We start from the raw sequence: 72,089 nt of genomic DNA, 5'->3' as shown, positions 1-72,089 counted from the left end.
ATGGTAGTGTATAAAAGTGCAATTGACTTTTGTGTATTGATTTTAATCAGACGAATTGCTAAATTCTCTTAAGTGTGATAATTTGACTCTAGACTATTTTGCTTTTCTAGGTAGAAAGTCATATTAAATCATAACAGTTTTGTTTCTTCCTTTTTGATCCTTAATTTTATTTCTCTTTTGTCTTATTGTGTTTTCTGGAACTCCTAGTGCAATGTTTAATAGAAATGGCAGTAAATACTCTTCTTTATCTTATTCCTATTTTTAAAAGAAGCACTTTTATTGCTTCAGAATTTAGTAAAATGCTTCCCATAGATTTTTTTTTTTGGTAGATATCAGGTTTAGAAAATTTGTTTATATTAATAATTGTGAAGAGTTTTATTTAACTGCAAATGGATGTTGACTTTTATTTTTTCTATTATTTATTAAAAATAATTTTAATTTCCCCCTTTAATCTGTTGTTAAAAGCAATTCATTTATAGATTTTTCTAATGCTGAACACTGTAGTCAGAGAACATGGTTTATATGATTCTTTGGAGTTGGTTGATACTTGTTTTATAGCCTAGTGTATTATCAGTAGGCAAGGGTGGTCTATATTCTTTAAAACTGGGTTTATTGTACAGTTATTGGATACAGGATTCTAAATGCAAGCATTAGATCGCTGAAGTCTTACTGATGATTTTTTTAATGTGATCTAACAAGTTCTGATAGATCTCCCCCTGTATATGTCTTTTTTAAAGCTGTGTTTTCATGTGTGTATGAATTAAACAGTTTTATATCTTTCTGGTTAATTGAAATATTAATTATTTCATGATGGCCCACTTTATCTCTCATCGTGTTTCTGTCTTCAAATCTGTTTAGTCTAACATTCATTTGGCTACAACAGATTCTTTTCTTTTTGGTTAATATTTGTTTCATCCTTCGAATTTTCTGTGTTCTTACAGCTATTTTTTTTTAAACTTTCTTTAACCATCTTCACTTTGCTATTGTGATTCAAGTTATTTCTACTGTATAGCACATAGTAGGTACTCAGGAAACCCGCCATTGTCAGCCTCGGGTGTCTTCGAGGCCTTCTAGGGGTAGGGGACTGGGAAGGGAAGTGAGGTCTCCTCTCACTATTACCCCTCAGTCTGGGGGGGCCTACAGGACATGGTTTTTCCTGAGAAAAGCATGGCGTTTCCAGAAAGACCTGGCTGAGAAAACCCCACTAGTCTGAGGCCACATAACTGTTTCCTAGAAACTAGATGTGAGTGAAACTCTGCTGGTGCCCGAGTCACAGCATACGTTTCCTGTTTTTCATCCACGAGCTAATAAAGTTATTTCCTTCACATGCTGCACTGCTGAGCAGGAAGGCCCTGCCTCAAGGCTGGAGGCCGGCCCTTATCCACCGTGCTCCAGGCGAGGGAGGAAGTGGCCTGGGCTCTCCTGCGGGAGGGCTTCCGCCTGGGCAGGACGGCTGTCGACTCTCCTCCCCACACACTCAACCCCTCAGCTGCAAGGGGGCATCAGAGCCAGCTCCACCCCGACAGTCCCCAGGGCTCTGTCCCGGGGCCTGGAGCCCTCCGTGGGTGTCCCGACCATCTATCTGGTTCTCTTGGAAGACCCCTCAATGTCTGAGCAGCACCTCAAATTTCACGTGTCCCACACAGATCCCTTGCCTCACGCATGTCCTTCCTCACAGTCCCCATATCTGCAGTTCTTTCACCATCCACCAGCTGCTTAATCCAAATGAAGGGCATCACTGGACGCCCTGCCCAATCCGTGTAGCCTGTTAGCCAGATGACTTGATCTGAGCTCCCTGGCCCCAGCCTAGACTCCATGCCCAGCAGTGTGGAGAGGGCTTCTGGGGGGTCCCAAGGACAGGGATGGGATGGTGTCATTGCTTTGCCCCAGCACAGTGTGGCATTAGGGAGACTATTCCAGAAACTGTGTTGAACGGTGGAGTGAATGAATGAGTGACTGAATGGGCAGGGCCCTCTGGAGTCTTCTTCAGGATAACAGCCGGCTGGGCCACCTCTTCTAACCATCTTCCCTAGTTGTGGCTTCACCATTGCCCCCCGTTCCTTCTTCCAAACCTGCTCCACTTCTCTCCCACATGAGCAACCCTGCTGCAGACATAACTCTGGTTGCTCCTCTTCTCTCCCACATGAGCAACCCTGCTGCAGACATAATTCTGGTCGCTCCTCCGGGGCAGGGTTCTAGGGGTGGTGTGGTCTTGCACAGTGTCGACTCTAGGTGCCAAGGATACTGCACTGGGTCCTTTGTTTCTGATTCATTCAGACATTTCTGGAGCCCAGAGTATGTGCCATCCACTTGGGATATGACATCACACGGGTGAAAATTTCCTTCACCTGAGACTCACTCACCAGAGCGGGGAGTTGAGGACCCATAGCACCCAGTCACCAGTACGTTCAGGTGAGCTGGGGCATCCGAAGTTGGGCTTGGTGGGTTCAGCCATGTGGTAACAGGGCAGGAAGCCTGTGAGGAGGTTGCTCAGGTAAAAACCTGGACAGCAGGCCAAGCTGCAGGGCTGAGCCCAGCTCCCAGGATATAGTGTCACAGAAGGATGGAGGGTGATGGCCCTGGGGGGCTGGGATCCACCACTGGTGACCCAAACAGACAGTGAGAAGGTCATGATTTAGGAGTCAGGCAGCCCCAACACACTGAGGAAGCCGCTCTCTGAGCCCCAGTTTCCTTTTCTGTAGCATAGATGTTAACAGCCCTTGTTTCACTAGAGGATGAAATGAAAGCACATCAGGCAGGCCCCTGGCACCTGTGAGGGGCAAAGCTGGGGACGTGGGAGGTGGGGAACTGTATCAGTCCTGAACAGGGGACAGGGGCCAGAGCTGCTCAAAGCCCCTTGCTGTCTTCTGCTCAGGAGCTCTCAAAGCTAAGACAGAGGATGAGGCTTAGGGTGAGGGGCAGTGGAGGGCAGAAAGATTTAGTCTTGAGTTAGGCAATGTATGCACATGAGTACAACGCTCACGAGCTTCAGGAGGAGCGGGTATCACCCTGAGGAAATGGAGGTTCGGAGTGGAAATGGCCTGCCACAGGTGATGGGCACAGCTGGGCTCCAACCCCGGTGTGCAGGTTCCTGCTCAGTCAGGCCCCCTGTCTTGCTTGCGCTGAGTGTGGGGACCTTACCCCAGCCGTCACCTCCTTTCTCAGAGTCACGACTCTGGAGCCAGCTGATTGGTAGACCTGCCGCTGCATTGTTGACCCTGATCAGCTCATCTTTTGCTTCCAGCCCAGCCTGGAAGCCTGCAGATGCCCAGTGGTCTCCACTCTGCCCCTGACCGGGCCCCTCCGTGTCTTGGACTGGCCTCCCTGCTGAGTTCTGGGGGTTGGGCCTCATCCATGTGTCACTAGCACCTAGCCAGGACCCTGGCATGGCGCAGAAACCTGGAAAAGTTGTGCTGCAGAGGAAAGAAGCAGAGGGTAGCCTGGGTTACCAGAATGCTCTGAGTGGGTGAAATTTCCCCACCCCGAAGAAGGGAAAGACTCCCAATTGTGGTTCCCCATGGTCCTAGGTACACAAATGTACTTAGGTGCATTTGGCCATTTGTTTCCAAATTGCAGTCAAATATACGTAGTATACAGTTTACCATTTAACCCTTTTTAGCCACAACTCAGAGGTATTAAGCCGTTGTGCAACCATCGCCACCATCCAGCTCCTGGACTTTTGCATCCCGGACTCTTGGCTGTCTTTTTCTTGTTTTTGGCTATGTGCTCCTGGGAGAGCAAGCGCCCTGCCTTGGAGCCTCAGCTGCTCATTTATACACCAGGAAGCACGGCTGCCTCACAGCTTGTTGTGAGACTAAAGGAGGTGGGTGTGGGCCATGCTTCCCGGGTCAAATGGGGTGCACCCAGGAGTGGCTGTTATCCTTCCCACGTTGGCACAGGCCAGCTCCTCAAGGGCACTTCCTTAAGGCCAAGGTTGCATGTAACGAGTACGATAATTGTGGCACTATCATGACAATGAGGCATGAAAGAGAGGACACCGGCCAAAGGGGAGCCGGGAGACCTAAAAATTCTCCGCTGTGGACTGTTTGTGGCCTCAGCTGTATCCCTGCACCTCCTGGGCTTCTCTTTCTCCTTGTACACAGGGGCGCACAGAGGGCGCTTTCTTATGGTACCGAAAGCTGCTTCTTCTCTGTCATCAACCTCAGGCCTCCCCTCACCTGGGCCAGGAGGCTGGGTGAGCAGTTCCCTGTGCACGCAGAGGGGAAGTCAGTGCTTCCCAAGGGCTCTCTGCTCCCTGCACATCTTGTGTGCTTGTCCACCAGACCACAGGCCCCTCGAGGACAGAGGCGCTGGCTTTCTCTCAGCCATCCGTTCATTCACTTGTTTATTCACTTGTGTATTGTGTGAACTCTTGTCTGTGCCAGGCCCTGTGCTGGCTGCCTGTGTGGGCTCCTGGTCTGGTGAGAGGTCAGAGCCAGGCCCGGACAGGGTGGTACAGTGCTGGGCCTGCAGGGACAGAATGCTATTCCCGGCGCCCTGTGCCCGGCAGAGGGTGGGGTGGGAGCGGCCTGTGGTGCAGACGTGCTGGGGCAAGTGCCCGTCTCCTACAAGCTCTATCTCCTTATCTGTAAAGCAGCCGCCTCAGAAGGGGGTTGTGAGGAGCCAAGGATGCGGGTGCACGTGGCAAAGAAAGAGCACAGCTGCTCGGTGAACATGGTCTCGCGTGAGCAGAGTCCACGGTAGGGTGGCCCCACTCAGGAAATGCTGCTCCTATGTCTGTCCATCTGTCCCTTAGCCAAACCCTCCCAGCACCTGTTAGAACAGTGTATGGCAGACATCACACAATCTGGGCTGTCACTTCTGCAAGGTACTTCTTGAGAACCCTTAGAGATGCTTATCTTCACTGAGCTGGGGTTCTCAGAAGGGACCTGCTGCTGGTTGAGCATGAGACTTGGGTCCGCGACACAGCAGCGCAAGCCCCAGGCCCCGCCCTCCAGGTCCTCGGTCTTGTGGGGAGAAGTCAGGTGTCACACTACGAGTGGGCTAGACCGTGGGACCCCAGGCCTGTGTTCCAGTGGGGGTGGGGCAGTGCCGAGCAGAGGGATAGACTCAATTCATGGACGGAGGATAGGATTGAAGCTGAGGTAAAGAACTGTTCGGGCCAGTTCTAGTGTTTAGTCTCAATAGCACCACCCACCCCCCAACACACAATTTAGTTATTATACCCACAATCCCCATTTTACAGATGTGAAAGCTGAGGCTTAGTAAAGTTACTCCCTCTCCAAGGATCACGCTGTTGGCAGGTGGTGAGGCCTGGACTTGAATGCCATGCCACGCCCTGTTGCCTCACACAGTCTTTCTCTCTCTCCTTCTGGGGACCTGCCCTCCCCTCTGCCTCTTTCACGAGCCCATACTCTGACCTCCTCTAGGTTTCACCTTAAAAACCACGGTGCCCAGAAGGCTCCATCTCATTTCCTGCTACAGGCTTCCGAGTACCTGGGTGCAATCCGCGAGAAAGCCGTAACTTTGTAATCCCTACTTCTCCCACAGCCCAGGCCTGGGACTGTCTTCCTAGCTCTGGGAAGGCCCAGGTACACAGGCTCCACCCTAGGGTGTGGGCATGGACAAAGCCTCTTTGTTCCATTGCCTGCCCCAAGGCTCTGCCTGAGCAGGAAGCTATGCCAACCCAGCGTGGGTTTGCTGATGAGGCAGCGAGGGCCACAGATCCACAGATTCAGTACCTGGGCTCTCATCCCCACCTGCATGTCAGTGTCAACTGCTGCTGCTGCTAAGTCGCTTCAGTCGCGTCCGACTCTGTGCGACCCCATAGAGGGCAGCCCACCAAGCTCCACCCTCCCTGGGATTCTCCAGGCAAGAACAGTACAGTGGGTTGCCATTTCCTTCTCCAATGCATGAAAGTGAAAGGAGCTTATAAAAAAATCACAAGGCAGGGCCCCACCCCAGACCCATTACACCAGAATCTCTGGGTGGGGCCTCAGTTCAGCTCAGTTCAGTCACTCAGTCGTGTCCGACTCTTTGCGACCCCATGAATTGCAGCACGCCAGGCCTCCCTTGTCCATCACCAACTACCGGAGTTCACTCAAACTCATGTCCATCGAGTCGGTGATGCCATCCAGCCATCTCATCCTCTGTCGTCCCCTTCTCCTCCTGCCCTCAATCCCTCCAGCATCAGAGTCTTTTCCAATGAGTCAACTCTTCGCATCAGGTGGCCAAAGTAGTGGAGTTTCAGCTTTAGCATCAGTCCTTCCGAAGAACACCCAGGACTGATCTCCCTTAGGATGGACTGGTTGGATCTCCTTGCAGTCCAAGGGACTCTCAAGAGTCTTCTCCAACACCACAGTTCAAAAGCATCAATTCTTCGGCACTCAGCTTTCTTCACAGTCCAACTCTCACATCCATACATGACCACCGGAAAAACCATAGCTTTGACTAGACGGACCTTTGTTGGTAAAGTAATGTTTCTGCTTTTCAATATGCTATCTAGGATGGTCAGAGCTTTTCTTCCAAGGAGTAAGCGTCTTTTAATTTCATGGCTGCAGTCACCATCTGCAGTGTTTTGGGGGCCCTGAAATAAAGTCTGCTATTCTTTCCACTGTTTCTCCATCTCTTTGCCATGAAGTGATGGGACCGGATGCCATGATCTTCGTTTTCTGAATGTTGAGCTTTAAGCCAACTTTTCACTCTCCTCTTTCACTTTCATCGAGAGGCTCTTTAGTTCTTCACTTTCTGTCATAAGGGTGGTGTCATCTGCATATCTGAGGTTCTTGACATTTCTCTTGGCAATTTTGATTCCAGCCTGTGCATCATCCAGCACAGCATTTCCCATGATGCACTCCGCATGTAAGTTAAATAAGCAGGGTGACAATATATAGTCTTGACGTACTCCTTTCCCAATTTGGAGCCAGTCTGTTGTTCCATGTCCAGTTCTAACTTTTGCTTCTTGACCTGCATACAGATTTCTCAGGAGGCAAGTCAGGTGGTCTGCTATTTCCATCCCTTTAAGAATTTTCCGGTTTGTTGTGATCCACACAATCAAAGTCTTTGGCATAGTCAATAAAGCAGAAATAGATGTTTTTCTGGAACTCTCTTGCTTTTCCTATGATCCAACGGATGTTGGCAAAATTTGATCTCTGGTTCCTCTGTATTTTCTAAATCCAGCTTGAACATCTGGAAGTTCACGGTTCACATACTGTTGAAGTCCAGCTTAGAGAATTTTGAGCATTACTTTGCTAGTATGTGAGATGAGTGTAATTGTGTGGTAGTTTGAACACTTTTGCCATTGCCTTTCTTTGGGATTGGAATGAAAACTGATCTTTTCCAGTCCTGTGGCCACTGCTGAGTTTTCCAAATTTACTGGCATATTGAGTGCAGCACTTTCACAGCATCATCTTTTAGGATTTGAAATAGCTCAACTGGAATTCCATCACCTCCACTAGCCTTGTTCATAGTGATGTTTCATAAGGCCCACTTGACTTCGAATTCCATGATGTCTGGCTCTAGGTGAGTGATCACACCATCGTGGTTATCTGGGTCATGAAGATCTTTTTTTATAGTTCTTCTGTGTATTCTTGCCACCTCTTCTTAACAGCTTCTGCTTCTGTTAGGTCCATACCATTTCCATCCTTCATTGTGCCCATCTTTGCATGAAATGTTCCCTTGGTATCTAATTTTCTTGAAGAGACCTCTAGTCTTTCCCATTCTATTATTTTCTTCTATTTCTTTGCATTGATCACTGAGAAAGGCTTTCTTATCTCTCCATGCTAGTCTTTGGAACTCTGCATTCAAATGGATATATCTTTCTTCTTTGCCTTTAGCTTCTCTTCTTTTCTCAGCCATTTGTAAGGCTTCCTCAGACAACCATTTTGCCTTTTTGCCTTTCTTTTTCTTGGGAATGGTCTTGATCACCGCCTCTTGTACAATGTCACAAACCTCTGTCCATAGTTCTTCAGGCACTCTGTCTATCAGATCTAATCCCTTGAATCTATTTGTCACTTCCACTGTATAATCATAAGGGATTTGATTTAGGTCATACCTGAATGGTCTAGTAGTTTTCCCTACTTTCTTCAATTTAAGTCTGAATTTGGCAATAAGGAGTTCATGATCTGAGCCATAGTCAGCTCCAGTCTTGTTTTTGCTGACTGTATAGAGCTTCTCCATCTTTGGCTGCAAAGAATATAATCAATCTGATTGTGGTATTCAACATCTGTGTAGAGTCTTCTCTTGTGTTGTTGGAAGAGGGTGTTTGCTATGATCGGTGCTTTCTCTTGGGAAAACTCTTTTAACCTTTGACCTGCTTCATTTTGTACTCCAAGGCCAAATTTGCTTGTTGTTCCAGGTATCTCTTGACTTCTTACTTTTGCATTCCAGTCCCCTATAATGACAGAGAAGGCGATGGCACCCCACTCCAGTACTCTTGCCTGGAAAATCCCATGGACGGAGGAGCCTGGTAGGCTGCAGCCCATGGGGTCGCGAAGAGTTGGACACGACTGAGCGACTTCACTTTCACTTTTCACTTTCATGCGTTGGAGAAGGAAATGGCAACCCACTCCAGTGTTCTTGCCTGGAGAATCCCAGGGATGGGGGAGCCTGGTGGACTGCCATCTCTGAGGTCGCAGTGAGTCGGACACGACAAGCAACTTAGCAGCAGCAGCAGCAGCCCCTATAATGAAAAGGACATCTTTTTTGGTGTTAGTTCTAGAAGGTCTTGTAGGTCTTCATAGAACTGTTCAACTTCAGCTTCTTCAGCATTACCAGTCAGGGCATAGACTTGGATTACTGTGATATTGAATGGTTTGCCTTGGAAATGAATAAAGATCATTCTGTTGTTTTTGAGATTGCATCCAAGTACAGCATTTCGGACTCTTTTGTTGACTATAATGGCTACCCCATTTCTTTCAAGGGATTCCTGCCCACAGCAGTAGATATAATGGTCATCTGAGTTAAATTCACCCATTCCAGTCCATTTTAGTTCACTGATTCCTAAAATGTCAATGTTCACTCTTGCCATCTCCTGTTTGACCACTTCCAATTTGCTTTCTTCTGCATTCAAATGGGAATATCTTTCCTTTTCTCCTTTCTCTTGAGAAACTTATATGCAAGTCAGGAAGCAACAGCTAGAGCTGGACATGGAACAACAGACTGATTCCAAATAGGAAAAGGAGTACATCAAGGCTGTATATTGTCAACCTGCTTATTTAACTTATATGCAGTGTACATCATGAGAAATGATAGGCTGGAAGAAGCACAAGCTGGAATCAAGATTGCTGGGAGAAATATCAATAACCTCAGATATGCATATGACACCACCCTTATGGCAGAAAGTGAAGAGGAACTAAAGAGCCTCTTGATGAAAGTGAAAGAGGAGAGTAAAAAGTTGGCTTAAAACTCAACATTCAGAAAACTAAGATCATGGCATCTGGTCCCATCACTTGATGGGAAATAGATGGGGAAACAGGGGAAACAGTGTCAGACTTTATTTTGGGGGGCTCCAAAATCACTGCAGATGGTGGCAGCAGCCATGAAATTAAAAGACGCTTACTCCTTGGAAGGAAAGTTATGACCAACCTAGATAGCATATTAAAAAGCAGAGATGTTACTTTGCCAACAAAGGTCCATCTAGTCAAGGCTATGGTTTTTCCAGTAGTCATGTATGGATGTGACAGTTGGACTATAAAGAAAGCTGAGCCCAAAGAAATGATGCTTTTGAACTGTGGTGTTGGAGAAGACTGTTGAGAGTTCCTTGGACTGCAAGGAGATCCAACCAGTCCATCCTAAAGGAAATCAGTCCTGAATATTCATTGGAAGGACTGATGCTGAAGCTGAAACTCCAATACTTTGGCCACCTGATGTGAAGAACTGACTCATTGGAAAAGACCCTGATGTTGGGAAAGATTGAAGGTGGGAGGAGAGGGGACGACAGAGCATGAGATGCTTGGATGGCATCACCAATTTCGGACATGAGTTTGAGTAAGCTCTGGGAGTTGGTGATGGACAGGGAGGCCTGGTGTGCTGCAGTCCATGGAGTTGCAAAGAGTTCGACACAAATGAACAATTGAACTGAACTGAGACCTGCCCAGAGAAAATACCATGTGACGACAATGGCAGAGATTAGGGTGATGCTTCTATAAGCCACAGAATGGCACCGATTGCCAACAAAGTAGCAGAAGCTAGGGGAGAGGCGAGAACCAGATCCTCCCTCTTACCCCCCAGAAGCACCCAACCCTGCCAACACCTTGACCTTGGACTTGTAGCCTCCAGAACTGGGAGACAATACATTTCTGTTGTGTAAGCCCCTCAGTTTTTGGCACTTTGTTACAGCAGCCCCTGCAAACTAGCCCATCTCCTTTTCACAGATGAGCAAAACCAAGATTGTGAAGTGACTTTGTGGAGGTTACCTGGGTGCTGTGGACCTTGTCGATTGGTTGTTATTTCTCTGCCACCTCTTACATGCTGACCCCCAAAACACCCCAGTCTCAAGCCCTCAGCTCTTGAGGATTTCATCCATCCACACATCTCACACACATTGCACATAGATGTGCAATGTTCTAAGCACAGGGGCCTAGCAGAGAAACAAGCAGATATACAAACAAACACAAACAAACAAACACAAGCTCCCTGTCTATCCCCACCCACCATGGGGAGCAGACAGTGAATAAGGTAAGTGAGATGTAAGTTAACAGTAGGTTGCATGGTCTAAGGGCCATGGGGAAAAATGAGGCAGGGGAGGGGTGTAAGAAGTATGGAGGGCTGGAGTTTTGAACAGGTATTTGCTGAAGGCTCACCAGGAAGGTGACACTCCTGGCACCGTTGCGCCCACCCAGGCTGCAGCCTCTCCAGAGACACCTCTCAGTTCCCACTCAGTTTGTCCTCCCTAGGGGCCCTCTCCCTTGTGACTTGCACCGCCTGACCCAAACTGTGCTTCCCATCCACGTGCACAGCCAACCAGAAACCTGGAAACCAACTACGTCTCCTGCCACCCTTGCCTCCTCACCCCATCTAACCCTGGGAGCTGGAGGTGTCCCCTCCAGAGGTGCTGGAGTCGCTGGCTCAGCTCCCCCTCAGCATGTGGGGACTCTTTCAGTGAGAGCCAGTGGGAGGCTGTGGGCAGACTACCAAGAACAACATCCTGCCACGATCAGGGAACCAAGTCTCTTCCCTTTCTGGGCCTCAGTCTTCCCATCTACATAACAGGCACAAATCCCTGCAGAGTTAATCTCTTGTGTTATCTTGGCTGAACCAATGAATGTGAATGACATTGCTCTGAACAGTGTGTACCCATGAACAGACTAGGGTGAGGAAAAGATGAAGGGGGATGCTGCATGTGCTGATGTGGACAAACCAGAAGGCAGCACCTGTGGCCATGGAAGAAGCAGAGTGATCTGCATCCAATCCTTGCATAATGCTCTCCCACCCACCCCCTCAGTTTCCTCTTCAGGTTTCTCTCCTCCTACTGTCTTCTGTAGGAAGTTTGTGGCAAAGACAACCCCTGCCTCTGGGAGGATGCATTGTGCAGTGGGCAGGTCTCTTCCCCCATGTAAATAATAAGATAGGATGAAATCAATTGATCTCTGGGATCCTAGAGTTTTCACAGACTTACCAGGGATGCTGGGGACATAGAAGGAACATGTTCCTGAAACTGGAACATTGGATGAAACCTCCCTTTCTGAGATCCAGGTCAGAGCAGCAGAAGAGCTGGGGGGTGGGAGAGAAGGTCAGACTTACCAGATTCCACACTCTGGTCCCAAACAGAACTTAAAGCAGGCTGGATGCTCAGGAGACAGAAGCTGTGTATCTGAGGTCAGAGGACAGTGAATGGACTTGGGATCTTATATGATTTTCTCACTGTGTGCCTCAGTTTCTCCATCTGTGGAATGGAGCTGCCCACCTAGTCCTCTACTCACTTTGAATGGAAACCCCTTCTCTACTATGTTCATGTATAAGCATGCACACATGTATACAGAAGAGTGAGAAAAGAAGGGGAAAAGTCACATCTTCCTGATCAGTTCAGTTCAGTAATTCAGTCATGTCTGACTCTTTGCAACCTCATGGACTGCAGCATGCCAGGCTTCCCTTTCCATCACCAACTCCCGGAGCTTGCTCAAACTCATGTCCATCAAGCTGGTAATGCCACCAAACCATCTCATCCTCTGTTGTCTCCTTCTGATCCTGCTTTCAATCTTTCCCAGAATCAGGGTCTTTTCCAGTGAGTCAGTTCTTCACATCAGGTGGCCAAAGTATTGGAGTTTCAGCTTCAGCATCAGTTCTTCCAATGAATATTCAGCACAGATTTCCTTTAGTATAGGCTTGTTGGATCTTCTTGCAGTCCAAGGGATTCTCAAGAGTCTTCTCCAACACCACAGTTCAAAAGCATCATTTCTTTGGTTCTCAGCTTTCTTTATAGTCCAACTGTCACATCCATACATGACTACTGGAAAAACCATAGCTTTGACTAGATGGACCTTTGTTGACAAAGTAATATCTCTGCTTTTTAATGTGCTAAGTGGTCATAACTTTTCTCCCAAGGAGCAAGTATCTTTTTTTTTTTTTTGCATGTAGATGTGAATTTTATTCCCTTAATTATGCTACGTTTAATTGGACCATTCTGGAGTAGATCATAGAATCAGACAAAACCTAGAGTTTAAAAGTCACCTCAGAGATTATTTCAGCCCACAAAGCTTATTTATTTTCTCTCTCCAATATGTTTTGATTCTATTGACTTAAATTTAATGTTATTCAATGTCAATTTAGCCTTTGTATTTTTTTATTTTTAATATAAATTTATTTATTTTAATTGGAGGCCAATTACTTTACAATATTGTATTGGTTTTGCCATACATCAACATGAATCCACCACGGGTGCACATGTGTTCCCCATCCTGAACCCCCCTCCCACCTCCCTCCCCATCCCATCCCTCTGGGTCATCCCAGTGCACCAGCCCCGAGCATTCTGTATCATGCATCAAACCTGGACTGGTGATTTGTTTCACATATGATATTATACATGTTTCAATGCCATTCTCCCAAATCATCCCACCCTCGCCCTCTCCCACAGAGTCCAAAAGACTGTTCTATACATCTGTGTCTCTTTTGCTATCTCACATAAAGGGTTATCATTACCATCTTTCTAAATTCCATATATATGCGTTCAGTTCAGTCGCTCAGTCGTATCCGACTCTTTGCCACCCCATGAATCGCAGCACACCAGGCCTCCCTGTCCATCACCAATTCCCAGAGTTCACTCAGACACACATCCATCGAGTCAGTGATGCCATCCAGCCATCTCATCCTCTGTCGTCCCCTTCTCCTCCTGCCCCCAATCCCTCCCAGCATCAGAGTCTTTTCCAATGAGTCAACTCTTCGCAAGAGGTGGCCAAAGTACTGAAGTTTCAGCTTTAGCATCATTCCTTCCAAAGAAATCCCAGGGCTGATCTCCTTCAGAATGGACTGGTTGGATCTCCTTGCAGTCCAAGGGACTCTCAAGAGTCTTCTCCAACACCACAATTCAAAAGCATCAATTCTTCAGTGCTCAGCCTTCTTCACAGTCCAACTCTCACATCCATACATGACCACAGGAAAAACCATAGCCTTGACTAGACAGACCTATATTGGCAAAGTAATGTCTCTGCTTTTGAATATGCTATCTAGGTTGTTCATAACTTTCCTTCCAAGGAGTAAGTGTCTTTTAATTTCATGGCTGCAGTCACCATCTGCAGTGATTTTGGAGCCCCCAGAAATAAAGTCTGACACTGTTTCCACTGTTTCCCCATCTATTTCCCATGAAGTCATGGGACCAGATGCCATGATCTTTGTTTTCTGAATGTTGAGCTTTAAGCCAACTTTTTCACTCTCCACTTTCACTTTCATCAAGAGGCTTTTGAGTTCCTCTTCAGTTTCTGCCATAAGGGTGGTGTCATCTGCATATCTGAGGTTATTGATATTTCTCCTGGCAATCTTGATTCCAGCTTGTGTTTCTTCCAGTCCAGTGTTTCTCAGTATACTGTATTGGTGTTTTTCTTTCTGGCTTACTTCACTCTGTATAATAGGCTCCAGTTTCATCCACCTCATTGGAACTGATTCAAATGTATTCTTTTTAATGGCTGAGTAATACTCCATTGTGTATATGTACCACTGCTTTCTTATCCATTCATCTGCTGATGGACATCTAGGTTGCTTCCATGTCCTGGCTATTATAAACAGTGCTGCAACGAACATTGGGATACACGTGTCTCTTTCAATTCTGGTTTCCTCGCTGTGTATGCCCAGCAGTGGGATTGCTGGATCATAAGGCAGTTCTATTTCCAGTTTCTTAAGGAATCTCCACACTGTTCTCCATAGTGGCTGTACTAGTTTGCATTCCCATCAACAGTGTAAGAGGGTTCCCTTTTCTCCATACCCTCTCCAGCATTTATTGCTTGTAGGCTTTTGGATCGCAGCCATTCTGACTGGTGTGAAATGGTACCTCATTGTGGTTTTGATTTGCATTTCTCTGATAATGAGTGATGTTGAGCATCTTTTCATGTGTTTGTTAGCCATCTGTATGTCTTCTTTGGAGAAATGTCTGTTTAATTCTTTGGCCCACTTTTTGATTGGGTCATTTATTTTTCTGGAATTGAGCTGCAGGAGTTGCTTGTATATTTTTGAGATTAATTCTTTGTCAGTTGCTTCATTTGCTATTATTTTCTCCCATTCTGAAGGCTATCTTTTCACCTTGCTTATAGTTTCCTTTGTTGTGCAGAAGCTTTTAATTTTAATTAGGTCCCATTTGTTTATTTTTGCTTTTGTTTCCAATATTCTGGGAGGTGGGTCATAGAGGATCCTGCTGTGATATATGTCAGAGAGTGTTTTGCCTATGTTCTTCTCTAGGAGTTTTATAGTTTCTGGTCTTACGTTTAAATCTTTAATCCATTTTGAGTTTATTTTGTGTATGGTGTTATAAAGTGTTCTAGTTTCATTCTTTTACAAGTAGTTGACCAGTTTTCCCAGCACCACTTGTTAAAGAGATTGTTTTTTCTCCATTGTATATTCTTGCCTCCTTTGTCAAAGATAAGGTGTCCATAGGTTCATGGATTTATCTCTGGACTTTCTATTTTGTTCCATTGATCTATATTTCTGTCTTTGTGCCAATATCATACTGTCTTGATGACTGTGGCTTTGTAGTAGAGCCTGAAGTCAGGCAGGTTGATTCCTCCATTTCCATTCTTCTTTCTCAAGATTGCTTTGGCTATTCGAGGTTTTTTGTATTTCCATGCAAATTGTGAAATTATTTGTTCTGGCTCTCTGAAAAATACCGTTGGTAGCTTGATAGGGATTGCATTGAATCTATAGATTGCTTTGGGTAGTATACTCATTTTCACTATATTGATTCTTCAGATCCATGAACTCGGTATATTTCTCCATCTATTAGTGTCTTTGATTTCTTTCACCAGTGTTTTATAGTTTTATATACATAGGTCTTTTGTTTCTTTAGGTAGATACATTCCTAAGTATTTTATTCTTTTCATTGCAATGGTGAATGGAATTGTTTCCTTAATTTCTCTATTATCTCATTATTACTGTATAGGAATGCAAGGGATTTCTGTGTGTTGATTTTATATCCTGCAACTTTACTATGTTCATTGATTAGCTCTAGTAATTTTCTGGTGGAGTCTTTAGGGTTTTCTATGTAGAGGATCATGTCATCTGCAAACAGTGAGAGTTTTACTTCTTCTTTTCCAATTTGGATTCTTTTTATTTCTTTTTCTGCTCTGATTGCTGTGGCCAAAACTTCCAAAACTATGTTGAATAATAGTGGTGAGAGTGGGCACCCTTGTCTTGTTCCTGGCTTTAGGGGAAATGCTTTCAATTTTTCACCATTGAAGATAATGTTTGCTGTGTGTTTATCATGTATAGCTTTTATTATGTTGAGGTATGTTCCTTCTATTCCTGCTTTCTGGAGAGTTTTTATCATAAATGGATGTTGAGTTTTGTCAAAAGCTTTCTCTGCATCTGTTGAGATAATCATATGGCTTTTATTTTTCAATTTGTTAATGTGGTGTATTACATCGATTGATTTATGGATATTGAAGAATCCTTGCATCCCTGGGATAAAGCCCACTTGGTCATGATGTATGATCTTTTTAATGTGTTGTTGGATTCTGATTGCTATAATTTTGTTAAGGACTTTTGCATCTATGTTCATCAGTGATATTGGCCTGTAGTTTTCTTTTTTTGTGACATCTTTGTCTGGTTTTGGTATTAGGGTGATGGTAGCCTCATAGAATGAGTTTGGAAGTTTACCTTCCTCTGTAATTGTCTAGAAGAGTTTGAGTAGGATAGGTGTTAGCTTTTCTCTAAATTTTTGGTAGAATTCAGCTGTGAAGCAGTCTGGACCTGGGCTGGAGCAAGCATCTTTTAATTTCATGGGTGCAGTCACCATCTGCAGTGATTTTGGAGCCCAAAAAACTAAAGTCTGTCACTGTTTCCACTGTTTCCCCATCTATTTGCCATAAAGTGATGGAACTGGATGCCATGATCTTCATTTTTTGAATGTTGAATTTTAAAGCAGCTTTTTCACTCTCCTCTTTCACTTTCATCAAGAAGCTCTTTAGTTCTTTAGTTCTTCTTTGCTTTCTGCCATAAGAGTGGTGTCATGTGCATATCTGAGGTGATTTCTCCCCATGATCTTGATTCCAGCTTGTGCTTCATCCAGCCTGACATTTTGCATGATGCACTTTGCATATAAGTTAAATAAGTAGGGTGACAATATACAGCCTCGACATAGTCCTTTTCCAATTTGGAGCCAGTCTGTTGTTCCATGTCCAGTTCTAACTGTTGCTTCTTGACCTGCATACAGACTTCTCAGGAGGCAGGTCAGGTGGTCTGGTATTCTCATCTCTTTCAGAATTTTCCACAGTTTGTTGTGACCCACACAACCAAAGCCTTTGGCATAGTCAATAACACAGAGGTAGATGTCTTTCTGGAACTCTCTTGCTTTTTCAATGATCCAACAGATGTTGGCAATTTGATCTCTGGTTCTTCTTCATTTTCTAAATCCAGCTTGAACATCTGGAAGTTCTCAGTTCACATGCTGTTGAAGCCTTGCTTGGAGAATTTTGAGTGTTAGTTTGCTAGCATGTGAGATGAGTGCAATTGTGCAGTAATTTGTCCTTCTGATACCACCCATCACAAGCTTGACAGGGAAAGATGGAGAAAAATCTGTTGCTGCCCACTCACCTCCTGGTTCCCCCAAGTCCATATGAAGGAAGGGTGACTGAAGGGGTCTCTCTGTGTGCCTGTCCCTTACTTGGCGAGCCAGGGAAGAGATCAGTGAGCTTATCGATTCTGGGGTGGGGAGTCTTCTTTCACTCTTCTGTGCCCCTGGGGTGGGGTGAGCTCCAACAGCCCCTCAGTTCTGCAGGGCGACTAAGTCCACATGCTGCTGCTGTGTGAACTTGTGCAAGTCACTTGACTTCTATGAGCTGGCTTCCTCATTATCTCCCAGGGAGAATAGTACTAACTCCCAGGGTTGCTGAGAGGATTAAATGATATACCACCAGTTGTTGTTGTTCAGTCACTAAGTTGTATCTGACTCTTTGTGACCCCATGAAGTGCAGCACTCCAAGCTTCCCTGTCCTTAACTATCTCCCTGAGTTTGCTCCAATTCATGTCCACTGAGTCAGTGATACCATCCAACCATCTCTTCCTCTGTCGCCCCATTCTCCTCTTGCCCTCAATCTTTCCTAGCATCAGGGTCTTTTCCAATGAGTCAGTTCTTCCCATCAGGTGGCCAAAATATTGGAGCTTCAGTTTCAGCACCAGCCCTTCCAACGAATATTCAGGACTGATTTCCATCAGGATTGACTGGTTTGATCTCCTTGATGTCCAAGGGACTCAAGAGTACCCAGTTCTTATCGTTAGCTCTGGGTCTCCAACCTGGCTAGCACCTGGCACCGTGGTTGGTCCTCTTCAGTCCTACTTGGAAAAGTAGCATCCTCAGATGCTCTGTAACTGTGGGCTCCATCCCCTGGGCTCTATAACTGCTCTCCACCTCATAGCCACTAGCCACATGCAGCTATTCAGTGTCTGAGGCTATGGTTTGTCTGAGTCAAGATGTGTTGTGTTTTATTATTATCATTATTATTTTACACAGAATTTCAAAGACAATGTGCAAAGAGTATGTAAATATATCATGAATGATTTTTACTTTAATTATATTAATTACATGCCGAAATGATGAATAGTTTGGATATATTAGGTTAACTAAAATATATTATTAAAATTAACCTCACTTGTTTGTTTTTACTTTCACAATGTGACTACTAAAGAAATTTAATTACATATGTGGCTTGCATTATATTTTATTGGGTGACGCCACTCTAGAAGTTGGAAAGACCACTTACAGGGCATCTTCCTGGTGGCTCCCCGGAAAAGCAGCCTTTGGAATTCCCACTGAATTCCACTCAACCTCAGCCACTGAAGAATGTTTGCTTCCCAGACAGCATCTGGGTTCCAAAAACCACTCAGGGTGGCCTCACTCACTTCTCCCCAGTTCCCCACATATCATGCAGCCACCCAGGCAGCTCTGACCCCTCCAAGGACCTGAGTATGGTGACAAAGCCCACAGCCCCTTCCTCCAAATTCTGACTGCTTAGAACCTTGACTCTGTGTGGGAATTTCCCCTGCATCACTTTCTCCCTCCCTGCAGCCACCAGAGAGGTGGCTTCCTTCTCTCGGGCCCTGAGTCAGCTCCAAGGAATCCTCTCTCCTCTCCAGAGGGTTTTGAGGGTGAGAGGCTGGCTACATGATGCTCGAGACTATGGACTCCGAGAGATCTGAATGGGAATTGAGACAGCTGAATGTCTGGGCAAATCTCCTCTACTCTACATCTAAGTTTTCTCATTTATGAAATGGGCACAATCATTGTACCTGCCCTATGGGATTTTGGGGATTAAATGATGTTGTCAATGTGTGGCCCTGGCACAGTGCCTGGGTTATCATAAGTGGTAATTATTTAAGGACAGGAAAGGGTTAGGGAAATGGCTTTTGGCCACAACCTCACTCAGCCAGACTGAAAGAGGAGACAGGGCCAGGGTTGGGAAGGAGGTGGTGGGACTATAGTTCCCTTTTGACTTTGGGCTATAGGTAGTCGAATATACAGCCCTTCTGGCCCATTTTCAGAAGAGGAAATTGAGGCTTACAGAGGTGAAGTGACTTGCTCATTGATGGGGCTGCCTGGTTCCGCAACCCCTGCTGTTTCTCTTACACTGCATCCTGAGGTCTGAGGACAGTGGAAGTGGATTCAAGATCATTTGAGAGGAAAATTGAGCTGAGATGGCCCCCTTCCCACTAGTGATGTCAAGTCTTTGAAAGACATTTTCCACAACTCCTGTCCTAAACTGGGTTCCCCCAGCAGACCTAAAGCCAAGAAGTTGGGTACAGGTAGCTCCTCTAGGTAGAAGGTAACACCAGAAAACACAGTTGGGGGCAGAGAAGTGAGACCTGAGAGGCAGAGAGCCCAGGAAAATTCATCTGATGAACAGGACAACACTGTAGGCACCTGAGCTCAACCCCATTGGGTGCCCTTTGAGCGGGTATACAGAACACACAGGCTTCAACAATATGTGAACCGTGAACTTCCAGACGTGCAAGCTGTCTCTCTTTCTTTCTCTGCAAGAAAAGGCAGAGGAACCAGAGATCATATTGCCAACATCCTCTGGATCATCAACAAAGCAAGAGATTTCCAGAAAAATATCTATTTCTGCTTTATTGACTGCCAAAGCCTTTGACTGTGTGTATCACAGTAAACTGTGGAAAATTCTGAAAGAGATGGGAATACCAGACCACCTGACCTGCCTCTTGAGAAATCTGTATGCAGGTCAGGAAGCAACAGCTAGAGCTGGACATGGAACAACAGACTGGTTCCAAATAGGAAAAGGAGTACGTCAAGGCTGTATATTGTCACCCTGCTTATTTAACTTATATGCAGAGTACATCATGAGAAACGCTGGGCTGGAGGAAGCACAAGCTGGAATCAAGATTTCCAGGAGAAATATCAATCACCTCAGATATGCAGATGACACCACCCTTATGGCAGAAAGTGAAGAAGAACTAAAGAGCCTCTTGATGAAAGTGAAAGAGGAGAGTGAAAAAGTTGGCTTAAAGCTCAACATTCAGAAAACTAAGATCATGGCTTCCCGTCCCTTCACTCCATGGGAAATAGATGGGGAAACAGTGGAAACAGTGTCAGACTTTATTTTCTGGGGCTCCAATATCACTACAGATGGTGACTGCAGCCATGAAATTAAAAGACTCTTACTCCTTGGAAGGAAAGTTATGGCCACCTAGACAGCATATTAAAAAGCAGAGACATTATTTTGCCAACAAAGGTCCGTCTAGTCAAAGCTATGGCTTTTCCAGTAGTCATGTATGGATGTGAGAGTTGGACGATAAAGAAACTGAGCACCAAAGAATTGATGCTTTTGAACTGTGGTGTTGGAGAAGGCTCTTGAGAGTCCCTTGGGCTGCAATAAGATCCAACCAATCCATCCTAAAGGAGATCAGTCCTAAGTGTTCATTGGAAGAACTGATGTTGAAGCTGAAACTCCAGTACCTTGGCCACCTGATGCAAAGAGCTGACTCATTTGAAAAGACCCTGATAGCTGGGAAAGATTGAAGGCAGGAGGAGAAGGGGACAACAAAGGATGAGATGGTTGGATGGCATGAGTTTGGGTAAACTCCAGAAGTTGGTGATGGACAGGGAGGCCTGGCATGCTGCAATCCATGGGGTTGCAAAGAGTCAGACATGACTGAGTGACTGAACTGAACTGAACTGAACAGAACACACACCAGAATTTTCAAATGGGGAGCTAAAGTCTCAGTGTTGGTCCAGCTCCCGCCCCTCACAATTGAAGGGTGCCCATGGGTGTGTGGAATCTCTGGCATTTCCCTGCACAGGCTCCCTTGGCACTGAAGGAAGCCCTCAGGTAGAGAGAGAGAGAGAAAGAGATGGAAGCTGGACTGATATGGGCAGGTAGTCTATGTGCCAGAGCCCTATGCCTGGAGATTCCTCTTGAGAAAAACTTTCAAACTACAATGATGTTCATGAAAGTTTGATAGATGATAGATAAGAATATTTAGATATACATATATTTATATAGATATATAAAGAGATTTTTTGTTTCTTAGTCACTCAGTTGCGTCCAACTCTGTTGTTACTCCATGGATTGTAGCCCGCCAGGCTCTTCTGTCCATGGAATTTCCCAGGCAAGAAAGCTGGAGTGGGTTGCCATTTCCTTCTCCAGGGGATCTTCCTGAGCCAGGGATTGAGCCCATATCTTTTGCATTAGCAGGTGGATTCTTTACCACTGAGCCACCAGGGAAGCCCCATAGAGATATTTAGAAGTAACCTAAATGTCCAGCAAAGAGTTGGACACAACTTGGCAACTGAACAACAGTGACAAATGTCCAGCAAGAGGGGACTGAGTAAATCATGATGCATTCACAAGATAAAATATTCTGCAGCCAAAAATGAAGACTGAAGCAACAGGGAAAATCCTTTGTTAAAGAATGTTGCATCAAAATGGCACCTGCACAGGATCTGTGCCATGGATGGTGCATCAATCAGGGCCCTGTTAGGAAGTAGAACCCGTAGGAGACGCATTATGAGGGTTAGTGCCAGGAACTGGCTTATAGAGCTTGGGGACTGGTAGGCAAGTTTGAAGGACTCAGAGTCTAGGCTCGCCTGAAGCCATGGAGCCTACAGGCATCTGGCATCATCAAGCTGATCCCACTCCAGCCTGAGGCTTGACCTTTCCCGTGCCCCACCCCCTTACCCTCCTCCTATCTGAAGATGTAAGGTGGCGGGTGGGGATCACTTTCTCTCCTGTTTTTCAGACTTGGCCTCGGCATTCATCATCCCTGGGCTGAGTGCCTGACTGACACATTGCAACCCCCCCCCCCACCGCCATTACCTCCCAAGGCCTCCTGGGGCTGGGTGGGGAGGGCTGTAGCGGGGAACAAAGCCTAAACACATGGATCCCATCAGTGACCTCACTCTGACTGGCCATGGCTAGATTTTCCCTGGCCTGGGTGTGTGATCTGTACAGGTCCCCCAGGATGAACCAAGACAAAGTAGGAAGTAAGTCAGGCTATGAGTAGCTGTATTACCTTGGGCAAGTCCCTGCCTCTCTCTGGGCTCTATGGCCACCCCTGATTCTAACGTGGGAAGTGTTTGATTATGCCAGTGTTACCCTCTGTGCATCCTGGGGTCAATGTCCAGAGCTAAACTGCCCAAAGCAGGGCTGTGTAGACGTCGGGGCTGGGGCTAGTGGCACAAGAGGAAGCCCCCTGGTCTGGGGCAGGAGCGTTTATGCCTGGAGTCAGATCTGCCCCTACTGGCTCCACACCTTATGCCTCAGTCCTGGGCTGAGCCCACCAGACCCAGGGACCCTGTAGAACCCACTTCTGAGGCATCAGTGCCTACCCCAGGGTTGGCACAAAGAAGGCAGAGAAAGGAAAGAGAAAGGGAGGCAGGGAGGGAGGAAGACAAAGATAGATTAAATGAGAGGGATTGGGACTTCACCACCACTGGTGATCCAGTGGTTAAGACTCTGAATTGACAAGGCAGGGGGATCCCTGGTCAGGCAACTAAGATCCTACATGCTGTGCGCAGCCAAAAAATAAAATTAAAAAAAAAAAGAGGAAAGGATGAAGGGAAGAAAGAAGGAAGGAAGGAAAAGATAGTGGGGCTAAAGCAGAGGAACTGGCAGAGGGGATGAGTGAATGAAAGAATGAGTGAACAAGTGACTGAGTGAGTGTGAGGCAAGGCTGAGATGAGGCCATGTGTGGTGAGTAGTCCACCACCTACGGAGCCCAATTTTGCTGCTGGGTCAGAACAAAGCGCTAGACGGACAAGCCCGGTCCTTTTGACAGATGAAACCACTGAGGCACAGAGAGGGGAGGAGAACACAGGAGGTTGTGCAGTGAATAGAGGCAGGGACAGGACCAAGGCTCATGGGCCAAGGCTCTTCCCGCTTCCCAAGACCATGCTCGGAGGAGAAGTGGTTTCCTAGAGTCCAGTGGGAAGGCGACTTTGGTGTTGGGCCAGGGCCCAGGAGGGAGGCAGGAGGGGGGCGCCCTTGGATGGGTGGTGCAAGGTGGGGACCAGGTTCGGAGAGGCCAGTGAGCAGCAGTTGACCTCTCCTGATGTGACCACAGCTGTCCCAGGACCAGGGGGCATGGGCACCCCCTGGGCCTGGGGGCTCTGGCAGCTCAGAAAGCCCCCTCCCTGGAGCCACCAGTCTCACCAGCTTGGGCGTCCTAGCATTTTCTCAGCCTGTTCCTTTGGCCCTGGCTACCATCTCTTCTCTCCCCCTCTACCCACTCTCTCCCTTCTGGTCTCTCCTTCCTCCCTATTATCTCTCCTTGGATGTTGGTCTCTCCCCGGTCTCTGCCTTTCTCTGCTCTCTTGGTCTCTGTCCTTATCAGGCCATCCGACTCTGGCTCCTGCTGTCACGTCCGCCTAAGTTCCCATCTGCTTGAACACGTTCCCTCTCTTGCTTGGTTCCGTCCTGGTGTTTCCCTCTGTCTCTCTCTTGTCACCTCCAGTCCTGATTTTCTCTCTGTCTCTGTCTCATACTCCCTCTTTTCTAGTCATCAAAGGCCCTGCTCTGGGCAGTGCCGCCCCTCCCAAAGCCCAGTCATGCCCATCCCTGGTGACAATTACTCTGGCTGGAATGGAATCTTCCAGTGCTCCAGAAAGACCCACAGGCATTACATGGGGACCAGATGGTGACAGATTCCTCAAGAAACTAACCACTTTTAAAGGGCTTGGGGCCCCAGGGGAGGCCACACCAACCGAAGAGCAAAGATCTACAGTCCTGTGGCTGCCAAACCTCCTCTTGGGCTGCTCTGTCCCTCTGGGAGGCACAGGAGGAGGTGCCAAGAGAAAAGGTATATCTTACTGTGTGTAAATTATGCCTTAATTTAAAAATTGGAACAGGAAGGCAAATCCAACCACATTATTCACATCTGTGCAAATCTGACCAGTGGCTCCTAGCTTACTTTTTGCAATCGTTTGTAAGGCCCAGTATCAGCGTTTTTCAAACGGTGGGCCATGACTTTTTAGTACAGGAGGGGAAATCAATTTGAGGATCATGACCAGCATTCTTTTCTTAGTGAAGTAGAATGAAATGAAATATAGAAGTGCATGTATATAGTAAAGGTATGTTTTATGAAATGTTGACTTCAGTGTTATTTTTGTATATGTGCGTTTATACTGACCTTTGAAGTGAAGTCGCTCAGTCATGTCCGACTCTTTGTGACCCTATGGACTATAGTCTGCCAGGCTCCTCCATCCATGGGTTGAAAGTCGTTCAGTCGTGTCTGACTCTTTGCCACCCCGTGGACTATACAGTCCATGGAATTCTCCAGGCCAGAATACTGGAGTGGGTAGCCTTTCCCTTCTCCAGGGGATCTCCCCAATACAGGGATCAAACCCAGGTCTCCCTCATTACAGGTGGATTCTTTACCAGCTGAGCCACTAGGGAAGCCCAAAGCTGCACCCAAAATGTTTATACTGAATTGAAATTTAAAATGTATTTCTTACTGTGGTTATAATCAACCAAAAATAAAAGTGCTCAGTGTGCCCTGCTCCCCAGCCCCATTATCTGTGTACTTTATCTCCTCTCTTTCTCCCTGACTCTGCTGCAGCCTCACTGACTTTCTCATTGTTCCTGCATCACTCTTGCCTCAGGGCCTTCATGCTGGCTGTTCTGACTGGAACATTCCTACTCCAGATTCCCCACGGCTCCCTCTTACTTCTTCCAGGTCTCAGATGTCAGCTTCCAGAGAGTGGCCACCCTGTAGTCCCCTTGCCTCATTTTATTTTCCTTCAGAGCACTTCTTTCCATTTACCCGGAATAGTATATATTTATTTGTCTACTTCTCTCCACTAGAATGTCACTTCCGTAAAGGCAAGGACTGTGTCAGTTTTACTCACTGTTGTACCCCCACGTTTAGAATAGTGCTTGGCACACGGTAGACATTTACTGAATATGTTCCATTGAATCATTACCGTCTTTGCCCTGATGGGACATCCAATCTTGTTTAGAAGACCTCTTACATTTCCTGGAAGCTGCCTTTATTCTCCACTGAAAGGAGAGGGGACACACCTGAGAATTCAAGGGGGTTCCCCAACCCGTAAGACCCGAGCATCCTCTGGAATCTCTGCTGCCTCACTGGAATTCCAGCGAGAATGGCTCCCTGGCCCCTTCTGGAGCAGCTCAGCTGGGATTTCCTACTGTCCACAGAGATCCCGGTGGTCTGTGCAGAACCCCTGGGCCAGTGCCCAGCTGAAGCAAACAACATGGAAATGTTGGGACGTCTCACTCCAGTCGACAAGACTTGTGGGCAGAGTGCACCAGCTGAGACAGAAACAGAGAAACCTGAACCAGATGGACGGGAGAGGGGGGCCTCCTAGCATGGGCGGCAGCCTCGCCACCATGCCCCATCCCACCAGTGGCAGCCTGAGAAGCCCTTTCAGGAGCCCACACCTGGCTTTGTGGGGAAGGATGGGGATGGGGGACAGTGGGGGAGGAAGAGACCACACCTCCAATAGTCTGAGGATCAGAGCAAGTTCTCTCTATCAAATTGATCTTGTTCTCCAAGGTGGTGAATCGCAGGCTCAGAATGCTGGGAATTTCTTAGAGATTAAAGAGTAAAACTCCACCATTTCACAAGCAAGGAAACTGAGAGCCAGACCGAGGAGCAACACCCCCAGAGTAGCATATTGAGGTGAGTCTAGAACCTGTATCTTGCAACCACCATTGTACGGGTTTTGGACCAGGAAGAAGTTACAGGGCAGGCCAGGGGCAGCAGGGGCAGAAAGCACTGAAGCATAACCACTGAGTCCATCCTAGTGCATTGGGGGATCTCCAGCACCCGGGTGGCATTTGAACTGACTCTTTGTTCCTGGGGATGGGGTTGGGATTGAGGGAGATTTAGTTAAGCTAAGTTTCAGAGGTGGGGACCTAGGAGGGACAGTGTGGCTAGTATCCAGATTGGTAGTGGTGAGAGGGAAAGCTCAAGATTTTGTCTTGGTTGTCAGCAGTTAGCCTTAGGCCAAGTGGAAGAATTAAGGGTCAAGGATTTAATGCTAGGAAGAGATCAGGGACCACAGGAGTGTGCTACCCTTCCCCACCTCAGTTCTCATGATCTCTCCCCTAACCCTACCTGACCCTGCCCTGCCTCCCCTCCCCAAGGCAGCACTGTCCCTACAGGTGGCCATCTCTCCTTTGCCAAGTGCCAATGCTATTTTGGGATGCGGAACCTACCAGTTGCTTGGAGACTGGGCTAAGGCCCCCACCTCCTGCAGGGATGCTGAAGGTCTGGGAAGCAGGAGCAGGGCCTGGGAAAACATGCCATCAAAGCTGCCTGGGCAATTCCCTCTGGCCATGGAGAAGAGAGAGGGCTGCAGGGTCACAGCACGCAGCTAAATATAGGGACATTCGGAGGTGGAAGTGGTTCCTGCCGGCTGCAGGGGGCCATCCAGTTCCTTCATCCCCGAAGCTGGGAGGAGGCTCTTGGGAACAGCATTTATGAGACAGCGTGTGCTGGGCTCAAGCACTTGGAAGACCTCCATCTGGATTTGGTGTCAGATGTCCATCTATGGCTAGTGTCATTGTATTGATTATCCCCTGTCTTATTTATTAATTCCAACCATATCTATTTGGACTTAGAGCTCAGGTTCAGAAATCCCTGCTCATAGGAACAAATGCTTTCCTGGGGAGACAAACTTGTAAATGGCCAACGACCTGTGGGTAAATGGCATGAGGACTGAGCCTTGAACATCACTGTCTATCCCGCTAGAATGTGAGCTCCCAGAGGTAAGGGTTTTTGTCTGTTTGGTTCACTGCTATATGCTCAGTAGCCCCTAGATCAGTCATATATTTGGCTCAATAAATATTTGTTGGATAAATAAATATTTTATTCAGCAGGTGCTCAATAAATATTTGTTGGATAACTGAATATGTGACTCTGCCCAGAGAATCAGAATGGTCTTTATGGAGCAGCAGTCTGTGGCTCTTGAAGGAAGGATAAAATTTTGAACCAGTCCACTGGGGATGGGAATATCAGACAAAAAAGACTTCCATTGAAAAGACAGAAAACATATGATATATTCAGGAACACAGAATTTAGGTTTATATGGAAGCCAAGGTGGGAGGAATATTGGAACAGATTCTAAGGGGCTGTGAAGATGGCCAAGGACCCTGTTGTGCAGCCCAGAGGTGTCCAGAATGGTGTGCACAAAGGGACCCATTCATGTAGATAGAACATTCTAGAACATTTATTTATACTTGTCTTTACCTTTAAAAAAAAAGAAGAAAAACTTAAGCACTACTAACATTAACCAAATAGACTAGGTCATAGGTCCCATATCCCAGGTCTCCTGAGGAAGGTTGGACGGGGTCCACCATTCAGGCTTGGCTGACAACGGCATCCCCACTCCCCTGGTGACGACTTCAGTTAACCTGCCATAGGACTCATTCAGGCACTTAATTTTACAAAAACAAAGTCTTTAAATCATTGAATCTTTACCAAGCATATTATTGACAAAGGCAGGGGCCATAAAAATCTTTTGCACCATAGAGAAATTTGCTGGTTGTTTCATAGCAAAGTCATTAAAAGAATTGCTGCCATTTTGGGGGGCTGTGCTGGGTTTTTGTCGCTGCTTGGGTTTTTGTTTCTGGTTGCGGTAAGCGGGGGCTACTCTTCCTTGCGGTGTGCGGGCTTCTCATTGTGGCGGCTTCTCTTACTGGGGAGCACAGGTTTCAGTGTTTGCCACTCCCGGGCTGCAGAGCACAGGCTCAATAGCTGTGGCGCTCAGGCTTAGTTGCTCCACAGCACTTGGGATCTTCCTGGATTGAACTGGTGTCTCCTGCATTGTCAGGCAAATTCTTCACCCCTGAGCCACCAGAAGAGCCCAAGAGTTGCCACCTTAAAAATGAGGTTTTTCTGTTTTGTTTTGTTTTGTTTTACAAAAAGACAGACCATCCAAATGTGCCAGCTTTCTCTGTGATGACAAGGAAATGCTATCCAGTAGATGCTAAAACAAATGAATACCATAGGTAAAGATGTTTTAAGATTAAAAGAAAGGAACCACCTTGGGAAGGAAACTCGCACTACAGACAGAATACTTTGCAGACATATTTTGGAATTATTTGTTACTGAGCATTGTCTGTTGCATCTGTACATTTGAAATATAATATAATATAAAGAATTTTAAAATCTTCTGACTGAAGAGTTTCAGTTGGTTTTGAACTCTTTTTTGTCAAAAATATTTTTAAAGTAACACCTTCTGATTAGTTTCCAACAAGAGATTGATATCATTTAAATAAAATTACAACAAAAACCTCTGCATGGAATTAAAAAGTTCACACTGGCCTATTATAGAGTGAAGTAAGCCAGAAAGAAAAATACCAATACAGTATACTAACATATATATATAGAATTTAGAAAGATGGTAATGATAACCCTGTATGCGAGACAGCAAAAGAGACACAGATGTATAGAGCAGTCTTTTGGACTCTGTGGGAGAGGGTGAGGGTGGGATGATCTGAGAGAATAGCATTGAAACATGTATATTATCATATATGAAACAGATCTCCAGTCCAGGTTTGATGCATGAGACAGGGTGCTCAGGCGTGGTGCACTGGGATGACCCAGAGGGATGGGATGTGGAGGGAGGTAGGAGGGGGGTTCAGGATGGGGAACACATGTACACCCATGGCTGATTCATATCAATGTATGGCAAAAACCACCATAATATTGTAAAGTAATTAGCCTCCAACTAAAATAAATAAATTTTTTAAAAAAGAAAAGAAAAAATAAAATAAAAAGTTCACACCGTGTGATTTAGTAAGCACAACCAGGAACATTCTTCTTCCACATGGAGCATCTGCTCTTTATGAGGTATGGATACTTTTCAACTACGACAGAAATTAAACCAAATGAAAATATAAATGGAGTTTAGTACCAGATTCTCATTTAATGAGTGCACCGCATCATGAAACCAAGATTTTATTTTAAATGAACTACACTTTTTTTTTCATTGAAGTAGAGTTGATTTCTAATGTTGTGTTAATTTCTGCTGTAGAGCAAAGTGACTTGGTTATACGCTCTTTTTGTACTCTTTTCCACTATGATTTATCCCAGGACATCAAATACAGTTCTCCGTGCTATACAGTAGGACCTTGCTGTCCATCCATTCTATGTAATAGTTTGCATCTCAGTTCAGTTCAGTTCAGTCGCTCAGTTGTGTCCAACTCTTTGCGACCCCATGAATTGCAGCACGCCAGGCCTCCCTGTCCATCACCAACTCCCGGAGTTCACTCAGACTCAAGTCCATCGAGTCAGTGATGCCATCCAGCCATGTCATTCTCTGTCGTCCCCTTCTCCTCCTGCCCCCAATCCCTCCCAGCTTCAGAGTCTTTTCCAATGAGTCACCTTTTCACATGAGGTGGACAAAGTACTGGACTTTCAGCTTTAGCATCATTCCTTCCAAAGAAATCCCAGGGCTGATCTCCTAACCCCAAAATTCCAGTCCATCCCTCAACCTTCCCTCCCCCTTGGCAACCACAAGTCTGCTCTCTATGAAAAATGAACCATATTTAAGTACAATTTTTAGTAATAGTATATATAATCAGAGAAAGAAGATTTTTTAGACCATTAAAGAAAAAGAAAACAAAACATAAAATAACTGATTTACTCTTTCATTCTTTTTTCAGTTTCTATTTTTTGGTATATGTTTTATCATTTATCTAGTATATTTGTATCGTGGCATATGCATATAATTTACAAATAAATGTATACATATATTGGTTAGATTGCATGAACTTTGCTTTTGCTGATGGGAGGGTGAGGTTCATCTGTGGCCAAGAGTGATGGGGAAGTTAGGGAGGAATTCTGGAGGGAAAGGCTGGATCCATATCAAGGCCACTTTGGGCACGTGAGGCCCAGTGTCTAGACAGGAGACTGGGCTGTGATCTAGACTGGATTCAGGAGGGGGCCTGAGCTGGCCCTGGAGCTGAAGGGAGGGTGGAGTGGGGAGTGGAGAATGCCTGCGGTAATAGATGGGCTGAGGGGGTGAGGGAGCTCCAGAGGCACCCACGCTGTTGCCTTGGTCCATGTGATGAGGTAATGACGTGGGGTCCTTGATAGAGGAGACGACCAAGGCCCTGGGAGAGTCTGCTCTCCCTGCAGGCTGGCTCAGCTCCAGGGCCCAGACAGGGCCTCCTCCTGCCTTGTTGTCCTGCACAGCCCAGCTGAGCCAGGGAGGGCTGCACCAGAAGTGCTCATGCTAGCAGCCGGTGTGGGGTGGCCAAGAGCCCTAGGTCCCAGGCTACCGGGTCTGAGGTTACCCTGGCAACAGACTCTGTTGTGATGCTACACAGAACCAGGGGCCTGTTAGTCAGAGCCATGCAGGAAGGTCCCCTCTGGCCCTGGAAGGTCTGGCAGGCCAAATCTGGACATGCCTGGGAGTGGTCCAACAACTCACCATTGTCTGGCCTGGCCCTGGCTGCCAGGCCAGGAGAAGAGCAGTTGGTTAAAGGGGATTGGGATTTGAAAGTCAATCTGTCCATTCACAAACTGTGCTCAGATAGCAGGCAAGTCAGCCCTGCCCTTGGTGTTGGGGAGGAGCGCCCCTGTCTTTCGAGTGAGATGGGAGAGCAGCACAACTAAGACACATCCTTCCAAGTATGCCTCACTCCCCGCAGAGTCCCCGTGGGAGCTCACTGCATTCACACCAGTGGTGTGACTGGAAGGCTCACACTTCAGGATCCCCCATGGGGATGACTTCAGGGGAAAGGTGGCTCACTTCAGACCTGAACTGATATGTTCTAATCTAGCCCGTGGTGTTGGAGAAGACTCTTGAGAGTCCCTTGGACTGCAAGATCAAATCAGTCAATCCTAAAGGAAACCAGTCCTGAATATTCATTGGAAGGACTGATGCTGAAGCTGAAGCTCCAACACTTTGGCCTCCTGATTCAAAGAGCTGACTCACTGAAAAAGACTAGGAAAGATTGAAGGCGGGAAGACAAGGCGCCAACAAGGGATGAGATGGTTGGTTGGCATCACCAACTTGATGGACTTGAGTTTGAGCAAGCTCCAGGAGATGGTGAAGGACAGGGAAGCCTGGCATGCTACAGTCCATGGGGTTGCAGAGAGTTGGATACGACTGAGCGACTGAACAACAACAACAACAAAGCCTGGGATACACAGTCCCTTTGTCCCTGGGCCTCAGTCTTCCCATGGGATGCCAGCATGCTGCCCAAGAGACTTGCCCCATCTCCCCGGTCAGAGAGCCCACCTCCCTCACCTGGTTCCTGCCAGCCCCCACTCCATCTACATCCAAAATTTTTTTTTCACTTTTTGGTTAAATTTCTTGGCAGCATTTCACAGTGGACACCTGAGGGATCTTAGGTCCCCAAGCAGGGATCCAACCAGCAGCAGGAGTCTTAACCACTGGGCCGCCAGAGAAGGCCCCATCCACCCCAGCCCCATCCCCATCCCTCCTCCACCCTCCCCGCATCAGGTCACTCTGCCAAGTTACTGAGCTCCCCTACTGCTCCTCCAGTTTGCTGCTCCTGCTGCGGGGCCAGTGAGGAAAGCGGTGAGAAACCCTGAGCCCAGCAACACCCCTCTTCACCCCCCTAAGACTGAGGGAACCTACTGGGCTACTGTCCCCAGGCAGAGGTCCCTTCCCTGCTGTGCCCAGGCCCCTGGCCCCTCTGTGCACACACAGATGCCCTCAGGAGTACAGTCTCCTAGTGACTGGCCTCCCTGGAGCCACTTCCCTCTCCAGTTTGTTCTGTGCATGTCAGTCAGGAGGGTAATGAGAGTGACCTCACAGGGAGGCGCCCCTACCGAGTGAGCTCCCACACTTCTGATCACATTTAAGGAATTGTTATTTTTATTATTAACGTGGGCGTCTCTTGTTGGCTTTTTTGGGCTGTTTGGTGAATAATTCAAGCGTGGGTTGGGCCCCACTTCCCTTGACCCTCCAGTGGGTCCAGGGGTTGCAGTGGGTGGGAAGCCACGCCCTCCAGGAAGAACCTGCCTCTCAACCAACGTGCCTGTCAGGAAGCTGTGTCAACAGCAGAGCAGACCTGAATCACTCCGCCCTCCCCTCCCTGCCCCTTGGGGAACTCTGAGAATAGATCCAGGAGCCCTTCCCAGAAGCTGCCCCAAGGCTCAGTCAGAATCTCGCCCCTGCCGGTCACCTGAGCTCTGCATGATCCTCACCCCCCACCTCCCCCTCGGCCTTCCCTCCTGAATCTCACATCCCTGTCACAACCATCTCTGCGGGCCCTGCTATTTCCCGCTGATCTACCCTTGCGCAAGCTGTTCCCTCTACCTGGACTGCTTTCTTTCTTCTGAGCCATTGTCCTCAGGAAGTGCACCCAGATTCCCCCGCCTGGAAGGGTTCTTTTCCTCAGCACCTTGTAGGCCCCACTTTAAAGGCCCCCAGTTGGAGCTCCAGCTTCTCACTGCAGCAGGAGCAAGGGCTGCAACCTTCATATGGGACTCTCCCTTTTTCCTCTATTTTACGAATGAAGACACTGAGGCTCACAGAGGCAGAGCTAGGCTCCAAAGCGAAGTGACAGAGCAGCAGCCCCTGCAGATGACCGTCTCAGACCTGCTTGTCTTCAGTGGACAAATGTCCTGAAGGAAATCTGAGTTAAAAAAAAAACAAAACTTAATTAACCCAAATCAACTCTCCAGTCATCCGGTGACTCTCCCAGATTCATTCCTCTGGACAATTAGCACTATAAACCTCTTTTTCCGGTAGAGATATGGTTCCTAAAAACATCCTCAGGGAATTCAAAGATCTGGGAGGGATCTGGGAACCAGTTGTCTCCTCCTTATGAGCCTGGGTCTGCCTCCTGAGGGGGACTCCCGGCAACTCCTGGAGAGCCCAGCTTCCCCAGCACCAAGGGCAGTATGTTCACTCTTAATTCATGCTCATAGCAACCTAGCTCTGTGGGTACTATTATCCTCATGGCATGGGTTCAGGGGAGACTGAGGCTCAGAGAGGTTGGCAGTAACCTGAACAGATCTGCCTAGCTCTTAAGTTCATGTCGGTACCCTACCAAGTGGGGACCTCCCCTCCCTTTGTTTCCCAGGGCAACCCCTCCCACTGTGGCCAGGGGTCCTCTGCCAGGGAAAAGCATTAGGCAGCTCCTTTTGCCAGAGGAGCTGCCTTGGGGATCACAGAGCTTGGCTGAGCTCCCACACCTCCTGCTCTGGCCCTGTCCCTGAGGCCATGTGGATGGTGGTTCCCTCTTCCTGTAATGGAGGCAGCTATTGAGGAAAGGGTCCAGACTTGGAGTTGGGAGCCTGGGGTTCGACTCTTTGGTCTGCCATTTATTTGCTGCACCATGCATGACCTTGGATTAGTCACTCACCTCCCTAAGCCTCCTAAGAATTGTCCCCTAGATGAAATGAGGGCGTGGAGGGTGACGTGAGCAGGATCACAGTGGGCTTCCCTGGAAGTGAGCTGGGTGTGAGGTCATGGTGGAGGGGGGCAGGCAGGAGGAAGTTCGGTCCAAGAGACCAGGCCATCCCAGGTGCGGGTCGAGAAACCAAGCAGGAAGGAAAGGTGGGTATGAGAGCCAGGACGTGCTTGTCCATAAGTTCAGGGCACACGGCTCCCCTCCATGGGCAGAAGGCAGGAAGAGCTTTCTCCCTTGGAATGTGCCCCTCCACCTCCTCCATGCTGCAAGACACAGACCTTCAGCATTTGGGCTGAATTAAGAGCGTCAGACGTCAGCTGCCTCTGAATCACAGGCTGCTCGAGCCTGGAGAGGACATGGGATCATATCTTCACACTTACTGTCTGGAAGACTCTGGGGGTCCTCGGGGTGCCCAGGAGGAGGGGTCTCTGGGCCCCACTTTGGCTTCTCTCACAACAGCCCCCCTTATCTGAGTTATATATTAAGTTCCCCTTATTTGAAGTGAAGAGAGAGTTCTGCACCCACACAGAGAAAGGGAGTAAACCACGAGAGTTTCCAAGGGTCTGAAACACTGAAGGGTCAGTGTTCTGAAACCAGACCCTTGGAAACTCTCGTGGTTTACTTCAGTGTTCTGAAGCCAGACAGCCAGACAGTGAGGGTGGGATTAGAACCCCATCTGCCAGGCTCATTCACTCATGCATGTGTATGCACTTTCGCCCACTAATTAATTCAAGAAGCCCGTACTGAAGCCCTTCCCTGAGCTCTCCCAATGATGCCCACGAGGATTTCATGAAAGCCAAAACAGACAGGATTCCCATCCTCAAGGAGTGTAACACCTAAGGAGATGACACCGATTAATGAGAGCTCATACATTCAATGTTATCGCCACCTGCCATGTACTTTACACATATCAACTCTCGTGACAATATGAGGTGAGTAAATCCCCTATTACAGGTGAGGAATCTGAGGTACGGGAGGTGAAACAGTATATCAGGCAGCCAGGAAGTGGCAGAACTGGGAGTTGAAACTCAGCTGTCTGGCTACAGAGTGTGTGTGCTCATGACTGCAACATTAAACAGATAAATATAATTCATAACCTATCCCACCTCCTGCTGGCTCAGATGGTAAAGAATCTGCTTGCAATGCAGGAGACCTGGGTTCGATCCCTGGGTTGGAAAGATCCGCTGGAGAAAGAAATGGCTACCCACTCCAGTATTCTTGCCTGGAGAATTCCATGGACAGAAGAGCCTGACAGACTACAGTCCATGGGGTTGCAGACAGTTGGACATGACTGAGTGACCAGCACATACAGGCACTTTTATGTTACAGAGAATCTGGCTAAGCTGAGGTTAGGTTGGCAAGGGATGTCAGCAAAGGCTTCTCTGAGGAAATGATGCTTGAGTTAACATAAGGCAATCAAATTTTGATAATGTTGCCAAGACCACTCCATGAGAAAAAGAGTAGTCTTCTTAACAAATGGTGCTGGGACAACTGGTTATCTACATGCAAAAGAATGAAGTTGATCTCCTATCTAATAACACACAAAAAGTGAACTTAAAATGGATCAAAGATCTAAAACTAAAGCTATAAGACTCTTAGAAAAAAAAATAGTTGTAAATCTTTGTGACCTTGGATTAGGTAGCAACTTCTTGGGTATGACACCAAAAGTATAAGCAACTAAAAGAAAATTAGAACCATTGGATATCATCAAAACAAAAAAACTTGCATGTTTCAAAGAACACCATCAAGAATAGGAAAAATTTTTACAAAGCCTTACATCTGATAAGGGATTTGAATCTAGAATATAATTAAGAACTCTTACAATTCAATAATAAAAAAGACAAAGAACCCAATTTAAAATGGGCAAAGAATCTAGACAGACATTTCTCCAAAGAAGATGTACAGATGTCCAATAAGCTTGTGAAAAGATGCTCTGACATGATTAGTCATCAGAGAAATGCAACTCAAAGCCACAATGAAATACCATTTCATGCTCACTATGATGGAGATATGATATATGTGACAATAAAAAGTGTTGATGAGGATGTGGAGAAATTGGAAATTGATGTAGCCTCTAAGGAAAATAGTCTTGCAGTTCCTCAAAAGGTCAAACATTGAGTTACCACATAATCCAACAATTCCACTCCTAGGAATATATACAAGGTTAATGAAAACATATGTCCTCAAGAGGTTGGTCATAGCATTATTAGTCATAACAGCTAAAAAGTGGGAACAATCCAAATGTTCATCAACTGATGAATGTACAAATAAAATGTGGTATCATCTATGTGATGAAATATTGCTCAGCAACAAAAATAAATAAAGTAATAAAATATGTACCAACAGAAAAATCTTGAAAACATTATGCTAAGTGAAAGAAGCCAATCTCAAAAGACCATATATTGTATGATTCCATTTATATGAAATGTCCAAAATAGTCAAATCCATAGATAACACAGATTAGATTCAGTTCAGTTCAGTTCAGTTGCTCAGTCGTGTCCGACTCTTTGCGACCCCATGAATCGCAGCACGCCAGGCCTCCCTGTCCATCACCAACTCCCGGAGTTCACTCAGACTCATGTCCGTCGAGTCAGTGATGCCATCCAGCCATCTCATCCTCTGTCGTCCCCTTCTCCTCCTGCCCCCAATCCCTCCCAGTGTCAGAGTCTTTTCCAATGAGTCAACTCTTCACATGAGGTGGCCAAAGTACTGGAGTTTCAGCTTTAGCATCATTCCTTCCAAAGAAATCCCAGGGCTGATCTCCTTCAGAATGGACTGGTTGGATCTCCTTGCTGTCCAAGGGACTCTCAAGAGTCTTCTCCAACACCACAGTTCAAAAGCATCAATTCTTCGGCGCTCAGCCTTCTTCACAGTCCAACTCTCACATCCATACACGACCACTGGAAAAACCATAACCTTGACTAGACGGACCTTTGTTGGCAAAGTAATGTCTTTGCTTTTCAATATGCTATCTAGGTTGGACATAACTTTCCTTCCAAGGAGTAAGCGTCTTTTAATTTCATGGCTGCAGTCACCATCTGCAGTGATTTTGGAGCCCAAAGAAATAAAGTCTGACACTGTTTCCATTGTTTCCCCATCTATTTCCCATGAAGTGATGGGACCAGATGCCATGATCTTCGTTTTCTGAATGTTGAGCTTTAAGCCAACTTTTTCACTCTCCACTTTCACTTTCATCAAGAGGCTTTTGAGTTCCTCTTCACTTTCTGCCATAAGGGTGGTGTCATCTGCATATCTGAGGTTATTGATATTTCTCCCGGCAATCTTGATTCCAGCTTGTGCTTCTTCCAGCCCAGCGTTTCTCATGATATACTCTGCATATAAGTTAAATAAGCAGGGTGACAATATACAGCCTTGACGTACTCCTAGTGGTTGTGAAATTTTGGGGAGGGAGGCAGTGATGATTGAGTATGGCATTTTGTGGGGGAAGATGCAAATGTTCTAAAATTGAATATGGTAATAGTTACCCAAATCTGTGACTATCCTGAAAAACCAATGAATTATGTATTTTAAATAGGAGAATTGTATGATATATGAATTATAACTCAATAGGACTGGTATTTAATAAGGATAGAAGAATGAAAAGGTGTTATGTGAGCCTGGAAGGGGCTGGGGCTTGGGGTACGCCTTCTAAGCTAAGGGAGCTGCATGTGCAAAGGCCCTGTGGCTGGGACCCTGGTATGTTTCAGAAAGCAAAGAAAACCATGTGGCTGGAGCTCACAGGGCAAAGAAGAGGAGAGAGAAGAGGCTGGAGGGTCAGACTGCCCAGGGACTTGAGGGCTGTGGCACGGTACCAGGTTCATGTGGAGGCAGGGCTGGAAGGGTCAGGCTCTCACACACACTCAGGCTGTCCTGCCCCTCCCCTCTTCCTGACCTCTCTCATCTGCCTGGGAAAACCCTAGGATAGGATGTGAGTTCTGGAGGAACTTCAGGAATTACTGGAATCAGAAGTCTCTTCTGAAAACAGGCTTGGCGGCAGAGCCGAGGTTTAATTCCCAGCTCTGCTGCTTGCTGCGTGACTCTGGGCACGTCACTTCCTCCTCTCTCTCTGAGCCCTGGTTTCTCCATCTGCAAAGTCTCGGCTCTCCTTGCTCTACCTTCCGGGTGCTGGGCGGAGTCGGGGGGAGAGAGCGGGTCGGGGGGTGGGAGTGCGATGACATCCAGCGCTTTTAAAGAAAATTTAAAAAACCCAGACAGAAGTTATTATCTATCTGCCACCAGCTGCCTTTTTTCCGAACTCCAGGGTCGACTGAGAGCCGCAGGACTGCTACACCCACTCTCTGGAAACACAGGGCTTTACTGAGATTGGCGGGAAAGCCTCAGGCCTGCAGGTCACGCCTCCCCAGCTCCAGGACGCTTGGGGGGTCAGGGAGTGGGAGAGCTGGGAGCAGACAAGCTGTGTCCGTGCCCTAGGAGCCGACTAATTGAGGGCAGAGCTGGGGGGCAGGCTGACTGGCCAGGGAGGCAGGGCTGAGCGTGGACTCCTTGGAGAGGAATGAAATCTGGGGCCTTGGCAGCTGGAATCTGTTCGCTTGCTCTCTGAACAAACACGGAGGCCTTCTGTGGAACCTTCGAGATCATTTCAGCTTAATACAGGCTGTGGATTAGAGGAGGCAGCTGAGGCCTGGAGTTGGGGAAGCCTGACACAAAGCCGCCCAGTCAACAGGGCAGAGGGAAACAAAGAAGCCGGGAATGGTAAGAAAGGGAAGGGGCTTGGAGGTTTTCTGGTCCCAGCCTTACACCGCACACACAGAACAGCACTCTGTAAAGCTCAAATCACCCACAGTTAAGAGCGCAGACCAGCCTTCAGAGAGAAGGATGGGCTGAGTGACCCACACCACCTCCAAGAGGATTCTATTATCCTGAGCCCCGAGGCCTCCTCTCTGGACCCTCAAGAGGAAGACACCATGGGCATCTTCCCAAAGTCCCATTCCTTGTCCTAGTCAGCCCACCCTTCACTCCCCTGTAACAGTCTTTCCCACCCTCTCTCCACCCCTGCCTCCCATTTTGACCTGGAGCCTGACCCCAGGTGAGGGTTCAGCCCAGGGTCCAGCCACCATACAACTGGCCAGATCCCTGAGGTCACCTGGCTCCCCTTCCTTCTTCTGACAAGCCCTCATATTTCAGGGCCACCCCTTCAGCTCTCACATAGAGCCTCTCTGCCCACCGCCTTTGACTGCAGCCCCAGACTTGCTTCCCTGGTTATTGGCTTCCCTGATCGCTCAGCTGGTAAAGAATCCGCCTGCAATTCAGAAGACCCCGGTTCGATTTCTGGGTTGGGAAGATCCTCTGGAGAAGGGATAGGCTATCCACTCCAGTGTTCTGGCCTGGAGAATCCCATGGACTATAGTCCATGGGGTCACAAAGAGTCAAACACTACTGAGCGACTTTCACTTTCCAGACTTGTATCCCAGTGGCCTCCCAGCCTCCCATCCACCCCTCTGCTCCAGTTCAATCTCCTCACAGTAGCCAGAGACACATTTTGGACACACTGGTCAGATCACACCCCTCCTCTCCTCAAAACCCGTCCATGGCTCCCCAGCATCCTCAGGGGAAAGCCCAGCTCCTCAGCTTTCAGCTCAGGCCCTGCTTCCTGCTCCCCTAGCTCCTGCTACCCTCAGGAGCCCCCGAGCTCGGCCATCCGTGCACCAGACAGCCTCCGAGGCTTCCTGCTCTGGTCCCAGCTCCATCTGCCCACAGCTCCTTCCCCCTCTTCCCTCTGGTCTGCCTGGCAAATACCCACCCATTCTTCAAGGATCATGCCGCCCAAAGATCGCCCCACAAGGTGGCCCTGACCCCTCCCTCATTCTATGCTCCCTCCCCCACTGTACCTGTACAGACCTTGATCTAAGCCTTGGTGATACCAAGCATACAGCCCCCTGCTCAGCCTGGGAAAAGGGTAAAAAGTAGGCAGAAAAGGAAGAGAAAAGAAGAAATTTATTTTCAGGTGCTTGCTCAATGACTCCTCCCCCAGGAAGGCCCCCAGACAGCAGAATCTCCCTGTCTTGGCCGCCCAGGTTCTTTGCTCACATCTCTGCAGATGCAGTCACAGTTACTTGCCTTGACACACTCTTGGGATGTCAGTGGAGCCTGAGGCCCTGGCAAGTCATTTAGACTATACCTCATTTTACAGGTGGGGCTTCCCCGGTGGCTCAGCAGTGACGAATCTGCCTGCAATGCAGGAGGCACGGGAGACACTGGTTCAATCCCTGGGTCAGGAAGATCCGCTGGAGGAGGAAATGGCAATCCACTCCAGTATTCTTGCCTGGAGAATCCCATGGACAGAGGAGCCTGGCAGGCTATAATCCACGGAGTTGCAAAGAATCGGACATGACAAATGAGGCCCAGGGATGCAGAGCCAGGATGTAAACTCTGTCCCACCCCAAACCTAGTGCTCTTTCCCTACTCTCACTGTCTGACGTTGGCATCTCTGGATCCCAGGAGCATGTGGTTGTGAAGGGTCCTCACCAGGACTGGGAGTCCCAAGTCACAGGTCTGAGCAGGCCTGAGCACAATGAGAAGGAAGGATTGGAGCCCAGGTAGAGTGAGTAGGGGTGGGCTATGAAGAAGAGGTCAGGGTCTGAGCCTGGAGGGGCATCTACTGTCCGCTGACCCCACCCCTGTGTCTTCTCAGCTCACTGGCTGAGCCAGGAGAAACTACAGTTGGAGCCCCATACAGCCCTCACCACTCTGTCCCTGGGGCCAGGCTTCTGTGTCTTGAATCCCAGCTCTGGGATCTTGTGCACATGCTGCCACCTCCCTTGGTCTAGGCTTCCTGCTCTGTGAAACAGACATATTCACCGTCTTATACTATAGGGCTGGTGTGAATTAAAAAGTTCATCCATGTACATCACTCAGAACAGTGCCTGATGCATAGTCAGTGCCAAACAACAAGCTCATTATTATTATTATTTGGCCATTTTGCCCAATAGACAAGTCTTCCCAGGTGATGCTAGTGGGAAAGAACCCACCTGCCAAAGCAGGAGACATATGAGACTCAGGTTCGATCGCTGGGAAGATCCCCTGGAGGAGGGCATGGCAATCCACTCCAGTATTTTTGCCCTGGAGAATCCCATGGACAGAGGAGCCTGGCAGGCTGCAGTCTATAGAGTCGCAAAGAGACAGACACGACTAAAGTGACTTAGCATGCATGTCCACCAGACACTGATTCAGGAGGGCTGTGTTTTCTGGGTCCCACTTCACAATAGCACCCATTCCCGTGCCTGGCCCAAATGTTTGTGCAAATTGGAGAGCCTGAGTGGTGTGTGAAGGCACTTCAGCCTGTGTGCCCTTCACCTCCAGTTATCCTCACCGGGTAGCACCGTGCTGTGCCATTGGCCAGCATGGCCTTAACAGAGTGGGCTCCTTGTGGCCTCTTCAAATCTGAGTGTGACCGGAAGGATAAGAACACATCCCCGGTGTTGGGAGTAGAGGACCCCTCAAGCTCTGTGTGAGGCTGGGGCTCCCTCTCCTCCTGCTTTCAGGGTTGCAGGGGGGGAATGGGGTGATGGGGAGAGGGGCCGTCTCCCTGAGCATCTGTTTTGTGTCTTCCCAGGGCTGGACCATCTCATCAGGCGTGTTTACATTCCCAAGTATCCCAGACGACCGTGGCTGATAAGGATGTCTCTGGCCTGGGAACCCCTGCAGTGACTTTATCTCTAGATGGGGCCTGGCTAGCTCTGGCTGGAGAGGAAGAGTGCCTCTGGGTTTCTGAGAAGTTTCACAGTGCAATGCTCAAGTGTGGCTGAACCAGCGTGATTCTGGTGCAGACTACCCAACCCCCCATCCCTCCCTCTTCTGTTGCTGCCTGCTGCACTCCACTCCCCGACCTCTTTCTCCCATGACAGGATCCTGCCAGGCCCACCCAGCGCCATTCCTCTTGCTCCTATAGCTCAGTTAATCTGGGAGCCACCTGAGGGCAGCATCACCTGGGACCCATCCTGCCTGCACAGGGCTGGGCCTCTCACACTGGACATCCGCCAGAACTCGTGGCTTTTCAGGCTCCCTGGACCCACTCCTCCCCTCTCTCTGGACTAAGGCAGAGGCTGGAGTTACATCTTTGACTACTTCCTTTCTCACAAGCCTTACATGCCCATATCCTTCTAAGAAGCACTCACTATGTGCCTGGGTACTTTGTTTAATGAGTTCCCCAGACTCCTTGGGGCTTCCCAGGTGACTCAGTGGTAAAGAATAGACCTCCCAATACAGGAAATGCAGGACTCACGGGTTTGATCCCTGGGTTGGGAAGAATCCCCTGGAGGGGGAAATGGCAACCCATTCCAGTAATCTTGCCTGGATAATCCCATGAACAGAGGAGCCTGGCAGGCTATAGCCCATGGGGTTGCAAAGAATCATACACGACTGAGCAACTGATGATGCACACTAAACTCCCAAGAGGCGCTATCCTAATTACCATCAACACAAAAAATAAAGCATCCTTGATGGTTGATGACTTGCCCAACTTTGCCCAGTTGTCACATCCTAGATGGTTGATGACTTGCCCAAGGGCACACAACTGGAAGCCACAGAACTGGCCTCTGAGACAGGGCTGTCCAACTTGGCTTGGAGGGCTCAACAGTGGGCAGAAGACAGACTCCAAGTTATACCTGCTGGAGTGGAAGTGGGGCACGGGAAGGAGCTTACTTGTGTCTGGCTGGGGGAACTCAGAGGGCTACAGGGGAAAGAGGAAAGAGGTGTACCTGTCATATAATGCTGTGTACCCCAAGCCTAGTGCTTGAAACAATGACATTTATTTTGTCCTCAAATCTATATGTGGTCAGGGCTCAGGGCTTCCCTGGTGGCTCAGAGGTTAAAGCGTCTGCCTGCAATGAGGGAGACCTGGGTTCGATCCCTGGGTCGGGAAGATTCCCTGGAGAAGCCAATGGCAACCCACTCCAGTATTCTTGCTTGGAGAATCCCATGGGCAGAGGAGTCTGGTGGGCTATAGTCCATGGGGTCGCAAAGAGTCGGACATGACTGAGTGACTTCACTTTCACTTTCCATTCACTTTCAGAGGGGATAGTTCATCTCTGCTCGACTCGGCATTACCTGGGATGGTTGGCAGTCTGCGAGCTGGAATCATTTGAAGAGTCATTCATGGGTAAGTCCAGTGGTTGAAGCTGGCCATTGGCCAAGAGATTAATTGGGTAGGGCACTGGTTAGTCAGAACACTTAGAGTGGCCTCTCCATGTGGCTTGGGCTTCCTCACAATATGGTTACTGGATCTCAGAGAGAGAAACGGTGACAGAGAGGCATTCAGACAGATGGGTGGAAGCTGAGTTACCTTTGCAGATTTTAGCCTGGCAACTTATGTAACGTCATGTCTGCTGCATTCTCTTCACTGACATGGTCACAGGGTTCTGCTTAATTTCAAGGCGAGAGGCAATGCACTCCTTTTCTTGATGGAGAATGGCAGGTTTTCAGTATGAGGATCTGAAAATACTCCTGAGTCCATTTTTGGGAAATCCACCCCTCACAGGGACTTCCTCTCCTGACCTCTCCTCAGTAGTCTCACCTCCCAACCAGCAAGACACTTTCAGAGGCTCAGCAGACATTGCTCCTCTCATCCCAACTAGGAAAGCTTGGTCGTCAGTGGTGTGATGGGGAGAGAGTGTGAATGGCTGTATACTGAGCACGTACACCAGGTCCTACCCTGGGCACTTCCATGCTTTATTACATTCCATCCATACTGTGATTCCACATGGCGGGCCATGCAGCTCCCTGTTCTGTAGGTGAGGAGACTGAGGCTGAGAGAGGTGAGGACTTATCCAGGCCACAAGGAGTCATCAGTGAGGCTGGGACCTAAAGTTGGGTCTGTGTGACTCCAAAGGTGCTGCTCTTGCCCTGTACCAGCTGTCCCAGATTCAAGATAAGGAACCGGTGATGAGCTGAAGCAGTAAGAACATGGGCCTTAGATCAGAGCTACTTTGGTTCTCAATGAAGCTCCTTGACCTTGGGTGGATCACTTCATCCCTCTTAGGCTCAGTTTTCGTATTTGTCCAATGGGATATCACAGACTTTACAAAACAAGTCAGTGAAATGCAATAATCTCTGTTACAAGTTTGGCAAAGCCTCTGGCATGTCATGCAGGGTACTCAGACCACCCAGCCCTCCCTAGAGTGGACCTGTTCATCTGTGGGCAGAGCTAAGCTGTTTGGAGCATAAGCCTTCTACCATTCACCAAGGGGGAGCCCCGGGCTCCTACTGGCTATTTTTAGGCCTGTGTGGGCAACCACAGAACCACATGTTGGGTTTACCACCGCCTGGCCAAGCCCAGAAGAACAAGAAAACACTTCTGATGACAGAGGGTGAATATCTGAGGTCAGCAAGGACCTGAGTGGTTCCCAGCACTTCTGGGCTGACATGGGATTAAGTCAGTCTCTCCAGGTCTCAGTTTCCTCATCTGTAAAATGAGGATAGCCATAAACACGGGAGCCCACATTTCTGTGCTGCTTACTAAGCGCCAAATATGGATCTCACATGGTTCTCGCTATGAGGGAGGCTGGGTCGCAGAAAGTGCTCAGATAGAAGAGGGGCCAGAGTAGAATCAAGGCTTTTTACTGCTCTGCTCCCAGCCTCCTCAAACAGCTGGAAGAAGTTCAGGAGGATTAGCTGACATCATGAATATCAGTATGTTTTTTAAACTGTAAACTAGACTCTAAACTATAAACCAACAGGCCCAGAGACAGCCTAGGCTCAGTTCCATGGAGACCCCTTCCCACCCCTCCCCAACTCCGGCCTTCAGCCACAGCATTCCCACTTACTCATCTATTTTCCACGCCTGGGGAGACTTGTAAGATTTTATTTCCCCCTATGACCCCTAAACAGAGAAGGCGATGGCACCCCACTCCAGTACTCTTGCCTGGAAGATACCATGGATGGAGGAGCCTGATAGGCTGCAGTCCATGGGGTCGCTAAGAGTCGGACACGACTGAGTGGCTTCACTTTGACTTTTCACTTTCATGCATTGGAGAAGGAAATGGCAACCCACTCCAGTGTTCTTGCCTGGAGAATCCCAGGGACGGGGGAGCCTGGTGGGCTGCCGTCTATGGGGTCGCACAGAGTCGGACACGACTGACGCGACTTAGCAACAGCATGACCCCTAAAAACGTTTGAAAGCCACTGAGGGGTGAACTGCCACAGGAGGTGGTAGTGACACTCCCCAGGGCTCAGAGTGAGGGCTGAGGTCCCAGGTGTCCCTGCCATCCGCCAGCCTGACCCACAGCTGCGGCCCTGGGGGCCACCTCCCAGCTTAGAGGAGCTCAAGCCTCGGGTCCATGCCTCTTCCTCATTCACATAGGACCTCTGATGGTCTCACTTTTCAGGTTCAGGAAACATCGTTCCTGGAAGAGTCACCAGCCGTGGTTAGAGCTCAGAAGCTCTGTACTTCCCAGGAGGAAACAGACAGCAGTGAGGCTACATTCATGTGTGCAACCTGCAATCATGTGACTCACACACACCACACGTGCCACACAAGCCCGCTTCATGCACACATTCACCTGTGCCCACACATATTTAGATCTTCACACACACATGTTTACACAGGCACACACAAAACACTTATTCCCACAGGCATCCATATGTACACATCACATTTATCCATAGCCCTACATTAAGATGCACCTACGGATACACACACACCTTACCCGAAACACACATGCATGTCTCGTACACTCACATGGATTAACGCAAGTGATGGATTTATGCAAAAAGCACACACACACCCAATCATCATACACTTCCATGGACAGACAAGTACCAAAACTCAATATACTCACACTGTGAAAGCTGGTATTTGAATGAATGCTCCCACAAACACACAGAGACTCACAAACCTGGGTGTGTATATACATTTCATTGACACATATGCATACACAGAAACAATAAGCACAGTTTATATGAGCAGCAGTATATACAGAACAAAACCACACACCACAGCCATCCACACATGCATGTGCGAACACAAACACACACCCTTGCACATACACACACAAGCCCACCAGTGTCCCACACCAGTGTACATACACACTGCCTTGTCTGGCTCCCTTGTTGCTGAGTGAGTCTGCAAAGGTACAGAGACTTAAGCACCTAGTTCCACTTCACCTGAAAACCCCCAGCCCCTGGGTGTGTGGGAGGGTGAACCAGACGCCCTCCCTGGAGGGGGCACAGTGGAAAGTATGACCCAAGGTGACTTTTGCAAAGAGCAAGAGTGAGGGTTTTTTCCACCCTTGTTACCTCACTGTGCTGGGAGTGACCAGGGACACCATTGCTAATCCCCCCTCCAAGGAGCCCCTCAACCCCTGAGGACAGCCAGGTCCAACCTCAGAGCTCCATCTCCTTAGTTAACTCAACAATTAACTCACCAGCACCTGCCCCCCACCCCCGTGTGCCAGGCGCTGGGCCGGCGTTTGGAGGCAGAGAGGACAGCTGGAGTGGGGCTGCGGGGCTCACAGTCAGGAGGTGGGGCGATGGGTGGAATCAGGGGGAGGCTCAAGATCAAGTCCCTTGAAGTGTATTCACTTAATGATCCATTTGCCAAGGGATCAACCCTACAGAAGACTGATTTGCTGAACATACCAAGTTATCAACTTGTTAATTTCAGGGCTCTTTTTGTCAGTTCAGATGTACACAGCAATTTTATTGGAAGGATTAGAATTTGTTTTTTATCTTGTTTTTATGACAGACTTTTAAAGAATGTCCAGATGGTCAAAAGCTTAGGGTTGGGAGTGGTGCAGTTTAATAAACACACTTAATATTTGTAACCGGAGAAGGATTTTCTGGGGACATCCATCAGGAGCAGGACATTCTGGGAGTTGGGCATGACAGGCTGTCTGGGACCAGCTGACCCCGTTGGTGTCATGTAACCTATACCTGTGTTCTCTGACTTGCCCTGTGATCTTGGCCATGTCCCTTCTCTTTGGGCCTCTGCCTCTTCACTTACAAAGAACTCATCATTAGGGCCCTGCTGATATTTAATGAGACCCTGGAGCCTCCTGTGACCCCCCAATTGCCCAGTGTGGCCAGGGTTCAGGCCGTGGACACCAGACAAGATGCTGACTCTGTTGGGGGTAGCCCAGCCCTGCTTGGAAATCAAAGTCGTAGTAGTCAACACTCACCCAATGTTGTATCAGTGTCTCTGTCTGAAGCGTGACATTTCTGTGTCTGGTCCCCAGCTCCAGGCAGAGGGGCCTAGCATGCCCAGGGTCGGGGTGAGGTGGGGCACATGGGGCTGCCGAAGGTGGGGCCCAACTCACTTTCCTTTCCTGATAACACGCTCGCTAACCTCATTTTCTTTTTCTGAAGGGAAATGCCATTGACATCACACAACTGGATTTTCAGCGAGGCAGGAGAACTCATGAACTCTTTGCAGGCAAGAAGGATGCATGCATGGGCCAAGGGGAATTGGAGAACCTCTGCTCTGAGGCTTCAGAGATGGGGACCCCTGGGCCAGAAAAGGGTAGAGATATGCCCTGAGGTCCACAGCCACACAGCAGAGCTAGGGCCAGAACCCAGGCCCCTGGCTCTCAGCCAGGGCTCTAGTTGGGGGCACCTAAACTGCTCCCCACATTGCCCCATTTTAATAATAGCACCAACATCCACTAAGTTGCCCGAGCCAGAAACTGCTCAAGTACCTCCTCACTGTAGCCACGCAGCTGCTCCAACCTGTCCCTGGGCCACCCCAGCTCAGGCCTCCTGGAGTCTCTCTAGGACCCCTGCCCAGCCTCTGCTCGGATCTTCCCACATCCGTTCAGGCTCCTTCCCTCAGTCTGTCCGATTGCTTGGGTGACATGGCTGAAACAGCCCACGATGTTACTCACCAGTGTAAATCCTTCCTGAGCCTCCCTGCTGGGCCTTCAAGGCCCTCCGTGGCTTTGAAGGGGCCTTCGAGGCCCTCCCCCCATCTCTGTCTTAGCCACTCTCCTTACTGTCCCAGATTAGGGAACCCTCTTGCCCAGGCTCGTGCTGTTCCCTCTATGGGAGCCCCTCCCTCTGCATGCCTGTTCCTGCTTGTTCACTGCGGAGGGAGGTGCACTGCTCCGGGATCTGCCCCCACCATTGCCTCAGAGGAAACTGACCTCCTTGGTTGATGTCTCTGAGTCTTCCTCCCCACCTCCGTGAGAGCTGCAAACACATTTTATTGTGGAAAATTTTAAGCATACCCAAAAATAGAACAGTACAAAGAACCCTGTGTACAAGGCCACTCTTGCTTCATTTCTAACCCCCAACTTCTCCCTCACTGTATCTATTATTTGGAACAAATCCAAAATATCAAATCATTTTATCCCTAAATATTGCAGTATGTATTTCTAAATTATAATGGCATGACCAGATACCATTATCATACATACATTTTCATAATATTTAAAAATTATTATCAAATATCCAGTCAGGTTTAAATTTTCCCAGTTGTCTCATAAATGGTCTTTTAAAATTGATTTGCTCTAGACTAGGATCCAACAAGGTCCATACACGTCACTTGTTTGTTGGGTCTTTTGTGTTCCTTCAATCTGTAGGTTTCTCCCTCTTCTGTTATTTTTTCCCTCGTTTGTGGAATAAACCACCTTGTTTGTCCCTGTAGTCGTTCACATTCTGGACTTTTCCCGCTGCATCCCCCATGGTGTTGTCTAACATATTCTTCAGTCCCCTGCCTTTACTATAATTGACAGATCTAAAGACTTAAATTCATATTTAAAGTTTTAGAAAGAATTCTTCATAGGACGTGTGTGTACAGTAGCCTCCCTTTATCCATGGAGAGTATGTTCCAAGACCCCCTGGTGGATGCCTGAAACTTCAGATTGTACCAAACTCTATATATACTATATGTTTTCTTATGTATACATACCTATGATAAATTTTAATGTATAATATAAATTAGGCACAGAAAGAGAATATCTGAAGTGCCAGCATCACCACTCTTGCACTTTGGGGCCGTTGTTAAGTAAAATCAGAATCACTTGGCCATAAACACCACGATACTTGTGACAGGCGATCTGATAACACTGCTCAGTGGCAAGTGGACTGTATGATTCACATCCGGGCAAAACAGAGAGGGATGATGTGAGCTTTCATCATGCTACTTCAAACAGTGCACAGTTTAAAACTTATGAATTATTTCTAGAATTTTCCATTTAATATTTTTGGACCACAGTAGGCAGCAGGTATCTGAAACTGTGGAAAGTGAAATCATGCATAAGAGGGGAGACTACCGGGCTTTCCTCAAAAGGCACGTAATATTTCATTATCTATCTTTTCTTTTGGGGGCTTCTAAAAGACTTTGAGGGGCTTCCCTTAAAGCTCAGTTGGTAAAGAATCCGCCTACAAAGCAGGAGACCCGGGTTCGATTCCTGGGTTGGGAAGATCCCCTAGAGAAGGAAATGGCAACCCACTCCAGTATTCTTGCCTGGAGAATCCCATGGACTGTAGCCTGCCAGGCTCCCCTGTCCATGGAATCGCAAGAGTTGGACACGACTTAGTGACTAAACCAGAACCAAAAGACTTTGACGATCATTGCCTAGACCCACTACTTTATCAGAGATTTTCAAAACAATATTTTACTTTCTTCTTCATTTATTAACTGGAATATTCCTATACAGAGAAACTTCTGTCATCATCTCTGGTTTCTCTGAGGTACAATCTATTCATGAATTGTAAGAAAAATGCTTGATGTTTTCCTCTTACTTATCAGCTTTCAGAATAAGGAGTTGAGTCTCTAATATTCTCTAAAGGTGACCAACAGGGTTTTGTTTGTTTGGGGCTTTTGTATCATTCGTATCTTATAGTTTTAGTGCATTTGATATGTTTTACTCTATTACTGCTGCTGCTGCTAAGTCGCATCAGTTGTGTCTGACTCTGTGCGACCCCATAGACAGCAACCCACCAGGCTCCCCCATCCCTGGGATTCTCCAGGGAAGAGCACTGGAGTGGGTTGCCATTTCCTTCTCCAATGCATGAAAGTGAAAAGTGAAAGTGAAGTTGCTCAGTCGTGTCCGACTCTTAGCAGCCCCAAGGACTATAGCCTACCAGGCTCCTCCGTCCATGGGATTTCCCAGGCAAGAGTACTGGAGTGGGGTGCCATTGCCTTCTCTGACTCTATTATAGTTATTATCAAATCAGCCCATTTTTGGCCAGTCAAGCTCTCTTTAATTGACTTCTGAGTCCTTTTGATCTGAATCTGAAGCAGTGTTTAGTAGCTTCCTGACTTTCTGGTATGACAAGATGTCCAGATTTGTCTTGTGCATTTTTGCCCAAATCTGGAATCAGCTATTTATCCAAGAAGTTCTGGTTCCTTAAATGAGAAGTCACATGAGAGACCACAAGCCTGGATGCGAGGAGTGCTCAGTGCTATCTGGCTGTTATTATGTCTAGGTTATTTCAGGGTGCAGAGCTGGGAAAACTTTTGGCTTCATAAAATTCACACCAAGAGCTCATACTGATATTTTAAATAAAACCTAAGACTTTAAAATCCTAAAAGATGATGCTGTGAAAGTGCTGCACTCAATATGCCAGCAAATTTGGAAAACACAGCAGTGACCACAGGACAGCAGAAGGTCTTTTTTCATTCCAATCCCAAAGAAAGGCAATGACAAATAATGTTCAAGAATAAGCACATATGTAATTTTTCTAGAAATTACCAAATTCCTTCTATAGAGAGCGTGCCCCTTTTTGTATACCCACCACACACAGTATGAGAGAACGTCATTTCCCTCAGTCTTGCCAAAAAAGAGTATGTTATCAAACATCTGAGGCTTTGCCAATCTGATAAACTTAAACATAACCCTTGGCTTAATTTTAATTTATATTTCTCTGATTATGAACAAGGTTAAATATCTTTTCACATATCTATGTTCTGATTCACTTTTGGGTCCTTAGTACCCAGCTGGCACAGGTGAGACCTTTTGGAAAGATTCCTAGAATGAAAAAAAGGAAGGAACAGGTGAACAAACAGATGAAGTCAAATCATAAAGAGGGTGGTTGACTTGCCCGAAGTCTAATTATCACCAAAGTTAGAACTAGAACTGATCTTTTTTCCTTGTCTAATTTGTTTTTCTGGCTATAAAATGAATAGAAGTTTATAGTAGAAGTTTTCTGATTATAAATGAGTATGAATTTACAGTAGAAAGTTTGGAAAGCACAGGAAAGTATCAGTTCAGTTAAGTTCAGTCGCTCAGTTGTGTCCAACTCTTTGCGACCCCATGGAATGCAGCACACCAGGCTTCCCTGTCCATCACCAGCTCCCAGATCTTACTCGAACTCATGTCCATTGAGTTGGTGATGCCATCCAACCATCTCATCCTCTGTTGTCCCCTTCTCCTCCTCCCTTCAATCTTTCCCAGCATCAGGGTCTTTTCCAATGAGTCAGTTCTTCACATCAGGCCAGAGTATTGGAGTTTCAGCTTTAGCATCAGTTCTTCCAGTGAATATTCAGGACTGATTTCCTTTAGGACGGACTGGTTGGATCTCCTTGCTGTCGATGGGACTCTCGAGAGTCTTCTCCAACACCACAGTTCAAAAGCATCAATTCTTTGGTACTCAGCTTTCTTTATAGTCCAACTCTCACATCCATACATGACTACTGGAAAAACCATAGCTTTGACTAGGCAGACCTTTGTTGTCAGGAAAGTATAAGCCAAGGAAAATTTTAATCTTTCTACCCCAAGTCAACCACTTTTAGTGTTCAGTCTATTTCCTCCCAGTCTTTATGTATTTTTTTCCAGTTATGGTCATACTACATATATGGTTTTATATTCTGTTCTTTTTCACTTAACACTTTTCCATGTTAATAACAACTCTTTGCAAACATAATAATGACGGTACTATATTTCACCATCAGAGCATATGTTTAACCTTTCAATTTTTGCTAGACTTCTAGATTGTTTCCAGATTTTCACTATTATAAATTCTCCCATGTCCATCTTTTTTCACATTCTGAAATTTTTCCCCTTAGGATTTGATTCCTGGAAATGGAGCTCCTAGAATCCCAGCACTGAGTTCCAAGTTCGGGGTTTTTTTGGCTATGCTCAGAGGACACTGTCTGCTAAGCTTTGCCCCTGTGACTTCCTATAGCCCCAGGCTAGTGTCTAGTGTCTGTGCTCTGGAGCAGAGACATACTCACACCCAAGTCAGTTCTGAGGAGGGGCCAAGTGGGCAGGATGGAGCCCACTCAGGAGGAGGAATCAGAATCTCCTGCCATTCACCCTTGAGCTCCTTGCCTTCCCAGGACAATTGACAGATGACTGGAACCAACAGGAGGAAACTGCACATGGGCAAGTTCGAGCCTGATGGAGAGTACAGGGCAAGGTCAAGTCTGGTGGAGAGAGCAGGCAGGCAGGGACACTGAGCAGATGCAGCCTCTGCTTTGGAAACACTCACCATCCAGGGAGCAGACATCTGGGTCAGAGCCTCCCACCCTGAGAAGAGCTCCTTGATAGACTCTAATACAGTACTGTTGACTACAGAGGGATGTGGGAGAGCTACCTAGAGGAGGCATCAATCAAGCTTAGTAGTGGGGAATATAGATCTTACCTGGAAGATGAGGTTGGGCAGTGACCTGTCCTGAGGGGATCTGTAAACCAGATTACAGATTCTGGGTCACACAGCCTACGCAGTGAAGCGGGGAGATGAGAATCAGGTCTGTGTTAAGGACAATCCCTCTGGCTGCTGTGTGGATGGTAGAATTGCAGATGAGAACTGGACAGACTTAAAGTGAGACCAACACCCAGGCAAGAGGTTGGGAAGCCCAGATCAGAGCAGCAGTCACAGGGACAGAAAAGGAGCCCTGGGATAAGAAACGCCAGCTCTACCGTCGATGTTCAAAAAAGAAAAAGTTATGTCAAATTATGACGTTCCTATAGCCTATGAGAAAGAGTCCTGGACTGGGAGTCAAGGGACCTGGGTTCTAGTCCCAGATCCAGATGATATGGAGCAAGTTTCTCACCTCCATCTGGGCCCCGATTTCCACTTTTGTACATCAAGGAGCTTGCACCAGGTTGTTTCCAGGGGCTCTTATATTCTGAAAATTCTTTGATCTTAAGTTGGAAAGAGGCCGAGGTCCCTGGAAGAGGAGAGAGAAAAACAGAGGCTGAGCAGAAACAGCAGCCAGGGCTGGGGTCTCGGGGCCTAGGCTCACAGTCTCTCTGCTCCCATCAATCTTGCAGCATTCATGTCGGTGGGGTGGCTGGGCCGAGGCCAGAGGCCAGCTGCGGGGAGGGAGGAATTGTCTCTGGCTCGAGGAACAGAGAGGAAAGAATGCAGAGCTTCCAAAAAGCTGTGAACAAGTCATCAGCTCTGGCTGGGTGCCCAGAGGTTTTGCAACCATCCTCGCAACCATCCAAAGGCTTGAATAACATGAGGGAGCCAACACGGGAGGGCAGCTCATTCTCCCGCTGCGTACCAGAACCTTCTCGATAACGAGGGGCACTGAAGATGCCTTTGGCTGCAAGTAAGAGAAAACCCTGTCTCTAGTGTCTAAATATAACAAGGAAATGTATCATCTCTCACCACTACAAGCACTCAGTGGGTGGTTCTGGCTCCAGCAGCAATTCCTTGTATAATCAAGAACATAAGCTTTTCTATTTCTTTCTTGTCCTTGGCTGGTTCCCTTTGTGGCCCCGTGACAGCTATCAGTGACAACAGAGGCTACACATTTCCATGTGAATGTCCAGCAGGAAAGTGCAAGAGAGGACTTCTCTCCCAATCTGGACTAAAGTCCTTTTCTTTGGTTTGAATAGGACAACTTGGGTCATGTTTCCAGTTGGTGATAGTCTCTCCTGGAATGCCTGTGCTGATTGGTTTAGATCAATTGGCTTAGATTAATTGGGCTTCCTAAGTGGCAATAATGGTAAAGAACCTGCCTGCCAATGCAGGAGACGTAAGAGATGCAGATTTGATCCCTGGGTTAGAAAGATCCCCTGGAGGAGGGCACAGTAACCCATTCCAGTGTTCTTGCCTGGAGAATTTCATGGACAGGGGTGCCTGGCGGGCTATGGTCCATAGAGTGACAAAGAGTTGTCACAACCGAAGTGACTGAGCACGCACAGTGTTAAACTTGGGGGTTGAGAGGTTGAGCAGAACTGAGGTCCTGTAAGTAAAGCAGGCAGAGTGCAGTAGGAGCTGGATGGGCAACCAACACATCTACAGGATGATAAGCCTCTGTCCCCCCTCAGCTCATCCAACCCCCATTCAGCCTGGGGGTCAGCAGGATGAACATCCTCTCCAGGTGACTGCTGAGGTCACTGAGGCAGAGGGTAGGTGGGGTGGCTTGTTTGTGTCATGCAAGTGGGTAAGTGGCAGAGCCTGAACTGAGAAAAATACACAGCAAGCAAACAGAGCAGACCTCCAGCTGCGAGCCTGAGTCAAGCTCCTCTGGGTGTCCACAGCTCCTGTCCCCCATGGCTCAGGGTCAGAGCCCATCCTGCGGCGTGGAAGGCCGCCTTCCTCTCCAGCCTGAGTGTGCACTCACTCACGACGTGAGGCTTCCCAAGAGCTTTGGGACCCAAGGCCAGAGCTGGGGGTTCAAATCCTGACTTGGAGCTTCTGTGTCTTCCTCTGTGAGACAGGAGGGCTAACCCCACCTTCTCTTCTTGGCATAATTGTTGGGAGAATGAAATGAAATGAGGAGATGGTGTTTTCCTAATTGTGAAGTGCATCTGAACCATCATGCCTCCCCTCTCTTGGTGGAAAGTGGTCATTCCATGGGCCTGGTCTGTTCTAAAAGACAAGAGGAAACAGGCAGCCAGAGGGATTGCCCATGAGATCGCCAGCCATGGATCCATTTGGTGAAATGTGTAGTTCGATTCATCACTCGATAGATGAGGAAACCTGTTCAGAGAGGGGCAGTAACCACCCAAGGTCACACAGGACTAGAACCCAGACCCTGGCTCACAGCCCTGTTCTCCTGCACCAAGTCGCACAGGTCAGGTGAGGTCTGCTGCCCGGCCTGAGGTGGTGGTGGTACCGATGCAGTGTGGTCCGTGCCTGCCAGCACGTCCCCAGGTTTCTCAGGGGCCATTCTTCAGGGGTTCACTGAGGCGAGGCCACACTTCCCCTCTGGTGGCTTCCTGTTTTGGCCAAACAATGACTCTTGCCGGGACCTGGTGCCAGCTGGCTGCAGCTGTTGCCAAGGCGTTGACTTCTTGCATGCAGAGAGGTGTGATCCTGCTCCCCCGCAAACTGCAGCAGCCAGGAACCCCACACTCACACATGGTCTTTGGGGCCCCACTGAACTCAGCAATCCCTTCACATACTGATCACATGGACTTCCCTGGTGGCTCAGATGGTAAAGAATCTGCCTGCAATGCAGGAGACCTGGGTTCGATCCCAGGGTTGGGAAGATCCCCTGGAGGAGGGCATGGCAACCCACTCCAGTATTCTTGCCTGGAGAATCCCCATGGGCACCTTGTTTGCCAGGTTCCATATGGGTATCCAGAACACAGAAGTACATCAGAGGAGAGTGTAGCCTTTCTACAAACCTTTACCCTCTGCCCATGAGGAGTAGGACATTGTGTGAGATACCAGTGATGCAGATATGAATAAGAGACACCCTATAATCTTGATGACTGAGGCATCTATTTGTCCTCCCAGGCCCTTGCAAGAGCTCTGAGTCAGTTGTCAGTCATTTACGCACTCATGTGAATTAGTGCCCACAGCTCCCTCCTGAAGGAAAATCTCAGAGGACATGGGAAGGTGTACCAAGGGTATGAGCTAAAATACTAAAAATGCACTGTTTATGGTGACTGTTTTAGTAGATGAGAAAAGTCAAGATTCAGACATGTCAAGGGACTTTCTTAAAGTAGGGGACAGAGCCATGGCCTTGACCCAAGTCTTCAGACTCCAAGCCTTGCACACCAAGATGCTTCAAAGAACATCTAGTCTAACGTGGAGATAAACAGGATTGGAGGTGCAGTGGGAGTGCCCATGTGTACAAGGGGTAGGGAGCATTTTGCTGAGTAGACCTGTGTGAGAGATTGGACCATGGAAAGGAAACATTGAGTGCTCTCTATGTGGCAGGCACCTCGCCAGTTGTCTCTCCACGGATGAGGAAAATGAAGAGGTGAAAAGCCTCCTTGAACATCTGGAAAGCAGAGCAGCTGGCACGGTCACCCAGAATCCACACTGCACCGGTCGCTCTCCAAACGCCCCAGCTCTGTCCTCCGTTCTGGTCTGTGTCCCGGGGGGCTGACTTCTGTGGAGGCTTCACCCTTCTGTTAGGTTCAGCCAAGAAGAAGCTATGGCGGGAGGCCAGGGAGGGAGGAGAGAGAGGGCAAAGCATTTGGTCTGCCTGCTCCTCCTGCCTGGCCACAGTGCAGGCTCTGCTGGCTCTGGGAACGCCATTGCTGCAGGTGGGGAACTGCTTCCCGCCCCTCTGTCGCTGGTCTGGACATCGCTCTTCACCCTCTGTTGGTTCCCTTCATCTGCCCATCACGTCATTCATCTCTCTTCAGCCCCTCACCTTGAACGGCCCAATCTCCTGCTGGGATCCCAGTTGAGACCAAGCTGGACCTTCTCCTGCCTTACTGCCATGTTCCCCATCTCCACTGGGATGCTCCCCACAGCCCCATCCCCACCCACCTGAGACAGGAAAGTGACTTGGCAAAGTCTGCTTCCCCGTTGAGTCTCCTGCCTTGTTTCTGGGCTGGTGCTGCTGTGGAAACAAGGAAACGGGTTTCCAGGGGCTGGGACTGAGTTCCTCCGGGGCCCTCATCTCCTGGGACATGCTGGGTCTCCTGGGCTTCCACCTAGAAGAAGCAGAGTGTCCCGAGGTTGGGGGTGGAGTCTGAAACTAGGTTTTGTCTCCTCCTCCCCCTGGCTGGGGGACACAAGGAAGAAGAAGCGGCAGAGGCTCTCCCCACGAGCTGCAGGATGCTTAGGAGTGACCTAGCGTGACCCCTCTTGGTTTCAGCAGCAGGAACAGGCCCGCGAGTGATGCACACACTAGATGGATGCCCCCTGTGTCTGCTTCACGCTCAGGCTTTCCCCTGAGTGCCACACACAGACCTCCAAGTGCCCCAGGGACCTACCTAACCCAGGATCACTGACACCCAACACACTCCCCTCCCACCATGTCCCCTCCATCAGGGAAGACACCAGAAGCCTGGAGTCATCTCTGACAGTCTCTCTCCATCCTCAACCTCTGACCTTCTACGGGTTCTCATGAGTCCAGCAGTTTGACTTGCTAAACTGCTCTGGACCCTCCCCTCTCGTCTCCTGGCCATCACCACTCCCCTAGTCCAGGCTTCTTTGTCTACACTCAGTTGCAACAACGGCCTCCTCATTTCTCTCACTGGTCCCAGTCTTGCTACCTCCCATCCATCCTCTGTTGAGCAGCTAGCCTGATCTTTCAGAAGTACGAATCTAACTAAGTATGTCTCTTCCATGCTTAGAAGGAGCCCTGGATCTCTAACCTGTGTGATACACTCAGGCCTCCCTCTCCAGCTTTGCCTTGGAAGCAAAACCCTATTCGATGGTCTGTGATCCATGAGCCCTTGCTGGCTTCTTCATGCATGCCTCTGAGTCTGTTTCAGAGGGGCCCCTTGGAAAGGGTTCCTCCTCATTCCCACCAGCATCATCACTGTTGTTGTAGTCTGAGTTCCTCCAAATGCATGACTCAAGGTCCCAGCGTAAGTTGTTTATAGGGAAGTGATTCTGAGAAGCGGGAGTAAAGGGGTGTGAAGAATGCGACAGGGAAGGGAGAAAAGTCCACCCTTGTGAGTTCTATCATCTGTGCAGTGTGCGATGGGGCTGCGCTGCACCAGGACCCTGCGGAGCCTACGGAACACCTCCCAGGAATCGTCTACCTGCAGGAAGTTGCTCCGGACACTCACTCCATTGGGTAAGGGCCTTTGCACCCCTTGTCTGCATAGCCTGCCCCAGCTAGTCAGGTGCTGAAGAGCTGCAGCCAATGCGGAGATGCGCAGCACAAGCTTGGGGTAAGATGCTGGCTGTGGGAGGTGACCTTTGTCTGAAATCAGAAGTGAGCCAAGGGATGTGACTACATCCTCCTGGCCTGGCTTGTTGGGGCTCAGTGCACATGAGGTGCCCCAAGTTGCTGAAGAGGAGGCTATGGTCAGAGTGTACCTCTGGAAGGAGTTTGGGCTTTGCTGTTTTGTTTCCTGAGTTCAATCTTTGGTGCCTGCAGTAGGTCTCCTAGTGGGCCACACCACACTCGAGCCACCATGTCGATAACATAGGGACAATAAATTCTACCATTGAGGTATTTATGAGAATCAACCACGCCATCAGAAATGAGTGCATACGGCAAAGTCTGATGTCAAACACAGCTGGTTGTGTTTGTTTCCTTCTTCCCTCACAGCGCTGGTGCTGTAGGCTCTTCCTGACTCTGCTCCCTCAGCCAGGAGCACCCCAGCTCCTCCATGCTGTGGGTTTAGCCTGTGTTACCAGGAGCCCTGGCCTCCTGGCCTGGCTTTGGGGTGAGCACAGCTGCAATCCCCTCCCCCACTCCAGGATACAGAACTGAAGTAGCTTTTGTGGAACATGGAAGAGACGTCAATGCGTGCCACACAGCAATAACACTCTTCTAAATTTCCATGAACCATTTCTGTCTTTCCCCCCAACCCCTCTTCTGACCCAGCTGCCTTTCTCACATGGGTGAATTTAGCTTGAACCGAAACTTCCAGTTCTACTCCTCCATGCTCAGCCCTCCACTTTGGCCTCTGGTCTCTATTCACCTGTTATGGGTTGAATTGTGCCTCCCCCCAATAACTTCGTATGTTAAAGCCTTAACCCTCAGCATCTCAGAATGTGACCATATTTGGAAATAGGGTTGATGTAGACATTCATTATTAAGATGAGATCATAATAGAGCAGGGTGGGCCCCTAACCCAGTGTGACAGGTACCCTAAAGAAGAGGCAAAATTTAGACAGAGACGCATACACAGGAAGACGTTCCCGTGAAGACCAGAATTGTGCTGTATATGACAGGGACCCACCAGGATGCTAGGAGAGTGGCCTGGAACAGTTCCTTTCCTAGTGCCTTCAGAGGAACACGGCCTTGCCAACACCTTGATCTTGAACTTCCAGCCTCCGGAACTGGGAGACAATGTATTCCTTTTGTTTTAAGCTTCCCAGTTTTTGGTGCCTTGTTCCAGCAGCCTGAGCAAACAGATACACCACCTAAAAAGGAAACTTATTTTCTGTGTCATATATCATGTTTCTAGCTCTCTCTTCTTTTTTATTATTAAATATTTATTTATAAATGAACAATATTTTTGTCCCCATATTATCCCTTGGTTTCTCTGTTCATGTGTTTATCTTTCTGGACTCGCAGTTGGACTGTGAACCCCTTGGAGGCAGGCTATATGTCATTCTCATTGTTGTATCTTCAAGGCCTGGCACAGAGCCTGGCCCACAGGAGTCATTAATTAAGGTTTGCTGGAGATTTTTTGAAAGAGGTAACTCTGATGCTTGCCCCTGAAGTGTGGCCCTTTGGACAGGCAGAGCCATCCGGAGAAGGCATCAGAGGGATGAGAATGGTGCTAGCAAAATTCAGAGGCAGGATACATGCTAAAGGAATGAGTGAGCTACTCACTGTTGCCTGGGAGCTGGGGTTCGGGATTCTGGGAGAGATGGAGGCAGGGTGGGATAGAGAGTTGGGAGAAGTGGGCATCAGGGTTTCAGAGTTTGGGAATGCGTTTAACTGAGAAGGCAATGGAGCGGTGGAGAATCATGGATAAGAGAGGGAACAACAGAGGGGCTCTGGGAAGATTATTTAGCTACGGAAGAGTCCAAAGACAGGGAGGCCAGGGAGGTCGGTGGCTGGGGCCACCATCCAGGTGAAAGATCACAGAGGCCTGAACCCTCAGGGACATGAGGATGAAAAGAAGATGAAAGACATTTCGGAGGAAGAAATGTGTGCCCGATGACTAATTTAGAGATCTCTTCCCCTTTGAGGTGCCTGTCTCCAAGCTCTTCCTCCTTCTGAAGATGCCACGCTGAGAATTTCCATGATGTAGGCAGTGACGTATAAATCACCCCACCCCCGTGACCTCTGTGGCAGCTGTCAGTCTTGGGGATGGAGCAGAGGAATGAGCAACCCCCACCTCAGGCTGCTGAGGTTTCTGGTCCACTATTCAAAATGTCATGGAAGCAAGTGATTTTTCACCTTTTAAAAAATATATATATAAACTTTTTTCTTTTCATTTATGACTAATGTAAGTTAACTGTATAAGAAAAAATCTGAAAGGCTAGTAGCATTAGCTCTTATGAGTGTAAGGTGAAAATTGTTTTCAATAAAAATAACCTTGGGTAATCACTTAAGTGGAAGGACCTGGGATATTAGAAATTCAGAAGACAAAGGTTATGTTGTATAACAACCTTTTGACTGTGACCTCTTTTTCCATGGAGCATCAAGGACCAAGATCTAGTTTGAAATGGGTGAAAGGGCTGTTTGGAGGTGGTGGGTAGATAGATTAAATGTTTGCTGGGTATGAGTCCATTATGTGGATAAGTCAAATAAGAAAATAAAAATAACCTGAAATGTTACTCATTTTTTGGTGAATATCCTCTTTCCATTCTGTTTTCTTTTTCCCCTAATGCATTTTAAAAGCTATATTCAGTGGAGTCTAAAGTGCCTCTTGATGTGGTGACTGAGAAAGACACCTCATGTCTGTGGTATTCCTGCTGAAAAGGCAGAACCTGACAGAGGAAACATCAGACTAACCCAAGCTGAGAACCAGTCTATAAGATTATTGGTGCAGACTTATCCAAAGTGTCAGCGTCATAAATGAAAAAGACAGTGAAAGACTAACCGCTTCAGATTAGTGGAGATGAGACATGGCTACCAAACAGAACGCATGATTCTGGATTTCATCCTAGGCTAGAAAGGAAATTGCTGTAAAGGAATCAATGTTGGAGAGGATGTGGAGAAAAGGGAACCCTCTTGCACTGTTGGTAGGAATGCAAATTGATCCAGCCATTATGGAAAACAGTATGGAGATTCCTTAAAAAAAAAAACAGCAACTAGGAATCAAACTACCATATGACCCAACAATCCCACTACTGGGCATATACCCTGAGGAAACCATAATTGAAAAAGACGCATGTACCTCAATGTTCATCACAGCAATATTTATTATATTTGCAATAACTAGGACATGGAAGCAACCTAAATGTCTATCGACAGATGAATGGATAAAGAAGTTGTGGTACGTATACACAGTGGAATATTACTCAGCCATAAAAATGAACACATCTAACTCAGTTCTAACAGGATGGATGAATCTAGAGCCTATTATACAGAGGGAAGTAAGTCAGAAAGAGAAAAACAAATATCATATATTAACACGTATATATGGAGAAGGCAATAGCACCCCACTCCAGTACTCTCACCTGGAAAATCCCATGGACGGAGGAGCCTGGTAGGCTGCAGTCCATGAGGTCACTAAGAATCGGACACGACTGAGCGACTTCACTTTCACTTTTCACTTTCATGCATTGGAGGAGGAAATGGCAACCCACTCCAGTGTTCTTGCTTGGAGAATCCCATGGACAGAGGAGCCCGGTGGGCTGCCGTCTATGGGGTTGCACAAAGTTGGAAACGACTGAAGCGACTTAGCAGCAGCAACACGTATATATGGAATCTAGAAAGATGGTACTGATGAACCTATCCTCAGGGCAGCAATGAAGATGCAGACAGAGAAGAGACTGGTGGATACCGTGGGAAGGAGAGGGTGGGAAGAACTGAGAGAGTAGCCCTGAAATATATACGTTACCACATGTAAAAATTAGATAGCCAGTGGGAATTTGCTGTATGATGTAGAGAGCTCAAATCCAGTGCTCCGTGACAACCTAGAGGGGTAGAAAGGGGTGGAGGGTGGGAGAGAGTCTCAAGAGAGAGAGGATATGTGTATACCTGTGGCTGATTCATGTTGACCTTTGGCAAAAAGCAACACATTAATGTAAAGTGATTATCCTCCAATTAAAAAGAAGTAAATTTTAATTTTAAAAAGGACATTATTGGAGCACTTCGTGAATTGGATTAGATAGTGGTATTATAGCAGTGTTAAATTTCCTGAATTTTATAACTGTACTCTTCTTTAGGGAAAAGAAAGTCTTTTTTCTCAGAGGAAATGAATGTCTTTTTCTTAGGAAAAAGATGTTTAAATATTTGGCTAACAATATATGCAACTTATTCTCAAATAGCTTGGGGAGAGTGTGTACAGAGAGAGATAGAAAATGACAAAGCAAAATGTTGATAATTACTAACAACTGGTGAAAATGAGTGAAGGATATTTGGAAGTTATTTGTACTATTCTTACATTCTTCTACAAGTTTGAATATGTTTCAAAACTAAAAGGTAAAAAAAAATCCAGTCCAATTAAAATTAAAACTTCGGTCTCTGGAAGAAAATATTTGAAAAGATATATCCAATAAAAGACTATTATACAAAGAACTCTTAAAAACAGAATTCAAAAAAAAAGAACTCAAAACTCAACACTAAGAAAACAAACAACACAATTTATTAAATGTGCAAGATACCTGAACAGACAACTCACTAAAGAAGATATATCAGTTGCAAATAAGCATGAAAATAGTATGTTATCAGGAAACTGCAAGTTAAAACAACAATGAGATATCACTACAGACCTGTTTGACTATCCAAAATCCAAAACACTGACAACATCAGATGTTGGTGAGGATGTGGAAAAATAGAAACTCTTATTCATTGCTGGTGGGAATACAAAATGGTATTCTTGTCTGAAAAACCCCATGGACAGAGAAGCCTAGTGAGCTACAATCCATGGGGTCACAAAGAGTCGGACACGACTGAGCAACTGAGCAGGCACGCACAGCCCCTTTGGAAGACAGTTGGACCGCTTCTTTCAAAATCAAACGTATTTTTACTATATGATCCAGCAATTGCACTTCTTGGTGTTTACCCAAATGAGATAAAATTTTATGTTCACACAAAAACCTGCACACAGATGTTTCTAGCAGCTTTATTTATAATTTCTAAAACTTGGAATCAACCAAGATGTCCTTCAATAGGTGAATGGACAAATAAACTATGGCCCATTCAGACAATGGAATATTATTCAGAGCTAAATAGAAATGAACTATCAAACCATGAAGACATGGAGGAACTTTATAAGCATATTAGTGAGTGAAAGAAACCAATCTGAAATAGCTACATACTGTATGATTCCAATTATATGACATTCTGGAAAAGGCAAAACCATGGATACAGTCAAAAGATCAGTGGTTGCCAGAAGATGCAGGGAGAGGGGATGAATAGGCAGAACATGGAGGCGTTTTGGGGCAGTGAAACTCTTCTGTGTGATGTTACAATGCAGGATACATGTCATTGTACATTTGTCCAGATTCGAACACCGAGAACACCAAGAATGCCGAACACCAAGAGTGAACTTTAACGTAAACACTGGACTCTGGGTGATAATGCTGTGTCACTGTAGGCTCATCAGTTACGTACTGTTGTGGTGGGGGTGTCAGTGGGGAGAAGTTGTGCTTTTGGGGAGACAGGGAATATGTGAGAACCCTTTGTACTCTCTGCTCAACTTTGCTGTGAACCTAAAACTGCTCTTTAAAAATCTATTAAAACAAAATTTTAGTCTCCTACTATACTCCTATTAGATGGATTAAAAAGAGCAACAACAATACCAAGTTGTTGCTGAAGATGAATAGCAACTGGAACTCATTCGTGGCTGCTGGGAAGTGAACGCTGTACAGTCTCTTTGGAAAACCAGTTTTTCAGTGTCTTTGAAAGTTAAACACACGCCTGCCATGGAACCCAACACTCCCTCTCCTAGCTATTTAGTCAAGAGAAAGGAAAACTTATGTTCACACAGAAATCCTATACATGAATGTTTATACCAGTTGTATTTACAATTCTATCCCCAAACTAGAAACAACTCAAATGTTCTTCAATAGGTAAATGGATGGACAAAGGGTCATGTATCACTCAGTGGAATACTACTCAGTGATGAGAAGGAAACTTGATTCAGCAATACAGATGACACTCTAGTGGGTTGTACCAAGTGAAAGATCCCACACTCAAAAGGCTACAGACTGTGCGGCTTCATTTATTCTGGAAAAAGCAAAACGACAAGAAAGAGATCAGTGATTTCTAGGGGCTGGGCTTGGAGGAAGGAGTTGATAATAGAGGGGTGCAAGGGAACTTTTTAGGGTGATGGGTACGTTTTACATCGTGGCTCTGGTGGTAGTTACACAACAGTATGAATTTGTCAAAACTCACATAATTGTGTGTTAAGGGTGATGGTAAAGAAAGCTGCCTGCAATGCAGGAGACCTGGGTTCCATCCCTGGGTCAGGAAGATCCCCTGGAGAAGGGAATGGAAAACTACTCCAGTATTCTTGCCTGGAAAATCCTATGGACAGAGGAACCTGGCAGGCTATAGTCTATAGGGTTGCAAAGAGTCAGACAGGACTGAGTGGCTAACATAGGTTACCGGGACTCGATTATATTTCAATTATACAAAAAGACAAATGAAGAGAATTTCTCAAAGCTTTTCTCCTCCCCTACAGCTCCCAGGCAGACACACTTCAGAAACCTGAGGTGGGGAAAGGGAATCTTATCTCTTTCTCTTCTGCATCTTCAGATTGGGCTCAGGGTTGAGTGGCAGTCGGGGATGTCAAGGAAAGTGCCAAGTCTGCTCAGAAGGGAGACTTTGTAAACTGTAGTTAGATCCCTCTAAGCAGCAGATGCCCAAACTCTAGTTCTTGGTCTCACAGAGTAAACAATTTTGTGGTTATATGGAGCTTCCTCTGTGGTCTCCCCTCACTGGGCCCTGGGCTTATTTGACACATTCCCTGGCTGACCACCTGCCCTTTCCACTCCTGCCCCCCTCCAATCTTGCTGAGGGGGTCCTTCTATAGTTCCCTTGCCCTGGAGAGCAGACTTGTTGCAAAGGGATATTTGGGGATGACTCATGCCCAGTACCCTGCACTGTGTCCCGTAGGTCCCTTGGGAGACATTCCTCTCTTTTTTTGCCAAACTCTGGAAGGTGCATCCCCCAAACCCACCCTCACCAGGGACAGCTCTCACGGTCCCCTCATCTTCAGACTTTTCTGTGTGAGAGGTGAGCTCAGGCTCTGGGTCCTATGAGCTCTAAGGAAGTCCCGGTGGCTTGAGCCATGTGGGGTGAAGCCCAACACTTGGACTATCCCTTGGAGAAAAGTCTCAGCAGCTGTTCTCCTCTCCTGGGTCAGTGTGAGTCTGGAGGCAGGTGATGGAATGAGGACATTGTAATCTCTTGCTGAGTCCTGCAGTAATTCTGAGACAGGAAAGTCCCATTTAGCTTCCTATTACACATAACTAGCATGCTGTTTAAAAAAACTGGGATCTCGCCCATGTTTTATAATCTGCTTTTCCACTTCACACTGTTTGGAGCATCTCTTTATGTCAACAAACACATGTAAATAAACATGTCTACATTCATACTATTTAAAACAGCTGATCAGTTTTCCCTTGTATAGATATATTGTGACTTACTATATTGAACCCTGATTGTTGGCAGTCTGTTTCTAATCTTAGATTTCATTAACAATGCTATTATTGGGTCAATTTAAGTCTAGTTAATGGAACTTTAGCTGTAGGGTCCTCACTTACTTTGGCCACCTGATGTGAAGAACCAACTCGTTGGAAAAGACCCTGATTCTGGGAAAGATTGAAGGCAAAAGGAGAAGGGGGTGGTCGAGGATGAGACAGTTAGATAGCATCACCGACTCAATGGACGTGAATCTGAGCAAACTCCGGGAGACAGTGAAGGACAGGGGAGAGTGGTGTGCTGCAGACCATGGGGTCACAAAGTGTCAGACACAACTTAGTGACTGAACAACAACAACCTCACTTGCACAGAACTTTTTTACATGCCCAGGAGAGGAGTCTAACAATATTTTGTCTTCTTTTTGAGAAAGGGGCCCTCTAAATTGTATAAGCGTCAGGCCGCACAAAAGCTGGATGTGCCCTTGGCTATGATAAACATCCTCACAGTCAATTTTCTTTTGGCTACATTTTTATTTCCTTAGGATAAACTCCTAGAAACAGAAGTGCTGGGTTAAAGCAGATGCACATTTTTAGGATTCTTGGAACATATTGTCAAGAAGCCCTCCAGAAAAAGTGACCTAATTTACATCCCAACCCTGCCCTGGACGAGAATGCCCGAGGTTGCAGTGGTTTCTATGGGATTGCGTTTCCCTGTTACTGTGATTTGGTCATAGCTGCTATTAGCGCCTTTTCCGAAAAGCAAGGGTCTTGACCTGAGATCCTTGGGACACAAGGGTAGAATTCCTAGGGCGGTGAACTCAGATGAGAAAAATTTACATCTTCCTTCTCATCACTAGCCTCTAGGTGAAATGTAATAGATCTTTCCATCCTGAACGTGGGCCACAAATCCCTGAACCATTACCAGGAGGTAATGGGAGGTTAGCAGTCCCACTACCTACAGAAATCACAGATGTTTTCATGTTAGCTGTTGAACTCATGCTCAACAGCACTTCAAAATTATAGTAATTATCGTATTTGCAACTAGATTTTGTTATTTTAACATGTTAATAAAAAGCATGTATCATCCAATCACAATTATTTTTTAATAGTTTGAAAGCTGTGTTCAGTAGGATTGGTTTCCTTTGCAATCACGTATTTTTTTTGTTTTATGAATTAGAAAATCTTGTTCTGAAAAGGGGTCCACAGGGTCATCAGACTGCCGAAGTGTTTAGGCACAGCCACGGTCAGAACCCTTCCTGTATGGGGCTCTTGACTCACAAGTTCTCGAAACTTGTGCATGATACAAAAGGAAAGGAATTAAACTTTAATGACCCCAGCCTGGAGTCAGGCTCTGTGTCGGGTGCTGGGATACTGAAAGGGCTGGATGGCTGCTTGCCCTCGAGGCGCTCACAGTCTCGATGGGACATAGTTTCACAGCTTCTGCCACTCACTGTCCTGTGGGCTGGGGACCCAGGTTCTCAGATTCTCCATGATTAAAAAAAATAAATCAGAAATCTAGATCTTTTTTTATATGGTCCCATATAAAACAACTCTTTCAAGTTTTAAATGTTGGCAACCAATCCAGATTTTTATAAACCACTGTGTGGGCCAAATAAAGCATGTCTGAGGGCTAAATCTGGCTCAAAGGCCACCACTTTTCAACCTTTGCTCTAGGAGGAGAACAGAATTCCAGTTAGTGTGGAACGAATCATTCTGTGGAACAAATCGGCTGGGATTCTGAGTGTCCACCCTACCCTGCCGTGTAACACCTCCACTCTACTCCTGCAAATCAGAGACGGGATTGGAGCCCTGTTCTTGGAAAGAGAAAAAGCACAGGAGAAGGAGTTCCATGGTGGGCTATGGTGGAGGGGGGTCCCTGCAACCTGGCTGCCATCCAGGTGAGGAGCGGTGGCTGCAGACAGATGCTACGTGATGAGGGCATCAGGGACCTATGGGAACCACGAGGTCGATTAAGTGATTGTGTACCCAGAAAACCCAAGAGCCTCTAGCAGAGAAGCAAAAAACAAAAACAAAACAAACAAACAAAAAAAACCCTATTTGAATTAAGAAAAATTGATGGGCTACATCAATTTTAGGGTACAAGATAAATATGCAAAAACCAATTTTGTACTTTTTTCTATTCTGACAATAAACACATAAAAATGAAAATAGGAAAAATATTCCATTTATAATCTTGACAAAAAGTCCAAAATAGGTTAGGAATAGATTTAACAAGAAAAACGTAGGGCCTACATGAAGAAGGCTATACAGTCTTGTGGAAAGACTGAACATGAGAACTGAATATATGGGAAGAAATACCAATACTCCTGGATGGGAAGACTTAATATCATAGAAATGTCAAAACTTCCCAGATCAGTTCCAAATAGAGTGAAATGGTTATATGGAAGAGTAAATGCCTGGAAATAGCCCAAAAGTTATGGAAAATAATAACAGTGCAAAAGAAGTTGCATCATTTTGTATCAGAACAAACAACAAACTTCTCTATTATAGGAATAGAGAAGTAGATCAATGAAATACACAGAACAGGAAACACAGAAATAGATACCAAATATATATCAGAATTTAGCATTTGACAGAGTGAGCTTTTGATTATTTGATACATGATGCTGTCAGAATCAGTACATTCAATTCAGTTCAGTCACTCAGTCACGTCCAACTCTTCGAGACCCCATGGACTGGCAGCACGCCAGGCTTCCTTGTCTTCCAACTCCCGGAGCTTACTCAAACTCATGACCATCGAGTTGGTGATTCCATCCAACCATCTCATCCTCTGTTGTCCCCTTCTCCTTCTGCCTTCAACATTTCCCAGCATCAGGGTCTTTTCCAATGAGTCAGTTTTTGCATCAGGTGGCCAAAGTATGGGAGCTTCAGCTTTAGCATCAGTCCTTCCAATGAATATTCAAGACTCATTTCCTTCAGGAAAGGAAATAGTACATTCAGAAGCAAGTAATTTTTCCATCTTCATAATAATTTCAGATTATTTAAAGCTTTAAATGTAAAAAAAAAGAAAATTTAGACTATATGAACAATCTGAGTGAAATACTCAAATTGAGAAGCTATAAAAGAAAAACGAGGCTCCAAAAAGCAATTTAGAACAAAGATACATAAGCAGAGTCAACAGACAGATGAGAGATTTGGAAAATGTATGTTATAAAAATGTTAGATAAAGTTAAAAACTGCAATGCATAGTGAGGTTTAACAAGCTGATAAGGAACCAATAACTCAACAGAAAAGTGAACATAAGACAAAAACAGGCACTTCATGGAAGAATAGATCCAAACAAGCAACAAACAAATGAAAAACTGCTCAGATTCAGCAGTAGGGAAATGCAATGTAAAGTAACAATGAGTGACTACTTTACATCTGTAGCTATTACCCACATTTCTGGCAGGAAGCATAGGAAAAGATTATCTCACAAGTTGATTGTGGAAACATGAAACATCATTGTTTTTTTTTGAAAAGTAGCTTTATTAAAATTATGTATCATATATATGGGCTTCCCAGGTTGCGCTGCTGGTAAAGAACCCACTTGCCAATGCAGGAGATGTAAGAGACCTGAGTTTGATTTCTGGGTCAGGAAGATCCACTGGAGGAGGGCATGGCAACCCACTCCAGTATTCCTGTCTGGAGAATCCCATGGACAGAGGAGCCTGGCTGGCTACAGTCCATAGGATTGTGGAGTTGGACACAACTGAAGCGACTTAGCACAGCACGGCACAGCACTGCTGCTGCTAAGTCACTTCAGTCGTGTCCGACTCTGTGTGACCCCATAGACGGCAGCCCACCAGGCTCCCCCGTCGCTGGGATTCTCCAGGCAAGAACACTGGAGCAGGTTGCCATTTCCTTCTCCAATGCATGAAAGTGAAAAGTGAAAGTGAAGTCGCTCAGTCGTGTCCGACTCTTACCGACCCCATGGACTGCAGCCTACCAGGCTCCTCCGTCCATGGGATTTTCCAGGCAAGAGTACTGGAGTGGGGTGCCATTGCCTTCTCCACGGCACAGCACAGCATTATATATATATATATATATATATATATATATATATATATCTGTCCATTGATGTAGAATCTCACTTGTAAGTAGCTATCTGACAGCAATACAATTCCAGAGACTATGGGTATATGAACAAGGATGGTTTTGCTGCATGTTTACAGTTGCAAGATATCAAAGTGTTTATCTTCCAATTGGTGAATAGTTGAATAAATTATGGAATATTCACACTATGAATATTGCATACTGTCAAAAATGAATCAGAGCTATCTGTTTGGTGGGATTTCCTCGAAGTACTGCTGAATAAAAAAGTAAGAGGCAGGAAACTGTATATAATATGATCCCATTTTTATAAAACAATGATACATGCATAAGCGTGTTTGCATGTATTTTAAATATGTCTGTCAGTGGTGACTTGATTATGGAGAAAACATACAGGTTAAATAGGAGAATGTTAGTAAGTTACCTAGGGTGAAAAAACATGGTTAGTGCAAGCTGACATGGGTAACTCAAGAATGGTGGAGGGAGCCTAGCCCATCCAACCCTCCACCCAAAATTTTAAATCAGGGGCCTTTGGAACTTGACTCTCTTATCCTGTAGCCTAACCAGCCCCCTACCCCACAACTTGATTCTTCACACCCATCCCTTGGTCATTCCTCCCACCACCTGTTATGCATGGCCTTCCATATTTTTCTCTGTGATTCTAGAATGGGACAGCCAATGCACTGAAGGGAGGGGAAGGTCCAGAGGGAACGAGGGTAAGGGTACTTTTTAATGCATGAGAATGGACCTCTGGGTCTAGAGTGCAGCTCTTGCAAATTAATGGGAGTGAGGGGAAGAGGCTAGAAGGAATACTAATTCATTCGCTCAGCTTTAGTTCTCCTTCAGTCTCAGCTTACAGACTCCATCCTCAGAGAGGAATTCTAGGTCCACCCATTTCATCTCCCTATTATTTCCTCTTATAACACTCATCATGATTTGCCATATTGTCTTTGTGTGTGTGTGTGTGTGTGTGTGTGTGTGTGTGTGCATGCGAGCATGTGTTTATTGCCTATTCCCACCCATCCCCCCAAAAACCAGCACCACCAGGGGAGGGAGCTTGTATGTACAGCACAGTATGTCAATTGAATTAAACAATTTCCTACTCACTTATTCTTTTTTATTGACTCACTCTTTTATTCATTCCTTTATTCATCTATTCCCTTATTCATTCCAGAAACATGTTCTGTTGGCCAATGACTTTTGCCCTGATCCGAATCTTCCACTTTCTAGGATGACTTTGGGGAGAGGGGGAGGCTGGGAGTGGGGGCATGACTGCAGAATTCCGGGAATGTGCATCTACAACTTGGGAGAGCTGGGTGAATGTAAAGCTCTCTAGGGAAGGAGGGAAAATTTCAAAAAAGCATAAGGTGCTGGAGGATCAGAGAAGAGGACAAAGTTGGGAGTGATAGGGTGGAAGCTGGGCAGATGGAGACTTCTCTCTGCCCCCACCACCCCCAGGCCCGCATCTTCCTGCTGCCAGCGTTTGCTCTGCCAGGCAGAGGCTCTCCCCATCTCTGCATGTTGAAATCCTACCCTTCCTTGCAGGGCCAGACCAGATGTCCTCGAAGTCTTCCTTGACTCCTCCAGCTGGAAGGGCCACTCCCTGCTGCAAACAAACTTCCAAAGTCTGGACCTCCCTCGTGGTGCTGACCACTTCCTGCTTGTGCTATGGTGCAGCCCCTCCCTCTGCCCAATAGGCAGAGGCTCTGCCTGCCTGTTCCCAGGGATCTCAAGGGGCCCGGGGCCCAGCACCAAGCGGATACTCAAGCCTAATGTGTGAGCAGCATTGTGTGTTCAGAGGGCAGTGATGATGACCCCATTTTACAGATGGGGAAATGGAGGCACAGATGCAGGGCATGGTTTGCTTCCAAAGCAAAGCTGCAGCACAGCCTAGGCTCAGCTTGCATATCTGGTCCCAGGGGCAGGGCTCTTTCCAGGGCAGCTGATGGGAGGTGGGGGTAGGGTGCGGTGGGGTGGGAGCTGGGTCCTGAGAACCAGCAGGCCACAGAGATTTGGAGTTCGAATGGCCAAGTTCAGGGAAAGCACAATTGGGGAGGAGCCAAGGTATTTATTATGCTTGGTCTCCAGCTCCAAACAGAGCTGATGGATGGAGCTGCTCCAGTTCCTATAAACAGCTTGGGCCTCCCTCCCCTCCATGTTCTCAGCACCACAGCCCCAGCTGATCCCAGGGAGATGAGGGTGGAGCAGAGATGACTGAGGGAGGGGAAGGAGAAGAGGCGAGTCGGGGGTAAGGAGGGGACGGAAAAGAGAAGCCAGGGTCCTAGAGGCAAGAGGAACTGAGGGGAACGAGGATGGTGAAAGAAGATTCCTCTTCCCCAGAGCAGTCCCACTGGGTCTCCAGGGTCTGTCTGAGAAGCCTGTCACCCATTCTTGGTTTGATCTTAATCCCCACAAGACTTTAGGTCCTAGAGGGCAGGGCCATCCATTCAGGAAGCCTTTTCTTTGAACTTGCCTCTGTGCTGGCTCACGGCCCCGGGGATACAGGAGGGACTCTGGGTAGGACCTCCCTCCAGGAGCTCCTGGTCTAGTGGCAGGTCAGGCCGACACCCTGATGTTGCAGCCCAGGGCAGCCAGAGCTGTCCGTGGCTGGAGGAGGGAAATCAGGATGGTCTTCTCAGAGGAGGTGATGCTGGCAGGGGCATTTTGAGCAGAGGAGGTGGGAGAGCGCCGGGAGTTGGGAGGGTCAGGAGTCAGTGCTGCCTAATGGTTAAGATTGCTGGCTCCAGAGAGAAGCAGGTGAACCTGGGTTCAGTCTCAGCTCTGGCACTTGACAGCTGTGGGATCTTGAGTCTCTGTGTCTCTAAAGTGAGGATGACAATTACAGAAATGTTTTTAAAGCGTGTTAGAATTCTCTTCAGCCACGTATGTCAAGTGTTCAGTTCAGGCCCCAACCTGGAGGTGCCAATTAAGGGTCAGCTTGGAATAAGAGGTGGGAAGCGGCCAGAGAGAGATGGAGCTGGAGGGTTGCAGGACCTGTGAGCTACTAAACAGCAAGGGTGCAGAGAGCAGACAGTGGATCCTAGATTCCAGGAGGGGGATTGAGCCAGC

General features: G+C 47.2%; 1 long non-coding RNA gene across 2 annotated transcripts; it reads left to right on the top strand.

The window, feature by feature from the left end:
* Positions 1 to 39,737: 39,737 nt before the first annotated feature.
* On the top strand, positions 39,738 to 70,727 carry LOC112579625. 2 transcript variants are annotated; one of them, XR_006545292.1, is made up of 4 exons: positions 39,738 to 40,030; positions 41,047 to 42,591; positions 55,497 to 57,318; positions 70,566 to 70,727. It is a non-coding gene; the product is annotated as an uncharacterized LOC112579625 (long non-coding RNA). The 2 variants fall into 2 exon arrangements; XR_006545291.1 differs by lacking the exon at positions 70,566 to 70,727 and having other exon boundaries at positions 55,497 to 60,473.
* Positions 70,728 to 72,089: the final 1,362 nt, after the last annotated feature.

Source organism: Bubalus bubalis, chromosome 16 (genome assembly GCF_019923935.1).
Source record: "Bubalus bubalis isolate 160015118507 breed Murrah chromosome 16, NDDB_SH_1, whole genome shotgun sequence".
In the NCBI taxonomy this organism is placed as follows: Eukaryota; Metazoa; Chordata; class Mammalia; order Artiodactyla; family Bovidae; genus Bubalus; species Bubalus bubalis.
Note: the sequence above shows the minus strand (reverse complement) of the source record. Positions and strands in the feature narration are given on the sequence as shown.